Here is a 67,205-nt window from a genome sequence, read left to right on the forward strand (position 1 = left end):
ACTGGAAAATCAGCTTAACCTAATTACAAAATTCAGGAATATGGTAGTGAATTTTATAAATAATTGGCTTTACTAAGTCAGATTTATTTTTTTTTAAGTGAAATTTTGGCCTCTCTTAACTTGATATTTTTAATTAACTTTTGTTTGATAATTCAGTAGTTATTTGCATCTTTCAAGCCAAATGGAAATCTGTGAAGCAAAAGAGTAATAGAATAGTTTATTAAAAAAAAAACTCAGGAAGTGAACAGAAACAAATTGTATGAGTAGTCTGAAAGCAACACATAGAAGGTAATATTGGATTATTATATAAGGTTTGATGAATAAAATATCCAGGTTTTTGAAAGACCATCACAATTATAAACTAATATTTAACTAACTGTAATATTGGACAAAATGTTTCCTGTAGCCCAGCTATTAATTAGTAATAATAACTACATAGAATTATAATAAATTTAAGACATTTAGGTGGGGTTTTCTGGGGGAGGGGAGTTAGGCGGTAAGTATCTCTAAATATTCTTTAAAATTCTTTTTAATACTAAGAATTGTATATATTGTTTATTTTCATTTATTTTCAATATGAACCACACGTATCAGAATAAGTCTTTCTCCTAAGACTTGGGAGGACACTAAATAGAAGTATCGTAGAACTCTTGATCTGATTTATCTTGAAAGCTGTATCTAGAACGGTATAGAAAGAATGCATCATCTTTGCAAACAACAAAAAAACGGCAAAATGGAACACCCTGGCAGTTCTAGACTAGATATAGCAATGAAAAATAATTTCATGGAGCTTTCCTGATTAAGTGGTAGGTAAAAGCACTATGTTTCTGAATATAAAAAGCATAAAGCAATTAATTTTAAAACACTGGACAAGTTAAATATTTTCTGAAACTAAATAGCACACTATACAATAATTTACTCTAAAAATGAATGTAATTAGAAAAAAGAAGAAAGATGTTTGACTGCGTATTTAATATAGAACACTGAATATAGAAAAGCATTCTGACTAATCCCGTACAAATTTAAGAGCTGCCTTTGTAGCAGTGCTTAAAGATGTCAGCCAGCAGCATCTAGATCTGGTCCACTGAGGCTACAACAGCAGCTGTAGACAGGTGTTCTACCCTACTCCATACTCATCAGAATGATGTAGCTATTGTCTCAGCCAGAGATATTGTCAGCCCCTAGGAAAACCAGAGATCAAATGTAGAGGTCATTAGCTATCACCTTTTGGTCTTGCTATAATAACATCCCGATTGCATACATGGCAATTTACATAGTATTACCCATTATGCTTTGTGATGCAATTTTGCTTTTGGAGGTCACTCTAACTTGATTAACTCTGTCTTAAGTGTGCTTTTTCTAAGCATCAAAGCCACACATTTATATGTTCTCCTACATTCTGTATAGGCAGTTTCTGTACATCTAAGGTACTGTGTCAAATTGTACTGGATTTCCTGAAATATAACCAAAGATAAAAAGAGAGAGAGAGAAAGACATAGAAAGAAAGAGAGCCCCTGTTGGGTAAGACACCAGATCTTCAGAAACAAAACGTAGGATACAGACTTGAGAGGGGGTGCTTGCAAATTTGGTTTATTCCTGAATTTGTAAGCTGCCAGGGAGATTTTTTTTTGTTTTAGAAATGCTTTTCAATAGTATTTATCTGTCCTAGTTTTAATTAGAGATGTGAACTGTCTGCCTCCCTTATTCATTTTCTTCAGCATTAGACGTTCATAGTGGATGTTCCATCCACTAGGTATCTGTCAGAATTTTGGATTGTATACCCATTATCGAGATTGATAGCAGTTATCAAACCTCAAAATACGCATGTGTTTTTTAAATATTAGCTGTCACAGTGTGATAAGTTGTGTTAGATCGTATGTTGCAGAGTACAGCACATAGCCCAGTGGGGCTTAGTTTTAAAGATGAACATGCTTTATAACTCCATGACAAAGAATAGAAGCAGCATATGCAAAAAATAAAAACAAGGAACTGGGTTTCTGTGACTATTTGAAATACATGAAAATCATTCAGCTCCATCTTTTGTGTTCTAACATGATTTCATTACGTTAGTAAAACAGAAATTGTGTTTCCATGTCTGATGGACTGGATAAAATTTACTGAAAATTTGAATAATTAGTTAAACAGACTACGAGTAAAGGTTATGACACTGTGGAGAAATGCAAAATACAGGAGAGAGCAAGTGCAAATTGACCTGTATTATATAGGAGGGAGGGGGTAATCAAGTTCTGTTATGCCTTTTACAGGATACTGGTCTGCCAAGGCATTATGAGATGCCTGGAAAATGTGATCCATAATACATTTGCTAGATACATGTAAAATCCTTTCCGTTTTTTGAACATTAACTAATTCATTTTTGTGCAGAGTCACTTCTTACCCTTTATAAAAAAAAAAAAAATAATTAGAAAGCTTGGGTGATGCATGTTTTTGTAGTTAACACCAAAAATTAATACTGTGGGTGCTTAAGAAGAAATACACAGAGGTACATTCAAAGCATAATAGCATCATTTTCGCCTGAGAGTGCAGTCCTTTTCTTATACTCCTAAATAATCTCAAAACATTTTACATACACTTTTCTGCAGAAATTTGCACATTAATGCAGTCTAATTGGCTACTATTGTAGCCTTTAATGCTATCTGCAGTGTTCAGATATCTTTAATAAGGAAGCTCCAGAACAGTTTTGGGCTCTTTAATGGGGACTTTAAAAGTATATAATTGTCCCTTTGTGCATACAAACTAACAAAAACACTTTTATACTGACAAAGGATTGCTGCTATTATTTTTTTAATTTTTTATTTCTTTAAAAAGTACTGGTTAAGAGTTCACTCCTGGCAAAGTAAAATGTGGTATTTTAATTAAGTGGAAAACTTGAAAAGGGAGGCTTTTTGCAGAGGGGGCTCAATTGCTTCTTACAACCTTTCTGAAAAGGGCAGGGTGTTAAAACAAACCTCCCACTTTTATTTTCAAAAGGAAAAAAAAAATCAGAAGCTAAAGATAATCTCTCCATTAGTATTATTAATAGTGTTCAGCTTTCTTCACATGCTTTAGAAGCAGACAGACTTGTCATGAGCATCACATTTGCAAGCACTGTCACAGCTACTGAAGGCTCTGGTAAAAGCACAGAAGTGCGTTAACAGTAACTGCAAGCAGCCTTTGGGGAACAATAGGCTTACCTATACTGTGCCCAGCTATTCAAAAAAACAAGTTGCTTTATTATACTCCATACTCGCTTTAGTGCTCATATAGTGCTTGACCCAGCCTCATTTTTTGAAGTACTGTCACCAGTTCTAAACACCTTTTTCATTCCCTTTGGATTAGTTAATTTGACTGTTACAGCATTCACCAGAAGAACACTGAATCCAGGGTGTATGTCCAATAAGTTCTAGTACGAGAAATGGAAACCTTATTTCATAGGTTCTTCTGTTCTCCTTTCATACACACAGTTGAACATTTTTTCTTAAGGAAAGAATGCTCAAAAAATTATTTAATTATCTTGACAGCTGCATGTTGACAATAATCATCTAGGAAAAAGTCTTTGGTTTTAAGACAATAGCAAAAAGTAACTTGGGATTTTCAGAATAATTGCAGTAATGTCATTAGTGCCATAAAACTCCTCAAGCATATCGGAATCACTCATCAAGAACAATGTGGGACACTGTTACAAAAGCCTTGTCTAACTAGGAAGTAATTTCTGTTTGGATTTCACTGTGTTGTTTTGGCAATTAATTTGCTCTGGGTTGGTTTCATTGTTGAATAAAAAAACATTTTAACATGCGGTGTGGATGCTATACACTGGGCTATGGAAAGTGGGCTAAATTTGCATGACTGTACTTTGTCTGCTGTAATAAAGCAGTGGCTGCAGCATAATCAGGTTGAATAAGTAATCAGCTAGGATAGTGTTTTCAGATCTTTTTTTTTCCCTCCTTAGGTCAAGTAAGTCCCTAACTGACATACTTTTATAGGATTAGGCAAGATCTAACTGGGTTTGGCATCTAATCTATTTTAGGCAGTGGTTCATTTTGTCCATCATCTACATCCACTGGGAAGCAAAGCCGCCCATTATGTAAACAGCACATACTGTAGTTCTGGATGGCAAATAAATGGGATGCATGCAATTTTGTGCCATATTTCAGTTAAGATTTTGTAAAGAAAAATTACCTACTGCCAAATGACATGTAGCAGCAAGTTGTGCCTGTAGGTCTTCTTTACCTCAGGCAAAACAAGCCAGAAATTCCTTAGCACTTAAAGACTTTTTGTCCCTGTGAAGCAGAGGGAGGGCATCTTCATTCTAAGACCAAAAGCCATTGCCTGAATTCCCCTGTATGACATCCCGTTTCAGCTCTTTGAGCAAGAAGCAAAAAGCTAAAATTTGGAATATAATGGATACCAAGTATTTTCCTAAAAAGCCAACAAAAAACCCAAAACAAAACAAAACAAAACAAAACAAAAAAAGACTAAAAATCACTCACTCATTGAAAATATTTTCCACTTTACCCTTCTCAGCCATAAAAGTAGGTGCACAAGAATCCAATCAAATGGTATGTCCAGGGAAGTATAAATACAATTGAATAATTATCCCTCTTCTAAAGATACCATATTGAGTTGACTCTTATCTTGGGAGATTAAAAGCTTGGTCAAGAGTCTTCAGAACCCAAATTGATTCTCCGGCAGTGGAGAAAGTAAGAAACTGTGCAAAGTATTTTGATATCTACTGAGAAGATTTCCTCAATCCCTACTCTCTGAAGATCCCCAAAAATGGAAATTGAACATATGGCCAACAAATGGCTAGAAAGCAGGGCCATATGGTCCTCAAAATCAGGTCAATATAAAGACAGTACCTAAAGGCAAGTGTTTGCAAAGAAATGCATTAGCATACACTAAAGCACTAGGGCATTTCCTTGAAACATGATCACAAGGAGGTAGCTATATAAAATCCTATCAAAAGAAGAAGAAAAAGGTTACATTCTTCTTGATGGTCTAGTTGTATGTACATCCTTCTGTTTACTATTCAGAGATAGATGCCAAAGCTGCAAATAAAGCTATTGAACACACCTTTTAATTTAAAAATAAAAATGGAAAGCTTTGTGGCTTTTGTGTGCTTCTGGCATTGAAATTTAGTAGTAGAAAAATGCATACCAAAAAGAAAAGTTCTTTCAGTCTTGCTTTGTGAATATGACCCTTCCATGTTTCTTAAAGACACTGTATTCATCTGTATGGTTATGTAAACTAGATTTTTGTATATCCAAGTACTCTCTTTGTGAATCAGAATTCAACAGTGTTATCAGACAAAATGTTAAAAGGGGAACGGTGTCTGCAAAAGTTTTATGCTTATTTCACTAATTCCCAATATAAAACACAAACACCTTTGAATTGACAGAATGGAGTTTAAGCAACTTTTTACCTAAAGAAAATTCCGCCTTGGATATGCATGAGGTCAGAAGTGAAATGAAATGCCAGCCAGAGCTTCATTGTCCACAGGAAGCAATACATATAAATTATACAGAATAAAATTGTTGGTATACTCTGACCAATTGCCTTTTATGAAAAGAAGCCTAAGATTTAATATGCTGAGATCCTATATTTCCCCTTGCCAGTGACCATTGAAGAGGATGGCCCCCTTCAGCTCACAGCTGTGCATTGCTTATGGTAAATAATGTGCAAAGAATGCAGTTCTCCCCTTCACGCGCTCTACCTGGCTTGTGGATAAAGATAACGGCTCTAGTCCCTGTTGCTTCCAGTTCTTCTTTCCTTGAGATGACTTAATTCATCACAAACTGGGAAAGCAATAAAAAATATGGGAGAAGCAAGTGCTGCAGCATGAACATAAAATGCGCCTTTTATATATTCAAATTCATATCCAGTTGTAGGAAATATTCATGACTAATATTAAACTAAGCCCAGAATTAGGCGAAATGCAACAGACATATATTGAAGTGAGCATTTTATTATGTGCTATGTCAGTCAGATTAAAGAAAAGAGTGCATGACACCGACAGGATATTGCATGTATATCAAGCAATCTATTTATATATGACAGGGAGGGTTTGATTTCTGGAAGGAGTGACAACCCAATGAAATAACTACTCACTTTCAAAATTACTATAGTATAAAAGTATACCCTTTAGAATACAATTTTAAATTACAATTAACAAAATGTAGATAAATATGTTTTGGAATCAATAGTGACATATAGAATAGGAGAGGAAAAAATAATCTGTAAAGATGCAGGGGGGGTTGTTTAGTGTCATCAGCATCTAAGCTCTGAAAAACTGAATGAGGGAAGTAAAAAGTCTCTCTCAGAAAATCCAAGAGAAGGTAATTTAATACAAGTGATGTTTCATTTGTTGCCAAAAAGGCCTTGAAGTGGGGAGGAAAAGTTAAATTGGTATTTTTTCCCAGTACCATAGGATAAAATATAGAGGTGAATCTGCTGTCATTAGCAATATCTGATCAGGACATGAGCCTGTTTATAAAAATAAGTGATAACATCTCACTTGCCTTTCTACTCCTGTGTCTGGTTGAATTACAGCTTTTGCTTTATTAAATATGTTTTTTCTGATCATTTATTCCTTTTCCTGTGTAACACTGAGTAAATAACATAAAATAGAGGCTCACATGTTAGAAATAGGTAATTACTGCACCATTTCCACCCTTTTCCTAAAGTGGCCTTTGCTGGAGAGGGGGTGAGAAAGGACAAGAACTAAAGCTGAACCCACTAACTTCATTACCTGCAAAGATAAAGTGCACTGAAACAGAAATTCTTTGAGTTCACAGTCATTTCACTTGGATGCATATACAAGGCACAGGGATAAGGGAAGAGAACAATCAATGGTCAATTGGCTTTATTTCCTTTTGTAGAATTATAATTTGTATGACTCTTACATGTCTCCAAGTTTATCTGAGCAGAACACATAGAGAGCCCCTGACAAACAGTCCATAAAGTAGGTTAAATGAGAAAATCAGCAATTCCAGGTGAGACACATCAAGCTGCATTCTCCCAACAGTAATGGGAATCACTGTAGTCAAATCTCCTCTTGCTATTATTTTCATGAGGTTTCAGCAATATCCAAGTGGTACATTTGGGGGAGCTATAGGACAGATGCAATCAAGGCTGGCTTTATACATCAATAATTTCAAACTGTATTTTTTCATAACCTTTCCTTCTTTGTTCAAAAGGGGACTTCCATTTTAAATTGTAATCTATGACTTTTGAAACGGATGTTAAAGTGTCTTGCCGACAAATTCTTCTGGTTGATTTTCTTCTCTCTTCTTTCTTCTACTCCTTGCTGTTTTGAAAAGCCATCATGGTAGCATTATATGAAAGTGAAAAGTACTGTACTTTAAGGCAACAATTAAATTCCCATTTTTAGCGGGATTGCTATGGGGATTATGTATTTAGGAGATGCTAATCAGAGTTGCACACTGATGTTAAAATTCAGCACATATTAGCTACTTATAAGCAGAGATTAAACCATTTCCACAACACATTGCTTAAATCTTAGTCTGCATACTTTCTATTTCCAAATCTCACTCTACATTAAGCTTGATTACTTGAGACTTCATAATGCATTTGCTAATATCATCTTAATCCTTAAGTGGCATTATATAGTATAACAATGAATAACAACCCAGATACAGGAGCTGCTATATCACAAGATCCAAGGAAGATTTAATGCAAGGAAGCAAAATTATCTGGGGCTGTCATACTTAAGTAATAATTACTAACTTGGCTAAGAGAATCCTGACCTGAGATTGGATAAAACTCAGGGTGATGGCTACCTTTATACCAGAGGTTTGAACTTTTCTTATAAACAGGTGTTTCCTGTGCCAAGGCTGTCCCTTATTGTTGGTGTAGAAGCAGATTTATTGGCTGTTGCACCCCAGACTATGGGGAAAATTAAAATATTTTAAAGTTAAAATGAGAGTGGATTCCTTCCAATAACAGTTTTAAGATTAAAATACTTCAGTAACATTGCAGATGACTGAAGTCATATTTTTGATTTAACAAATATGTTCTGGAATGTATAATGCTTTTTCTTTTTTTTTTAAAGGAAAGTTGCAAATGGCTTATTGTGAATGAAGCTCAGAAGTAGAATTTCATTAATATGCATAAACTGAGTGGACAGGGAGACAGGAGGGAATATAAATTAAAAAAAAACAAACCCAAAAAACAAAAACAAAAAAACAAAACTTAAACTACTTTCTCTGTTGACTAGAAAGTTAAGACAACATCCCAGCTGGATCTTTGAAGATGTACAAGGGAACACGTGTAGAAGACAAAAAGCGTCTGTCTGGCTGCACCTTATTCCTGGTGTTCTCAGGGAGGGATGCCCTCAAGCATTCCCAGTCCCACTTACATATGCCAAACCCAGAAGTGCAGAGGGGAGTCAGATGTTTCTTCCCTCCCACTGCTGAGCAAAGGCCAGCACAGGTGTGCAGAGCATAGCCACTGCATAACAACATTTGGCCACACACTGTTTAGGACACTGGAGGGCAGCCTTTTTGGCAGGTGTGCTACAAGGTAAGCCCTGTGCCCTCCCAAATGCCACTCCAGTTCCCCTCCCCAGCCTGATCTGTTAATCTTCTCTCTTCTCCTTGCCTGATCTACCACTATGCTCCCTGCCCAATCTATCACTCTATTCCTTCCTCCCTGCCCTGTTCTCCCTGATCCCTGCTGGATCTGCTGCATGCCAGTGAAAGCCACACATTGTGCCACATGTTGGCCACCCCAGTCCAGGGAGTCTTACTGAAGCACAGCCTCTCATTAAGCAGCCTCAGCTTACCCATCTAAAGTGCCTCGGTTTATCCATCTACAAAATGGTATTAAAAATACCTGAATTGTGGCTGTGCAGCAGCATATCATGGATATTTTTTCTCCTGTTTTATTTTTTAAGGGGGATGTCTATTTCATTTGTTTTGGTTCTCAAAGATAAAGGTTCATAGATTCATAGATTGTATAGCTGGAAGGGACCTCAGGTCCAGCCTCCTGCACCAGACAGGAAAGATAACAGGGAGTCAGGTCACCCCACCACGGTGACCATCCAGTCTTCTATTGAAGATTTCCAGGGTAGGCAATTGTACCATCTCTGGAGGGAGCTTATTCCACAGTCTGGACACCCTAACTGTAAAGGAGTTTCTCCTAATGTTGAGCCTGAAACGGTCTTTCCAGGAGTTTGTGCCATTACTCTTGGTTTTCCCCAAGGGTACCCTGATGAACAGTTGTTCACCGAGCCCATAATGTACTCCTTTAATTTAGCTGTAAACTGCTACCAAGTCCCCTCTCAGCCTTCTCTTTTTCAGGCTGAAGGGTCCCAGGTCCCTCAGCCTTTCCTTGTATAGCTTGCCATGCAAGTCTCTGATCATAACAGGTGGCTCTTCTCTGGACTCTCTCAAGCTTTACCACATCTTGTTAAAGTGCGGCGCCCAGGCACCCAGAATTGGATGCAGTACTCCAGCTGCAGTCTCATCAATGCCGAGTAAGTAGAGCAGAAGAATCACTTCCTTGGTTTGCTGGAGATGCATTGATTGATGCATGCCGGAGTATTGTTTGCCCTGCTGGCTACAGCGTCACACTGCCAGCTCATATTCATACTGTGATCTATTTTTACCCCCAGCTCCATTTTGTTCATGGTGCTGGTCAGTTTGGCTCTGCTCAACCTGTAGGTGTGTAGGGGGTTCTTTGTCCCCAGGTGAAGCACTTTATATTTCTCAATGTTGAACTTCATCTGGTCTGACTCGCCCAACTTGTTAGCCTGTCTAGATCCACCTGTATCTGTGACCTATCTTTAAGTGTGACCACACTGCCCCATAACTTGGTGTCACCCGTGAATTTGGTCAGTGAGCTCTTTATCCCCACATGCAAATGATTGATAAAGATGGTGAAAAGTACTGGACCGAGCACCAACCCCTGTGGGACACCAGTGGCCACTTCTTGCCAGGATGACACAGATCCATTCATTAGGACCCTCTGGGTCCTACCCTGCAGCCAGCTTCATACCCACCTAACTGGTCTTGCAGTTAAGACCACAATCCTCCAATTTTCTCATGAAAACTTTGTGGGATACCAGATCAAAGGCTTTTTGGAAGTCAAGGTATACAATCTCAACCTCTTCTCTCTTATCCAGATGGCAAGTTACCTGATCGTAAAAGGTGATGAGTTTCATAAGACAAGACCTGCCTGCAATGAAGCCGTGCTGGCTGTCATTCAGAATCCTACCTTCTGCAAGCCTATTGCACATAGACTCTTTAATTAATTTTTTCAGGATTTTCCCTGGGATATAAGTTAGGTTAATTGGCCTATAGTTATAGGTTCTATCTCTTCCCCTTCCTGAAGATAGGAAACAACACTGGCCTTCTTCCAGTCCTCAGGGACCTCTCTGGAGTGCTACAAGTTTTAGAAGAGTTTCGCCAAGGGCTCCTCAGTGACTTCAGCCAGTTCCTTTAGCACTCTTGGATGGAGTTCATCCAGTTCTGCTGACTTATATATGTCTATGTTCTTTAACTGATCACACACCAGTTCTACAGCAATAGTAGGAAAACAGTCATTCCTGCCCTACTCATTTTGTACCCTATCTAGCATGACTTTCCTCTTGGCCCAGTGAAATATCAAAGCAAAGTAGTCATCCAGCAGTTTAGTTTTCTCCTGAGGGCCAGTAACCAGCTGTCCTGAGTTATTGAGCAATGGTCCCACACTCCCATTTGTTTTCCTCCTATTCTCTATGTACCTAAAGAAGGACTTCTTGTTGTCCTTGATTTCTGCTGCTAAAGAGTCAGATTTCTTTCAATGTAGTTTGCTATCTCAGTCTCAAGTTGCCATTTGACTGTCTAAAGAATGTCATTAAACTATTCCCTCACCTATAAACATCACATTCAGAAGGTCAGCAGTAATTTCTCTGCATGAGTAGCTGCCTTAAGATGTTTAGTCAGCACAACATGGGGTGTCAACTTCAAAGTGCTCAGGACCACTACACTTGCAATGGTTTATGCCTCAGCAGAATATTGTGCTTCTGTATAGTCCAGACATTGTCACACTGAAAAGCTCAACACCATTTTTAACAGTGTACTAAGACTCATAACAGGCTGCACAACCTACATACAGATGTACTCTTGGGCATTAGACCAAGTGATATAAGGAGACATATCCTAACATTGTTACTGGCAATAGAGGCAAGAGATGATGAAAATCACCTGCTCCATCAACTGTTAACTGAAGACCCAAACAGATCTAGACTTGAGTCTTAAAAATTGTAAATCATTTGTACATGAAGACCACAAGCTCCTGGAAGCTGTTGGGGATGCTGAATCAAACCTATGGGCAGCAATGGATTGGGCTAACCACTGGGAAAGGTCACGTCTATTCTTACAGCATTTTATACCAACATCAAATGAGTCCCTCACTGGGCATGACCTTGACAGAGAAGCATGGGTCATACTGAACAGACTGAGATCTAGAAATGGGTGCTTCAAAACAACACTTCACAAGATAAACGTCCCCTGTGTGAATGAGGCATCCAAGAAACAGCACAACACTTAACTGAAAGCTGCATTCTTTACAAATGCCCAGACAAGGTAAATGGGATCAGTACATTGAGCAATAATACCAGGCAGTGGCTCATAGATCTGGATGTTGATATCCAATGCCACACAAAAGAAAAAGAAGGGAAAGCAGTTACTCTGGATTCCTGCTTTACTATGTGGGCACTAGAGTGCTTTGGTTTCCTTTATTATTACATGTGCTGACTTCTTACTCTCCCTTTTCCCTGTTTATAAGAGGATTTTCTATTCCTCAATTTCTGCTTTTGCCTATGTGGTATTGCCCTCATTCTAGGTTTCACAGGAACAAGTACACATTTTTATCCAAGTGATGCGTCTTCTGAAGGGTGGGAATACAGATACAAAGAACCATTCTATTTTTTTTTTTTTTTGTGGTTTCCTGGGTATAAATTTTTACAGCTTTCAGCAGTAAAAACTGGGGGAGGAAGGAGAAAGGGGCAGAATGCCACTTCTCCAGAATGTTGTCATGTGTAGGTCCATGTTAAGAGACATTTACTTTATTCCTGGTTTCTTAAGCAAACCATTTTCCCCCTCTAGAACTGTGAAAAAAGAGGTGTAATTAAGATTTCTCAGAAGAAGACTCTGAAGTAAAAAATTTGCTTTTACTAAGTCAATGGCAAAATGCCCCTTTATTTTATCAGTTGCTGTAATGATCCTACAGCCAAATTCCATTACAGCTATTTGGTGTCTAAGTGGACTTAAGCATTTACGTGTGATCCTATTCCACCCTGCTCAAGTCCCTGAAAACTATTAATACTAGAAGTGAATGGGTCCTTCTCACTGTTTTTCTATGACTTAATCTTAAGGGCAAGATGGCATTAATGCAAAAGAAGATGTATTAATGAAAATCAGGGGCTTGAACAAGATGAAATAGAATCACACTTAGGTGCTTGAGTCCACTTAGAAACCAAGTAAGCGGAATAGAATCTGGATCCTACAGTATGACAGAATCATCACATAATAAAGGAACAAAATAATTGTATAATTTGGTATTTCAGTGTAAGGAAATACATGCAACCTTAACTCTGCCGTCTTGAGTAAGCTTCACAATAACATCTATAATGATGCACAAGCGGTATACTTTATGTATGACTGTAAAGGTAGCCATCTTTTTTAAACAAGGCAATATGTTCAACAGTATTAGGTAGATCCTTAATATTGTTTCTTTACTATTTGTTACATCCTTAATATTTTTTCATTAATGTATATAAACCTTAGAAAGAGTCCATTAAAGTCATTTACATGAAAAATATACAGTGAGCTGTTTATCCAACATTTTACAGATTAAATATAACAGGGTAATAGTAAATATTTACCGGAATATATAGGCCACCAGCATTTGCAGCAGAATTATTTTCATAATAAATTCCTTTACTCCCTACATTGCTTCTAAGGAAGGCTACACACTGGGGGCATCTGCACATACCCCTGACTGTGCAGTTGGTACTGTGCAGTCATTTAGGTAAATGCAATGCACCTTGTTAAAGCAAGTGCTTAATTACTGTGCAGTACCCATCGTTTCCAACTCTACATCACTGTAGCAATGAGCTATGGTAAAGTAGCTCATCACTATAGTGACATAGTGGCAGCACCACAGTTAGTGTCTGTCGACACTATGTCACTGTAGCGATAAGCTGCGTCACTGTAGCTCATTGCTACGGTGACCTAATGCTTTGTGTAGATGCACCCTGTATGAGCTGTTAAATTTGCATTGTATTTGCCTTAGTTGCATCTCAGGATAGCTTCCATGGTGCGGAACAGAAATTGTATAGTTTACAGGTAGTGGCTAATATCCTCTTACTACAAATTTCTAGATATGGGCAGGCCTAGAACCCCTGAAGCCAGTGGAGCACCACATGGGTGCAGGAATTTGCCTCTTGCAGGGCACATCTACATCTGCATTAACGTGCTTTTCCTAATGCATATTACATTTACTACCACTAATATGAAGTACTAAATTAATGTGCATTAGGCTTCCCTAATGTGCAATAGCACACATTTTTTAGGTGATGCTTAATGTGCAGTAGCCTATTCTACTGAGCATTCGTGTAATATCAAGGTTAGATAATAATAGATAATAATACCCTTTCCCCCCAAAAAACAATATCCCTTATTCTACATTCAGCATCTCTTTTCAAATTTATACAAATAATATGGCAGCTACATGCTGTTGGAACATCATCATACTCATCCACAAGGTAAAGTAATAATAGTTTTATTTACCCATAAACTTTCACTTCATTAGCAATTAAGCCACATTTAACATTTGCTATAATAATTATTCACAATATTTTCTCAAGCAGCGGCCCTAATTTTTACAAACGCCTTCATAATATTGTCCTCAGCCTAGATATTGTGCACATAAATTCAGATTGTACAGGCTTAGCTACTTGTACTGCCTCCTGTATAGGGGAGCCATTCCAAGATCATATCAGTTTGGCTGAACTTCCCTAGGCTGCTGTGTCTTCCTGGGGACAGGGTTAGATTCTTGCAGAGCTTGGTGCAATATGATTGGCTTTCATTCTGCATGCTTTTCCAATACAAGCTTACACTTACAGCAAATCTTCCTCTGTATCACATGCTAGAAAATTGTGGACCTTTTATTTTTTTGTATCATTGTCTAATGTTCAGTTCTCAGCTAGTTTTAGAAAAACTCTATATCAATGCTTTTATCTAGTCTGCCTTTAGCCCTTTTTTGGCTTGCTAGAAAGCAAAAATTTTACCTGTCTTGATTGGGTCTAGCTGGAGGGAAATTTCTTTCCCTGGGCTAGTGCCCACTGGATCAAAGGCTGAACTTCTGAAAAACAATCTCTCTCTCTTTTTTTTAACTTTTCTATTCTAGACTATTTTGGCTGATGTGGGTCTGATGATTCTTATTAGCAAACCAGGTACATTTTAACTGTATCTTGATTGCAGTTGGTTTCATATTCAACTGGTGGCACATTCTGCAGGAAGTTAGGGGAATGGAATCATTTCCAAATTCTCCTTTCAGAGACGCCACTAGATGCTCCTGATGGTTCAAGAGCGACATAGGTTATCTTAGTGGGTAATTAAACTTCTTGACTGTTTGTGAACTTCCTGTGCTTTGGGATTGTCTTACCTCTGCATAAGCTAAACAACTGCAACATTTCCTATATTATAAGGGCCTTGCCAAAGGCAAAAAGAAGCATTAGATTATCTAGTTTCATCTGCTGTACAGCCCAGCTCATAACATTTCACTCAGTTCCTGCTGTAGTGTGTTCACTAAGTTGTGTTTGGCTAAATATCTCCCAGTTTAGGTCTCAGGGCATGCACAGATGTAAAATCTGTCATTTAGTAATTTTTTTTTCCAGTGGTAAATCACCCTCAATGTTAAAAAACTGTGCCTGATTTCTAATTTGAACTTATATAGAAGAAGCTTCCAGCCATTGGTTCTTCTTGGCTAATACAGACAGTCAAAAAGCCCGAGGCTGAATTGATTCAGTCTTTGTAGGTTTGTTTAGATTGAACTGATAAGCAAGTGAACAGATGTTCACTTTAGATTCCAGAAATGCAGCTACATGCCTGCAGTGGCCCAGGCCAGAAGTTGAGGGAGTGCTAGAGCACACCTCCCCACTTGGCTGGAGTAGATAGCTTGGGCCAAAGGTAGCCTGCCCACCCTGCAAGGCGGGGCTTGCAGGGGAAGGTGCAAAGCATCCTGGGCTGCTGGGGGACTGTGAGTTAACTTGAATCTGGAGGGGATCTGGGAAAAAAAAATAAATGACATACAGGGCTTGGAGTGTATGTATGTGGAATACTGATTCTTTATTTCATTCAGTCCTGGAAAGAGATATAAATCCATATGATATGTCATTTAGGTATTGGAAATGTCCTGTTAAATTAGAGCTACTAGCACAATTAGGGATTAAAACCTTAAATAAGGAGGAAGCAAGTTTAGTAACCTGGCCCTTAATAGTGGTAAAGTAAAGGGATTCAGATCCAGTAGATCCATTATTCTTTTTGAACTAGCCCATGCAGAGCTGAAAGCTGGATTTTATTTGAAGAGTTCAACAGTGATGAGAAGCAGATAGAACAGATATCACAGAATGACAAGGTAGTAGAAAGGACTTTGTCTTTGTGTTTAAACCATACTGAGCACAATGGGAGCTGAGGATACATGGAAATGTAAATCAAATAATAAATATTAATTAATTAATATTTAAAACAATGCTTGGGAGCTGTGAGTCCCTTGAACTTTGTGGGCAGAGTGCTAACAATTCAAAACAGTCAAACTTTATATTTATTTTGAGTTTATGTTCTGCATCTATAGGAAGGATGGTCTGGGGGTTGTGGCATTGGACTGTGATTCAGGGGTCCTATCTTCTGTTGTTTTATAGTCTGCTGTTCTAACACAGATCTTCGACAATGCACTTTATCTACCTTCTGCCTGAGTTCCTCATCTGAAAAAATGGTGATTTTGTTTCTTTACTTCACTGGCTGTGAGGATAGTATCCACTAATTAACTGAGGTATTCAAAAATGATAGTCTTGTGGCCTAGGGTACTTTAAATGATTACATAAGGCGCAGTAAAGAATGAGTACTAACATCACAGCAGGCTTCATATTAAATTTCAACATCAGTCCTTAATGACCAGCATAAATAAAACCAAAATGGGGAGGGGTGAAGACTGACTAGAGAAATCAACTGCATGTGGGATTTAAGAGTCTGAATCTGTATCTGAACTTCCTCGAAGTTCATGCATGTTGCAATCTGGTCTGTACTTCAAGCCATCTCTGTGAGATACAGAGATGCAAGCAAAAATGTTAAATGTTTCAGCCAGCAGGCTTGAAGGCTTCTGACCAAAACATTGTATTTCTTTACTTCCAGCTGTGCGTGTCTAATAATATATTTCATGATGTTTAAATACCAAATGCATCACTCTACTGCATGATATTGGGTGGAAGAGAAATGACTTAATTTGCTGATGAGCAGTGTGTTACAGGCTGGCAGTGATGGTAGTGGTGCTTTTTCTGGCTCCATCTCTGTCTCTCATTTTGTCTCTGAACTTAGATGCTTATAGCACACAGCACACCACTGTCTGTATTCTCTGGTTCAGGATTTCATTTCACTACATCATAAGCTACTAACACAACCTTGTCATTGCAATTTGTCACACTTTTTTGTGTGCTCTGTATCTGACTGAATTCTCATCTCCTCAGCCCATAGGCTACTAGTCTGGAACAAATCTTTGAAACATAATGGAAAAGGATAAAAAAATTCTAAATAGACACAGCCACTACCATGGGTTCCACTTCCACAGGCTCTGCATATTGTATAACATCAACCAAAACTATCTTGGAGGAGCATGTTCTGGCTGCTAACATGTTGGCTGTAGTTTCTGCTGCTATCTGAGCTGCTTGAGTTGTTGCTGTGGAACGTCCCATATGTGTATTGGCCAACAAAAGGTTACCTTCTGAAGGATAGCCTGACATTTATCACACTTTTAAAACCACAAAATGCTGTCTTCCCCTTTCTCCTCCTCCTTTTCTGCCTAAGCAAATAGGTGCATTTCTGTAGAGGAAATTCTTAAAGATAAACTATGCTTCTCCAGCTCCTGGCATTTATTAAAAAAAAAACAAACACTGGCTCACTGGGTGCCGCTTGGCGAGGCAATCCCCACTGCCCCCCACTGCCCCATGCTGCATGGGGGATTCTGCATGAGTCCTCTGACCCACCCCCACTCGCTCCCATGGTCCTCCCATGCATGCCCCACCAAGGCCAGCTCTGGCCCTTTAAGAAAAAAAACCCTGAAAAAACTCCCAGACTCACCGTTCCTGCCGGGGAGGGGGGGCAATACCTGCTGCTGCCCCTCATCAGGTTGGGGACTTCACATGAGTCAGCCCCCCCCCCAAAGCCCCAAGGCTGCTGCAGGAGCGGTGAGTCCTGGGGATTTTCTCTGTTTTGTTTTGTTTAAGGGGAAAAGCTGGCCCGGGTGTGGCAGCCATAGTGGGGCTGGGGGAGCGGGGGGGGGGGGGGTGAAGGGGCTTGTGCAGAGCCCCCCATGCATTGTGGGGCAGTGGGTGGCAGCAGGAATCACTCTCTGCCTGGCAGCACCCAGTGAACACCAGGGCTTTTTTTTAAAGTATTGGGAGCTGGGGTGGGCAGGGGCAGCCATGGCTGGGGCAGCGGACGGGGGTCAGGGGGGCTAGCGGGGGTCTCCCCTTTGTCCCTTCCCCCAGTCCCTCATCCCCCAACCCTAGTACTTACCAGCTCCAAGTTCAGTTGCAGCTCCCTGCTGCAGCCACTGGGGACTGCCCAAATCAGCAAAGCTCTCTTTTCTGAAGATTCAGAGAGCTTTGAATCAATTTGGACCTTTAAATTGGTCCCCTGATTTGATTCAGATTCAGAGATTTGGCCCCTGAATGGGGCCAAATCTCCTCCAGATTGAATAACCACCTGAAGCTTCACACAGTCCCTGTAACCATCCCATGTAGAAGGTGAGAGGGTGACTTTGCTCTATATAACCACCATTGGTCCCACGTTTAGTTGCTGAGAGCATTTGGCAGATCTCGGAAGTAAATCTTGGGGCAAGTCAATATATCTTATACCTCAGTACCATCTGTAAAATGGAGACAGTATCTCTCTGTTAAACAGAAAAATCTAGTAATATTCAATACAGAGTATTCCTTAAAGTTATTCTTGAATGTGCTCACTATGCATCTGATATTTTTATCAGTGCTTCCCATCCCCTTAATAGCATGACAATTCATACTTACCCTGCATAGCTTGACAAATAGGGGAGTTTTGTCCTGTCGCATGCTGTGGGAGATCCAGTAACATCAAGCTTTCAACTTTTAGTTCATTCACTTTGTACATCCTGCACGCTTTATGACATTGTGTAATTTTAACAATATAAGCCAAAGTACAAAACTAAAGTTAGCTGAAAAACCAAGACTAGAAAAAATACACGTGTGCAATGTGGCTTAGATAATGCAGCTATAGGAACCCTGGCTTTAAGTGGTTTTAGCTGTACAGCATTAAATGTTGCATTAACATCGGGTATTTCACAGTAACATGTATTTATGCCACTGCCAATCTATCAGCCTCACACAAAACATCCTGTTTTCTTTGTGCTGGAGGAAATCCATAGGAGAAAATCAGCTGCACAAGCATATTTTCTCCTACTGATCTACTTGTCTGTTCATCTCCATATTTTCTCTTTTTTTTTTTTTAACCTGCTGCAGGTTGATTGTTGGAAGGCATGGGGCTTAATATTAATCTGAACCATTGCTTCGTCAAATGCCACCTTGTCATATCCAGGTAATTGATTTACATTCTGAACACCTGACCTAATTTTATTTGTTAATTGGCAGATCAGTTAATTCTTTTACCCACAAGTAATTTGTGTTTCTAGCAACTGGTAAGTATTTCTAAATAGGCCCTTCTCTAACTAAAAAAAGAAATATGTGCAAGAGTTACTGGATGTTTTACCTTTTATAAACCATGGGCAGGCCACATGTTTGCAAATATAATGTGGGCAATGAAAGAGACACCAGTCCCCCCATTCAGAAGCAATGTCAAAAGAAAGCTGAATCAAGCAAAATTGCTGCACCATATATCAACAGTAAATCTCATTGTCTAGAATTATTATCTTTATTCCATTGTATTTTTATTTCTTTTTTTGTAAATGTAAAGCAACTTTTTTCTACTGGTCTGTTAGAGTAGTTCTAAATTGTGCACTATGTGCAGTTGAATGAGCCCAATCCTGCTAATGCTTACATTCCCAAGAGTCCTCTGGAAGTGAGTAATTCATGTGAGTTAATCCTAATAAACCAAAGACAAGTTCACAGGATCATACCACATATTTTTATACAGATAGACTCAGGCTACAAAATTCACAACTTACTTCTTAATATCCCAAAATTATAACCCAGGCTTTTACTTGAGTCATGATAAGAAAGCACATCTTTTACAACATTTTGATCTAATTGAGTATACTTATTTATGCCTCTACATTTGGAGTTATTCACATTTGGGATAAAAACTTGTGCCTATATGGCTGCATCCAGATAAGCGCAGTCGTTTGGTTCCCTGGGGACAGCTAGTAGTGGGATACCTTGTGCTACTGCTAGTTGTCCCTGGGGATTACCTGTGCCTTGCCCCTCTGGGGCATGGCACATTACCTTAGATAGTAGGGGAGGCTGGGGCCAGCAACTGTGCTGGCCCCAGCAGCCTTACCTGGGGTCCTGGGGCCCAGGGAAACTGCAGCTGTGTAGCTCCTGTACCTGGAAACCTAGCCAGCAGCTGAAATGTGGCTCTGGGTGGCCAGACTTGTTTTACGCGGTGTGTACTGCCTTCATGTGCACTGCCCCACTTTTTTTCTGTGTAAGTTTTTTTGACCCCTAGATCTCCAAGAATCAACCTCCCCCCTCCCCACCCCTCACGCTGCAAGGTAGCAGCATGGGCAATGCCTGAATGTACAGTGTGTAGCACTGCAGGCAGGTCTGCGGTGCCACATACTGCACACCCGTGCTTGTCTGGATGTGGCCTGTATGTTTAAGTTTTATTATAAAGCTATCGTAGGTTTAAAACAAACAAGCAAATACCCAGTGCATGTCCCAGTGATGATGTGTACAAAACTAAATTCAAATTAAAAAAAAAAACCCTACTCCTTTGGTAGGCCCTGGGAGAATTTTGGATTTTAATTTTCACTAGGTATTGCATAAATCTTTTGTAATAACTGTGCATTACTCAGTAAGAGGGCAAGGTTGTATGCCTAGAAACTAAGCACTTCTAGAAGAATAGACTTTTTCCCAGTGCACTTGCCCGACAATTAATAACACCTCTAAATTCTCAATTATTTTCAAACTGGAAAGCAAACATATTTCTTGTTGATGCTTTGACTTGTACCATAGTATAATACTGAATTAGTATAAGGGTGAAAATGCTTGAGTCCTCATGGTTTTGCTATTTCATCTATGCCCAGTGGCATGATTTCCACTTTTTCAGTGTAGAAGCTATCTTAACTCTGCTGTTCCACGAAGTGAATACTGCACTCTCTTTGTATTTTATTAATGTGTGATTAAATAAATGTTGACCAAACCTGAAGTGGGGCTGTAAGTTTTTCAGTGAAATTAAAATGAGTCCAACTGTACTTTCTTTGACAGACCTAAATTAAACAAATTCATTTTTTCACACAGCCATATAAAGTATTTTAATACAAAATTGCCACATAATGGTATAAGGCCTACTTCCTGGCTTTATTACTGGTTGAAATTGCCTGAGATAGATTCAGTATTCAAGGAATTTCCTGTGACATGAACATGACTGGAGAAATAATTTTCAACATTAAATTTGGTGAACTGCTGAACTTTGTTAATATTTTTTGCAGTGTTCAATTCATTTTTAATAAATTGAACAGGATTGGCAAAAAAATGGTCTAAAGCTCGAAGACTGAAAGCCTGAGCAGGTCAAAGAAAAAATTTGGCTTGCAATCTTAAGCTTGTTAAAACACTAACTAGAAAATTAGGCAGGAAAAACAGTTACAAAAATATTGAGAGTATCTTTGATCAGCTGGTTGAAGAGAAGTAATATGACAAACAGGAAATTACAAAGAATAACTATTTTGACTGTAGTGGAAATAGCGACTTAGGTAGCTGCAGTTCAAACTAGATACAGAATATTTTCCTGGAATTTAAAGGAAAGGTATCCAGATGTCCAAACATTCTATTCAATGTGGCTTTTATTTCAACTTTGGCAAGCCTTCAGAAAACTGGTAGACAAGTTTAGCTGGAAGACTTTTTCCAGCATATTTACATAATTTCATACATATTTTATGCTTCTGCATTACATCTTTTAGCAGTGGTCATATTTGATTTTAGGATTCTCTTAAAACGTTACATATATTTGTATGAATTATTTCATTACCACACGTCAAAATGCTTTGCATATTAAACAAACGTTTTAAACCTGTAAATGGCTATAGTAAACACAAGTTAGGGTAAACTATGGAGAAAGATCTTGCTGAGTATTCTGTAAAGTGTCTCCATATAATTGTAATATACTGTTTTCAAATGAGTAAAGAAATGAATTGTGGTGGAAGAAAATTGTTGTATCTCATTTACACATAACCGCATATTTGGTACTGTGCACTTTTAAAGTAAATTTTCATGTAAATGTTCTTTGTGGGTCCTCTGGAAAAAAAATAACCCAACAGAATAATACAACCAGCCTAGAAATCTAGGGCAGAGAAAGCTTCTACTGCAACCAAGAGAGAGTTTGCCCAGATAATAAAGTAAATGCAAAACTGAAATATATCAGGTAAGGTCAGCTCTGCACTTGAGGGACAGATCTCTTAGCAGTTGTTTGGTGAACAGCAAGGACAAAATACTACTATATGTCCCAAACTGCAATATACTGAGGGTTCTCTTCTCCAATGGATTTCAAGGAAGGGACTCAGCATCTCCCAGTTAATGCTTAGCACCTTTGACACTTGTAAAATAATATTTTATTGGTGTTTATTCCATTTCTGGCCATGCATATGCTTGCCTGTCCATGCTTATCTATTTTGTCATACTTGTAGTTAGCAGCTTTCTTTGGTTTTGTTTTTCAGTTATATTTTGATTAAGTTTAAAAGCTTTTTTTTAAAAGAAAAGTTCATGTTTATTTTCAAATAAGTTCCTGTCACATTATAACCATGAAAACAGTCTGGCTTTTTTGGGAACATTTATCCATGTTTCACATACTGTGCTTTTAATTAAATAAAAAGTGTAGAAGGGATTGTTTATATGCTGTGTGTATATGCAATTAAGGGTAAAAAAGAGGCCCCTTCCTAAAATAATCAGCTGGGAGATAGCAAAATTATTATTCTGGATCCTGCTCAGAATTACAAATAACTCAGATGAGTAAAACAGCAGATAGTAATGAAAAAAAACTCTGTTTTTATTCTGCTTCTCAAAAATAAAAAGACAGGCAATAGTGCATATAGAGAAATAATGATATCTCTGCAATAAAAATTGGAAATGATTAGCATCTTCTATCTGACATTCCTAATACACTCTTAAAAACCCTAATTCAACCTCTAATTACTGGCAAGGTAAGTATCTTGTGCCTCTTTTATGTGAGAAAACCGAGGAATAGAAGAGATTTATATCAGAAGTCCCTGTATCATTTGACTTTTTGTTTGGCTCCCAAAGACTAAGCCTTGTGACAGTCGGGCTCATGAAGTTTCAAGCTGGATGCCTAAACACTGAGGTCTCAAAATAGCTTAGGTTTCATTATGGAGGGAAGCCACAGCTTGGGATGCAGCCTGGATTGCTTTATTCCCATTTCTGTGTTTTAACAACTGCTAGATCATCCTAGCTCCTTAACTTCATAACATAACATGAAGTTGAAATGTGTGATTCTTTTTTTAAAGGAGCCTAGTATTTGTAAAAGAACTCTCTAAGGTGCAAGGGGCTATGCTGAAATATTACAGTGGGGAAATGTGTATGAAAAGAGAGCATTTTCATGACAGTGGGTGTCTGCTTCTTAATGGCTCCTGATAGTGCCTGATGCTCATCACTAACACAGTGATGTCTTACTTGTCCTCTCTTTTACTGTGTAATGGAAAGGTCTGCCTTCACCTGAGGCATAGCAAACTCCTTCAATACTTGGAGCAGGTGGGAGGAGGGGCTTATGAAGACCACTGGAGATTTGTGGGGACAAGAGTGGAAAAGGGAGCCAGAGTCAGACGTGTCCCTACTCTCTGCACCCAAATGGCAGCTGCTACTACTGTAGCAGTGTGGATTCAGGCTGTTGTTGCTAGAGGACAGGCTCAGTGCACACCAGCTGTAACAACCCCACAGCACAGGTTCCCTGGGAGACACCCCTTGTGCCCAGTTCACTCCTTCTCTTCACCAAGATGTGCTATTGGGTGCAGGGCTAGGAAGGGGCACCATTCTGCTCAAACCATCTGCACCCCAGATATACTCCTGGGTGAGGCTATACCTGATCAGCCTCTATGGACAGATAGCATGGGGCTGCTTCTGGCCTGGTGCAGCATGGGAGATCAGTGGCACAGAGCTGCACCAAACTGCCTGTCGCTGCTTCTCCACAGCTTGCTGTGCTGCTGTCTTGCTTTTACCCTCATTGTGGAGGGCCTAGGTACAGGGGGCTTGGACTCTCAGGGGGTTGGAGGGAGGATGGGGGAGAGCAAGATTTTTGGCTCTCATCAGGATGCCAGGTCACAAGCTCCAACCAATAGGGAAAAAAGATTGCCAACCTCTGCAGTAAAGTATATTGCATAGAAAGGCATCAAGGCTAGGGACAGATATTCAAAAACCCTAAGCCTGAATTTATTGAATCTTTTCAGGTTAGTCTAACCTGGCTAGGTTAAATCAGTTTTGTAACCAGACAGACATCCCAGAAATGCAGGTACATGCCTGCAGTGACTCAGCCTAGAAGCCTGGGGGTGCTAGAGCAGCCCTCCCTTCCCTTAGTGCTGAGCTGAGGGGGATGTGGCCAGGCCCTAGCAGGATGCTGTGATTAGGGAGGGTTCCCCCCCTTCCTGAACAGCCCAGCAGAGAATGTTAATTACCCCTAACTCAGTGTTTATCACTCCATTAAGAAAATAGAGGAACATTACCAGCTACCTGTTGATTCTGCCTTTGTCCTGTGTGCCATAGCTGAGAGGTAATCAGCATGTGGTCTGCTAGGTAATGCTGAGAGGTGCATGTGAGAGACAGGGAAAGCCTGCTCAGCAGAGAGTGAGGAGGGGGAGCAGAAGCTAGGCAGACACTTGCAGAGACTGCAAAATTGCAGCCAGGGAGCAGGGGGGAGGCGCCAGCCCAGAGAGCATGCTGGGATGCTGGGGGACTCTGATTTAACTTAAACCAGCAAAGGGTCTGAGACAGACTTTGCATAAATTGGTTTGAGCCACATCAGTTAAGTCTGATACTACATTCAACCAGGTTTATCTCAAACCCGTTTCAGCCATTCTCAAACTGGTCTATGGCACTGAACATCTGTTCTGTTACAGGTTTAAACCAGTTTCTGATCACTTAAACTGGTTTATATGTAATGTCTGTCCCTAGCCCAAGAAACCATCAGATCCATCCTCCACTTTTGTAGAGGATTAAGTATACTTAGAACATTCCTGAGAGATGTTCTTTAAAGCCCTCAGTAACAAAGAGTCCACAACCCCTCTAGGCAACCTGTTCCAGGGCTCAACTATTCTTATAGTTAGAAAGTTTTTCTCTACATACAACTTAAATCTTCCTTGAAGCATATTAAGCTAATTCCTTCATGTTCTTTCCTCTGTGAGAATAATTCATCACCATCTTCTTTATGACAAACATTTATGGCAACTGTTATAATGTCTCCACTTTACCATCCACTTTGCTCCAAATGTGTTTATGGCCCAAAGCAATAGGTGGCTTCTCTGGTTTATTGTTCCTGTTATGTAACTATTTAAATTTCCAAAATCATCTGAGAATCCACCTTATAGTTTAATAATGGTGGAGTAGGCTGTTCTCAGAATTTAGGTCCATGTAAAAGTGTTACATTTATATCACCATAACCAAGGTTAGGAAAATCTAAATGCACTGGTTCTCATCCAACATGAACAAATTTTAGATTAACAAGGGATTACCTTGATTTAGCGAGGATTAATCCAGCCCAGTGAATGCTTGCATGCTTTCACAGCATAGCCCCATGGCTGGGTAAGCCCAGCCATGCTCTACTACAGCCCCACAGCTGTGGTATTTTTAGCTCCCTAACCCTGACTGGGATATTTTTACACTCCTGACCAGCCCATCCTCACACCAGGCAGCACCCTCCATGTAGCCACCAACCCTTGCCACAGACCCAGCAGCCCATCATGAATCTACCAATCCCCGAGACCCATGAGCCCCTCCCCCTCTGACTTCCTTGCCTATAGTTGTCCATGCCTCCAGCTGCGCATGCTTGTATGCATGGATCCTGACTCAGGCCTAGGCACCTTAAATGAAGCCACCTAAACTTAAACTGCATCCTATAAATGTTGGTTAACACCTTTCATGTCCTATATTGGGAGAAGCTGCAGGTGCAAAGAGTGTAATAGGTGCAAAGAGTCCTTTAATGGGAATCCCTCATATGAGTCTTTATTACAGAATGTGTACTGATTTAATAAACAGCAATAATAGGAAGACATCATCCTGTCCTCCATCAGTGCAAGGAGATAGTTGACACACAATATACAAGCTGACGAAATGTTTTGAAAATAATGTAAAATGAGATGTCTTTGGCTCCAGGAACAGTTTGGAAAAATCCAGAAATTCTTATTAGTATCTTATTTATTATGCTGAAGTTATAGATTAATGACTGAATATGGAGTCACTGATATGCTCGCAACAGTACAGCTAAGCATTGTATCAGCTATTGTCTTACTCTTTCAATTATATTTTGGCTGATAGAAGTGAATAGTTAATGTTTTTGGAATGCACTGAGGATACTAAGCATTTTAATAGAGCCAGAAATTAGTAGCGATAGTAATAGTAGTAGTACTAGTACCCTAACACCATCTAACATCTTGAGGGAAACGATTAGTAATGCATGTCTCACTTGGAATAATGTAAGTGAAATTAGGATGTTATCACCTTCCTTGGTGTTTCAGTGGTGCCCATTAAAGTTGCTTTCTGAAGAATACATGGCCTTACTTTCCTCTTTGAATGTCTATGTTAATTGTAGTGGTAAGAGGAATATTTTATTTCTTACATGGTTTGTCTGAAAGGTTTTAAATCTACTCCATAAACAAAATATTATTTTTGCATTTTATTTAGATATGACAGTATAGTTAGGAATCAACAACCAAACACAACTGGGCCATTTGTGTATATCATCAGGAGAAAATACAAGTCATTTATATCTAGAAACTAGGAGCTTCATTTGCTGATGTGCTGACCCTTCTTTCCCAAGATTCCCAGTACCCTCATTTCCTGCTGACTTCACTGAGGAATCTCTCAGTACCTCTCAGGCTTCCTCTCCCCTACTTTCTCCATAATTGAATGACTAAAATAGATGATTTACTCACCCAAATGTGCATGCAGCATTAGGTGCTAGATTAATCATTAGAATGCACAGAATGTATGTTTATTCAAATGAGGCCTACCATCCAGTAAATAGATCAGGAGATCTGGCTTCTAGGCCCACAGTATCACTTGTTCCATTTGTGTCTTTAAGCAAGTCTCTTTGTAAAAGGGGGAAACAAGGCTTACTGCCTCTGTAAAGTCCTTTTGAAATTGTCCCATGAAAATTACTATAAAAATATGATCATATTTCATTCTCTCAGAACAAAGTAAAGTTTCACAATTGACAGCTGTACACATGCAAGGCATATCAGTACGGATTTGCTGTTATTTTATGTTTTGTTTCATGTTTTCATCATGTACTTGTTTATCTTTTTCTCATGATAGAAATAGTGGATAAGACTTCAGGAGGCAGCAATTATTAAATGCTATCTATTGGGAGTAATTTTATGTTATTTGGTTTTTAATTTTGTACAAAAATGCTAACTCGAGTGTGCTTCCTCCATCTCTGAAATGTTTCATTCCCATCATTCTGGAATTCCTAAAAAAAAAAAAAAAAAAAAAAAAAAAAAAAAAAAAAAAAAATTGCTATTGATCCCAATCATATACTGAATATTTCATGGTATGTTTCATTTATACGCAGTGAAAACAAGCAGACTATTTCTAAATTATATTGACAAAAGGTCACATTCTGTACATTGCCAGTTGAGGTTAATGGGCAGTTGTAAACACATACTTAATAGAAATTGGCTCAAGTAGTACCAAAGTAAATGTAATGATAGTATTGCTACTAATATGAAAAAATATATATCAAAACAATGCTTAGTGTGGTTCATGAAACAAAAGGTAGCCCAACATTAGCCCTCTTGGGTAATCAAGTTGGAACTTCATCCCCGCATTTCACAGTAGAGCTCTCTGCCTCATTCATATATGTATGTCTGTGCATTTTAAAGAGTGCAGTCTTATCACTACAGCACTTCATAATTCTAATCTAGTTACCTTTTCATACAAATTTTTCTCTGTTCATTTCTCTGAGCAGTGGTGACATTTGAGAACACAGGTTCCAAACCTTACAATGCCAAGAGCCATAGTCGTAAATTGTCTGAGGACTGGGAAACAGCTCATCTTACATTATTTTAAGTAAACTTTTTTTTCACTCATACCTTTCTATAAGTGTAAATAAATTGTTAATTGTTGACATATAGCAGAAATTAAAAGCTACAGATCACCTCTCTCTTTCTTGCCCAGCAATTACAGGAAGACGGTGGGACATAGACCCAGATTAAACACAGGCATTAGAAGCCCATGTTTAGAGTCTCAGCTCCTGGAGTCACTAGATTAAATCAGGTTCTAAGATTTTATTTAATAAAATCTCTACATCCTCATAGGTACAGAGGAAAGCTTGAAAAAATGATCCCTGTGTAACTGATCTCCAGTCAGCCTGCAACAATACCTCTGAAGGTGTGATCTTACCATTAGTCTTACCTATGAAACCTTCTACTGCTCTGTGGATGTCAGAGGATGTGATAGGGGGTGGTAACACAGGGGGTGAAAGGCAAGACAATGGGTGCCCCATTTGGAAGTTTCTTAGGGTGCCTATACATGCGGTGGGGGGCTGCTCCATGCACTATAATTACAGTGCGTCAGAGCAGACTCAATTAATCATAATTACCGCACTCCAACAAGCCTCTGCATCTCATGTATCAGCATCCATGCTCATCAAAACAGCGGCAGGAGCACTTTAACTAAAACTTGTTCAATGAGCTTCAGGTAAAACACCCCTGGCTGCCATTTTGCACATTTTGCGGGGATGCTAATGCATGAGATGCTTCAGGCAAATTAATTAGATCGGGTCTTGGAGTTGCTCATATTAGAGTGCCCTTCCCTACCACCACTCCCAGAACAAATGTGAAAATGGCCTTAGAGTCTGAGTGGCTTTCATGAACAGAGACAGAGAATTTAGGAGGCTACTGGCTCTCCTCCTTACCCTTCTTCACCTCACTAGAACAAATATCCATGAAAACTATTGAAAGCATTGAATACAATGTTTGGTTTAGGTATATAGTTCTTATCTACCATAACAATATGGTCAAAGTACATTTTTAAATTCTAAGTGATGTGCATTTTATTGCTATAGTTATGCAAGATTAATAAACTACTAATAGAGAGCAATGATTTATCCTATAAGCATGTTCTTCCAACTGGTTTTCTTCTTCCACACATTCAAAGTGATAATGGATCAATGAATGAGAACTCTGTTGTGAGTTAAGCAGCTTCGCTAGATAGATTGCTGTGAACTCAAACAGACCTAATACACTGGAATCAACAAGCTTGAAAAGAACAGCTGATCATGCATGGACAAGACTATAGCATCCAAGGAGGCAGAGGAAGTGCTATCAAACTCATGTGCTTAATTGTAGTAATTAAAAATGACCAATTGATTCTCTCCTACTAACTCCAAAGCTGAAGAATGAAACAATAATATCTTCCTACATCACAAAAGATCCTCAGAATTGGAAACTGGAAGATCTATTTAAAAAATAATAGTTTCTTCATCTAAAGACAAGAGGTTGAATCTGCAAACTGATGCTTTCAATGGAAACTGAAGCTGTGCGGCACACGTTGCAGGATCAATCCCTGAAACTTTCTCCACAATCCAGTCTGAGGGCATTTGAGAGCAATTGTTTTTCATTATGGGTTCTTTAATTCCCCTGCCTCTAAACCAAATCATTTTTGTTTATATACGAAGTGTCAACAGATACTGTACATATTGAACTCATAAAAGCCTTGTGTAATATACTGCTAAGGAAAAAGAAGAAAAGAACTGATGCATACACCAAAATTCTAGTCAAAACTGTTAAATTTTACTGTTAAGGATCCCACTCAGAGAATGGTTTTCTGTTTACTCTCCCCAAGAACTGGTAGTTAACATGAATGCTAAAGAAAAGAAAAGAAAAGAAAAGAAAGTGATAACACTTAAATTTTGCTAATCCCGATTTTTATTGTTTGCATGTTACCAGAAGCTATTTTGTCATAAAAGCTCAAAGGGTTCAGCAGTTTGAATTTAAAGTAGCTCCTCTTTTCTCTTCAAGTCTCTCAGAATATTTAGCAGCTACTGTAACTATCCAGAGTTTGTGATATATATATAATATTTAAAAATCTTCAGGATCAGGACAGAATACAGGGTTTGTTTTGCATAAATACTTTGAAAAGAAATCTCTTTGATTTTAATATTTTTGGAGGACTATTGATGTAAGATCAAACCTTCTTTAAATGGTTAGGAATAAAATATTGAAGTAATACAATACAGCAGTTTTGGGACAAGTACTGCATAAATCAGCTAAAGGCCCTTTAAAGCACATAACTGGCTGGCAAGAGCAGACCCATTTCAAAACTGTCATAACACCAGCTTGTTTTTCAGTTCTATAACTCAGAATGTCTGGATTTCAGTAATTTTTCCCCTTCAGGGTACAACGTAAATATTGTAATGAGAACCACTGTACATTTTTGTGCATCTGAGTACCTCCATTATACACACAATGGATAATCCTCATCTCCTTCCTGATGCTGGTATTTATATATTCTTATTTAATATTTATTTACGGTAGTAACCATAAGGTGCCAAGCAGTTTCTAAACATAAAATAAGACGCAGCCTCTCTCAGGTTGTTAATATCTAAGGCCGGACCCTGGTAAAAGTATTCCAGGGAGGGACCCTGCCTGGCCTGATTGATATCTGTCTGCCTATACAGAGATTATTGTAAGATTGCAGTCTAATTACCATCATAATTGGTTATCTTAAATACTCACACTTACTATGCAACATGTCTAGAGTCACATAAAACTGTGATGATTTTAAACAATATGCACCTCATGAATGTACTGGATAATTCATGAGCACCACAGTTTTCAGCACACTATGGGGTTTTCATTCCTTTTTTATTTTCTTTACTGTTAGTAGACCATTTGTATATTTCATGGTCATGTTTTTTCAATTAGCCATAATGTTAAACAAACTTGCACAGATGATATAATTTGTAAAAATGTATTTTGCTGATTATATAGTTTTTACAAATGATGGTTGCTTTAAGATGTATCATGACAACCAGCCGAAACAAGACCAAAGTTTTCCATAGGGTAATCAGAGAGAATCAGAGTTTGAATACTAAAATCAGAAATTGAGTACTAAAATTATGTGGTCATAGTAATGAAGTTTATTAGCTGGAATTCCTCAATAATATGATGATCCATACAGACTCAAACAGATCTGGATTCTGTTAATAAATATTCTTCAGCACACTCATATCTCTAGATCCTGAGTGCGAAGAAAAGAGAAGGAATGCTCTAGCCAAGGCTTAACAAGTTGTTACCTAGAATCAGATACATAAGTAGTATAAAATGTTTTCTTTCAAATTAATTAACAAAGTGAGTACCTGAGATGCTGACTGCGCAGTAGCTGAAAAATACTGTGCAATAGTACATCACAGCACAGAGAGTGCTAATATGTTACTGTGCAGTATTATTAGGCTACTGCACAGCAGCATCACCTAAAAGATGTTTGACGGTGCTACTGCACAATAACTCCAGTTACTGCACATTTATTTAGTACTTGCTAATATAAGTATTAAATAAATGCACAGAAATGACTCGTGTAGTGGTTCTGAAATTTATTTTTAGTAGTGACTAATTATCAGGTTGAAATAATTATAATAATGTATACAGTTACTCTCTGAATAAGTAAACAACAGTTTTACTTCAGCCTTTTTGTATTTGCTTTCTGTGGTTAGTCTGATGAAGAAGTTTACTAACAGGAAAGTTTGTGAAAACTGAGAATGTAAATCAATGACTGAGTATATTCTTATTAACACCGGATACCTGACACCAAAAGTTATACTGATCTAGTCTGAAAAAAGCAGCACAATGTATGCACTTAGTAAAGCAAATCTAAAATATTGTTTGAATCTCAAAAGACTGAAAAAAATGTTAGGAATTGACAGAAATAATTTCTTGCAGAACATACTAATAGTATATAAATAGTATTGAATAGTATATAAATATCAAGATAATTGTAAACTGCCTATGGACAATTTGAAAAAAAAAAAAGGTTACATTCATCAATTAAATTATTCATTACAAACTGTTCACTCAGCTCTACTCATTATTTAATTAGTAATTTGAACAGTGAATTTAACAATTGTGGAATTCCCTTCAGAAACAGAACTTGTGGGTAATGGTGAAGAGAAGAGAAGGTCTGGAGGAGGGGAATTCTTAAAGGCAGGAGAATGAAACCAGCAATTAGTAGAAGAAGAAGTGGAGAAAGATCTGGGCAATTCATAAGCAAAGACAAGAAAACCAGGAAAATTTAGAGACTATCTTTTTAAGTCAGAATTAATTTTTAATTAATATGTTATTAAAGGGGCAAATCATGAAGAGCTTTCCAAGTGAAATCTCCCATTAATGGGCATTTATGTGGCTATATATTAATGGGCATTTAATTGGATAAGGCCAGCAAAATGTGACTCAAAATATTTATCTTTTTGCCATAATATTAACATAATTTATATGTTTATTATAGAAAAGTGTGCACAGTAAGTCAAATTTTCTTCTGATATATGTATATGTATATGTATCTCAGAAGAAATACACCAGATGTTTGATTCCAATAGTTCCAAAATGTGTTTGTGTGTGTGTCTGCCTGTTTTGCAATTCCCATTGGGTATTGTACCAGAATTACTGTGAGGGCAAAAACTGTCCCTAATATAAATCCCTTGAATTCATGTAAATTACATCAAGGATGGATTTTCATAATAAAATGCATATTTTTAAAATATAAAATAATGTGTATTTAAATGTTTATTTAAATGTATTTTAAAATTATTTTTAAATGTTTGATTTAATGTTTCATTTAAAATTTTCCAAAAATGTATCTTTGACTAAAAAATATTTAAACAGTGAGACATGACAGATGTTGACAGATATTGTCTATTATCCCTGCATGGAAATGCATAGTGAGTCAGGATGCTCAAGGGTGTGTGTTTGTTGCCATGCAGAAGGGATTTTTCTCTGCTTGATACACCAACGTAACTCCCATTAATAGTAATATAAGATAGATACCTATGGAAGGAGAAAGGGCCAATTTTCCAAAATGCTGTCTAATCAGGACTGAAGTGATTTATAGATGGACTTCCCCAATCCTGGTAAATTCTTTTACAATGAATAAGTAAAACTAGCAAAAAAATGATCAATATGCCATCATAAAAGACCTATCAGGGACTATCAGAGCTGCTCAGAAAATGTTCCCTTTCCTTCTCCTCCCAAACCCCCCAAGAAAATTTCAACACAAGTAATTTTTTTTTTCATTTTTTGTAACCACAGAAAATTTGACTTTCTAGGAAGATATTTTATCTGAAAAACTAAATCTTTTCATTCAAATGGACATAAGTGTCCACGGGAGTTATATTGCTTTATACTGACAGTCTCTAATAAACATGGTACTGTGACTGAAATCTCTCTCTCGATGTACCAGTATCTTCCTCCTTAATGTAGGGCAAAAGCATATGATAGGATTTGCTGGCCATAGTACATCATGGGAGATGTACTTCATCCTGAAAACTATATCCACGAAGGCACGTATATAGGGAGTATATAGAGCGAAGAAGAGAGAGAGCCTGTATACAGGAACCTTATGATAACAGGGTCTATCTGTTAGGTAAGGTCTGTACTTTCATGACTTAGAGAGGACAAGGAATCCAAAAGTTAGCAACATAATGAATGGACCTAATGAACCTAATGAAGGTTGTATAATTTATATGATTTGAGTTTTAACTAAGCCAGACTTTACAGCAATTATACCTTGCATCAAAACTTCAATTAACTCTCACATTTTTTTATAATCAATTCTTCAGACTGTGGGCACAGACGGATGATCACATCCTCAGTGTCATTTATGCCGGTTTAGTAAACTAATCTAAGTTAGATGAGGGTATGTAACACACAGATGTACATCTTATCCCAAGGCTGTACCTCCTGCTCTTACAGCGCTTCACCACCAAGCAAGTAAAAGGACCATTGAGCAAATAAATGGTCACCCCAGGATAGGCTTCAGATAGATATAACTTCTTCTAGAGGTAACTCTCTCCCTCTCTCCTCAATTTGGTGAAGTTGCAATATTTTGAGGGTTGTATCTGTCTTCTAAATTACTACATAACCATAGTGCTGATTACACTGCTGTATTGTTACATAAGGATAGTGTTGATTACATCAATGTTAGTGCACCATCTGATCAGGCCTGCAGTGAGGCAATATTTCAGTACTGTGCTTCCCGCGGCTAATTAACTGAGCTGACTCACCATTGGTAATGAACAGTCCTCCTAAGGTTTTGGCAGTTTGTCTTCTTTCCAGTTAGCATTCATACAGGCTGCCATTTATTCAAAACGTTTTAAGGTTCTTTTGTAATTTCTCAGATAGCTTCCCTTCTCCTTCTGCTTCAGTCTTTCTTTGAAGATTCAATACTTGTTGCATGAAAAACAGATGATGGATACAGTAATGATAGACAGTAACAAATTTAAGGGAAACTGAGTGTAAAAGTACATTCTTTCTTTAACGCTTAGTGGGGTAGGGAGGTGAGAGCTAGGGAAGGGCGGGGCAACAATACTTATATTTATTAAGGCCTCTTTCAAAAGTAGAAAGTACTAATAGCTAGTTTCAATCATAGGTTTTATCAAGTGTCTCTCCATAGTATCTGATATAACTCTACGTCTTCCATAGTATGAGACATCTGAATAGTCCTATAAGCCAGGTAAAACATTGTACTTTTACCAATACAAGTGATTGGAAACCTGTCTATACCCGTACCATAACAGATGTTTGGCACACAAAACTGGTCTATACCCATAAAAGAACAGAAGTTCAGCACACACAGACTGATTTAAAAAGTCAGAACCCAATCTAAGATTTGCTCCACACCCACCCTCGCACCCCACCAAAGGGCAAATATGTGTTCTGTTCACTACTGGTCTAAACTGTGCAGCTTACAGAAAACTGCGTAATTTAGATCAATTCTGCCTTGGGCTTTTTGAATGTCTGTACCTAGCCATAGTATCTAAGATGTATGTTGAACTTGTGAGAGCTGCTAGTTTAGTGAGACCATTGGACAGCAGTGAGGTAGACTCTGCCAGCCAACACTACAAGGAAGAAAGGCTGCAAGTTTAAAATTATCTGAACTAATCTTATTCCTGTAAAGAAGGCTGAGTTCTTTTCAAGGATACTAGAGGATTTTTTTTTTTTTAAGTTTTACTGAGGCTGTTCATCCATCCCTGAACATGATACCATAAACAGTAGACTAGAAATTGCTGAATGATTCCATCAGCAGAAGAAGGCCTATTAAAAAAGAGGCAGCCTTGAATTTTTGGTTGGGTTTGAAAAAATATTTTTAGTAACCCACTCTCCCAACATAACTGATTTTTGTCAACAATTATCACAAAGATCTAAGAGTATTAAGGAGGGGCAGTGACATGATTTTTTGGGATAAGTGCCTGGCTCTTTTTACATAAAAATTGTATATGAGACCCAGTAGGTGAGATTTTTTAGGCTTCCCCAGCCTGTTCCCACATAGGTGGAACTGGGCTAGTTAATCCATTTGCCCTTACTTGTCAGTTTACATCAATGTATATGTTAAAGTCTATCTCAGCAAGGAGAAAAGGCTAGAAACACACTTAATTTTTTCAAGAAATCTGAGTTTCTTTTTACATTTCAGCAGGGCCCCCTGAACTCAGGCTTTGAGGGGTCCAGAGATCAACTCTTCCTCTAATTACATAAAACACATCAGAGTAATCAGCATGCCGGGAAAGGAAGGACATACAATTATGGGACAATTTAATGGTGATTTATTGAAAATTGGTAACTGGCAGCAGCACTTTATAAAGGAATCTCTGGATTAGCTTTACATTTTATGCCTACTGTGGTTATGAAAGAGGGAAATAAATGGAATCTGATCCCTCACTGAAAATGAAACCTTTTGTTACTCTGCCTTTGGGACATCACATTTCCATCAGCATAATCTGCTCTTTTCCCAACATGCATCCCCAAATTTTGAGTGGGAGCATTGCACATATATTACATCAGGGCAGAATAAGAGTTGTAGCATTTATTTACATAGCACAGTTTCTTTAAAAAGTGTGTCTGATTGAAGTGGTCATGAAGGAAGGGATTAATTGTTCTGGCCCAAGATAAATGACTCAAGTAAACAGTGACTGAATGTCCTTTGCACAGCTCTATCAGTGAACTTCGGTTTTGACCTGCCACAACTCTGCTATTTCAGTTCCAGGTCTCTTTTGAGCAGAAACTGCCAATCATATAAAATGGTGTGGTTGGTTTGTGATGTGCTTAAATGGGGACTAGGAAGAAACCATCAAACTAATTTTCACTTCTGACCGAACCCAGTGAACTCGGTCACCAGAGGTAGAACACATACTGCTCCTAATAAAAATATAGTTAGGATGGCAACATTCTTACATTTAAAGAACACCTGGGCATCAGTACTATTAATTCCCATCTAAAATCATCTATTCAGTGTAAAAAATGTATTAGTAACATACTGATGACCTGACCATATCAATAATGATGAGTAGGGCCAGGAGCAATAAAAAAAAGAAATATAATGAAGAGATTACAATCAGAAAGTGTATTAAGGGAAATCTAGCTTAATGAGGCTATTGGTATCAACCTACATTATTCATAGGAACTTCTGATTAGAGACAAATGTCAGTGGCAAGTCATCATTTACATTTTAACTAAATACTTAATCGTTCCAATCTTTAGCTTAGCAAACCTTAGTTTTAATATTGAATAACTTTGGCCATATTCACAACGCACTTCTAAGTCAATAAGACAAGATCAGGGCAGAAGACATTTAGACTCACAAAGCATCCAAAGCAACGTACACTTAAAGCTCACTAGTATTTCTTCAAATAGGAGCCTTCAGAATGGATTATGGCTCTGAGACCTTATATACAATAATCCTCCTTCATCTCCCACTTTCAATCTTTTCTCCCTGTCAGTATCTTAGAGGCAGAACTTCATGGTTAGACGCTCTAGCTCTTCAGCTGTAGAGCAGCGTGTAATCCTTTCTGCTGGACTGACTTTCTCTGCTGTCTCTGCATCAGAGCAGGATGGCAAAAGATCTGTATTTTCCTTCGGTTCCCCCATCTTTTCCCATTTCAATCTCTTTTTTTCTTTTCCAATAATCCTGTTTCAGTTTAATTGCTTTAAGCACCAATGTGGCAAACTCATGATTGCTGCGCTTGCAATGTCATGCCCTGCCTATTTGACTTTGCCACACACACCCACCACAACTTGCTGTTGTCTGAGATTTTACCTGGAGGTATAGTCCTGTGGTTTCCCTTGGACCTCTGGTGACTCTGTTGGCACTTTTCCTATGGGACTCCTCCCCTACATCCTACCCCTTTTCACTCCAGTGGTATGGAGTTGGCCTTGGTGGTATCCTTAGCAGAATCACACTGGCTCCATTCTGGCTGCATGGGGAGCTTCTGTTTCTACAACTAGTGCTCCCTTTCTTCTCCCACTAGGTTTGGGTCCTGGATTCCTTTTATGCCTGGAGCCTCCAGGAGCCAGACCAACCAGCAGAGCTTCTTCTGGCCCGCATGGTGCTGTCTGACTCATCTTCACACTGGCCATCTGGATGCCAGTGCCACGGTAATTGAGGAATGAGCCTGCCACAATCAAGACTTCCTTTAGCCTTCCAGATATATCAAATGAATCCTCTTATACAGCATGCCCAGAATGTTTCCTAGGATACAGTCTCTATATTTGCTATCTGGGGAGGGAATCTGCACCAGATAATATTTTCCAGTTCAGTGCAGACAGGGATAGAACCTTCAGAGTTAAGTCAGTTTTCTGTAACTGCTTGCACGATGTAGATGACCAGCGAAGTTTGTGGCTTTAATGTGAGTAATGTGGTTAAAGGAGATTTTTTAGAAAATTAGGGCCAGATATGAAAAAAGGTTTTAGGTGTTTGTGCCCGCCTCCACTCTAATCAGTGCTCTCGTGCAGCCTTCACCCGGGCCAAAGATCTTGTCTGCCCTGGGCTCGTGGGTGGACCCCACAGGCTACCCCTGCTGACGTCAGGAGGACCCCTTAACTCGCCTGCCACGACTTGAGATGGAATTTCAGTGGGGGGTCCCCCCTTGGGGCAGCCTGCAGGGCCGTCACGTTTCCCGGCAGGCACTCTCGAGGCTCCGTCCTCCCCTACACCCCGGCCACTCGCCACCTTAAGCTCTCCCTCTTCTGGCTTCCACGGTGTCTATGGCCTCCCACTCTCTTGCTCCCGACTTGTCAGCCACCTGTAAAGATCTTTGGGCTTGACGTACAGCCTACTGGGGTCGCCAGCCCAGCCCTTCCACCTCGGCTCCTACTATTCTAACCTAACCACCCTGTGACAGTGTGTGTCTATCCCACCACCAGGTTCTCTAAACTAATTTGCCCTGGGGGCCCGCAAGGGGACCCCTGGTTTCTGGACCATGTGGTTTTTTCCCTCTCCGGATTCAGGCCCCACCACCCAGGTAGCTCCCGCGCTGGGGTTGCTGGATCCCTTCTGCCTCTCCAGGCCGCTGGGGCCGCGAGGTTGGTTGTCCGTCCCTGCTCCAGGACTCAGCCTGCTTGCTAATTCCGCCTCCAACGGGGCCCCGTTGGTCCTGCCCCGGTGTTACCTCGCATTAGATCCCTCTGTGGGTGCTGCTGCCGTCTCAGCAGCGGGGGTGACTGTTACTCTCCCCACCGATGTGGCACCAGATTTCCTCCCCGGCTCCACTGTCAGTCACCCTGCCAGCTCCTCGTTTAGCTCTACTGCCAGCGATGCAGTCGGTTCCTTCCCTGGCTCTGCTGCCAGTCACCCAGCCAGCTCCTCCTCTGGCTCTGCTGCCGATGATGCAGCTGGTTCCTTCCCCAGCTCTGCTGCCAGTCACCCAGCCAGCTCCTCCTCTGGCTCTGCTGCCGATGATGCAGCTGGTTCCTTCCCCAGTTCTGCTGCCAGTCACCCAGCCAGCTCCTCCTCTGGCTCTGCTGCCGGTGATGCAGCTGATTCCCTTACCGGCTCTGCCGACAGCCTCTGAGCCGGCTTCTCCACTGGCACGGCTGCCGGTTGCATGGTCGGCTCTCTCAGGGCCCGCTCTGGCCCCGCCCCTTGTCTTTCCCGCAGCCGAGTGCAGCGGCTGATCCCCTCCACACGAGGGCTCGCTTCTCCAGTCTCCTCCCATCAGCTGCCCTGCTGCCTCATCGGGGCCACTTTTTATCCCTTCCAGGCAGCATCCTCCACCCCTGCTGCTCTGCCACAGTCGAATAAACACCTGGCTGATCACCCGCGCCGGTGTTTTTGGCGTGCGCACCTCCTCCAGCTCTTCCAGCTCTACGAGAGGTAAGTGGGACTCTTTGCTGCCCCAGGGTTCCTTTGTCGCCCCAGCTCCCCTGTCACAGTGTCCTAAGGGAAACATAAGCCTAACATGCCTAACCCACTTTATACTGTTGGGCCAGTCACAAAATAGAACTTGTAATGGTATCTACATAATATATATATTTTATGGTGCTTTATGGTTAGAACACTTGCCCAGAAAGTAGGACATCTATGTTCTAGGCTTTTAGGCCCTCCTCAGCATCACCAAGCTCTCATCACCCATTTTGGGTTTTTTTCCATTAAACAATCACTGAATATTAAACACAAATACTCCTAGAAACAGGGACTAAAACTCAGAATACACACACCCACTTGCGTGCTCTAAACACTGGTGCTTTTTCATGCTCTTTCTTGGGGTCTCTTCCTGGCTCCACCTGCATATGACAGAGCTTCAAAAGGTAAGGAGGAGAATGCCCCTCCTTCCCACCTTGCCTACCAAAAAGCTTTGTGGCCAGGGCACTCTTGTGGGTGATGTTGGTTTGAATTAGGGCTGTGTGAAATGGCTATGTTTTATTTTGGTTTTGGATTCAGCATTTCAGGGGGACAGTGATTCATTTTGTTGTTTTGGATCACTATCTCTTTTTGATTTGGCTGAATCTGTTTTGGAGTTTAGATGTTGTTTCAGAGTTTCAGCCATAGGCTATAATGGGGAAATCAACAAAATACTTCTAACTTTGTCATTTCTTGCCTTATCTGGATGCAAATTACAGGTATGGTAGCCCCTTCTGGGGGCATTATGCCTGCCAAGTTTCAATGAAATAGGTGCAGGAGTTTCTGAGAAACTGTACCTCAAACTGTTCAAAGAAAAACTAGTATCATTTGCCGGCAGCAGCAACATGCTGTCATCCCATGCGCAGATCTGAGCCACAACAGAAAGAGTCCAGAATAGCCCCACAGCCCTTCTGGGGGGGGTGGGCCCCCAGATCTGCATGCAGGAAGACAGCAGGTTGCCTCTGCCAGCTGGGGCCAGCACCAACACTGGGTTCTTCCCGGTGCTTGGCACAGGCTGTGCCAGGCAGACTCAGGTGCTGGCACTGGCCCCAGCCAGCAGCAGCAGCCTGCTGTCTTCTGCATGCTCCAAAGCTGGTGTGTGGAGCTGTAAAAAAAAAAAAAAGCCCCGCACTCACCAGCTGCAGCAGGTGTGATTGGGGCCTCTGAGGGCTCATGGCAGAGCTCCCTGCACAGCACAGGGTGAGGAGGGCAGTGGGGATTGCCCCCCCCATCAGGCCCCATGGAGCAGGTGCAGTGCAGCTCAGCAGGATGCTACGCATTGTCTGGGAGTTGGGGCTGCTGGGGCTGAGTGGTGCTGGGCTCTGGCTGACAAGTGGTTCCATCCTAGCTCTGGGGCCGTGCACAGTGCCCTGCTGGGCTGTGATCCCTGCTGTCCCCCACTGCCCCGCACTGCATGGGGGGGCTCTTCCCCAATCATGGCTGCTGCAGCCGGTGAGTGTGGAGCGTTAAAAAAAAAAAGTCTCACACTCACTGGCTCTGGCAGTGGCAACTGGGGTCTTTGGGCACTCGTGGCAGTGACCTCCCCACACAACGTGGGGCAGCGGGGATCACCCCTCCCACCTGGTACCAGCATGGCAGCTGCCCCATGGTGTGCGTGCGGTGTGGCTCGGCAGAGGGCTGCATACTGTTGCATATCTGAGGTGGCTCCACCTGTCAGCTAGAGCTCCTGGTTTGATTCCCCAGCTTTCTGATCACTTCTGTCAGCTCTCTGATCATTTCCCCAGCTCTTCCTGGGGAATGTGGGGCCCCAGAACTGTGTGCAGGGTTTCATCAGGCTGCTGCTGCCAGATGGGGAAATATCCGAGAGCTGCCACCATTGCCAGCTGGCAGCAGCAGTCTGCTGTCATCCTGTGTGCAGATCCAGGAGCCTGTGCCTCCTGGGAAGGGCTGGAGGAAGCAATCAGAGAACTGGGGGAAAGATTGGGGAGCTGGGGAATCGAACCAGAAACTAGAGAAATGTTCAGAGACAGTTCCTGAGCTCCCAGTTTTATTCTTCAGCTCCTGGTTCAATTCCCCAGCTCTCTGATGATTTTCCCAGCTCTTTCCAGGGTGCATTGTCCCTTGGATCTATATGCTAGATTTCAGGCTGGGGCCAGCGACAGCACCACAGTCTTCCCAGCACTCAGCATGGGCTGCACCAAGTGGCTGACGCTGGCCCCAGCCTACAGTGGCAGCCCGCTGAAACCCGGTGTGCAGATCTAGGGGCCTGGGCCCCCTCGGAAGAGCTGGAGAAATTATCAGAGAGCTGGGGAATTGAACCGGGAGCTAGATGTCAATATCAGAACAGTCCTTTCCTCACTCTTTCCCCTTGCTGTGCTTAGTTTTTGTTTCCCTGCAAGGCCAGCTCCGAAACTCCAAAATCCTCTGAAACATTTCTGAAATGTTTTGGAGCATTTTGATTCTTTTCCGGAGCTGTTTCAGAGCCTTCTGTTTTGATTCAGATTCAGTGTTTTGGGCGCCAAAACAGCCCAAAACACCTCCAAAATTAAACAGCTGCAGAAATTTCGCACAGCCCTAGTTTGAATCCCCTAAGATTGAAGATGGTCTAAAGCCCAGATCCCTAGCTTCTTAGACAAATGGTCTAAACCATTAGCATTTTACATAATATAATCTCTTTGCCAAGAAACCTGTAAGTCCTGTTTTGCTCTTTGGAAAAGCAGAGTATAGGAGGACTCAGTGGAGGACTTTGATTTATGATCCCAAGTGAAAAGAAGTGCATGTTTGCATCCTTGACTCAGCTTCAGAGAAACTGAGTTCCAGAGAAGGGGTGAGAATTCAGACACACCCATGATCTTAATGTTTACTATTAGCTTTTTTTAGGCAGCTTCCCACTCTTCATGCAACTTTTTTTGGATTATCCTTCTGAGATACCTGATTTCCTCATGTATTGTAAAGAGAGCATAAGAGCCCAAACTCTGTGTTTTGGATTCTACTGTAGGCACTATGTGCCTAAAAGTTAGACTTTTTTTAGCATCTAACTTGCAGGCACCTAAGTCTTTATTAGACATAACCCTTCAGACTTAATGTCAGGAGGTAAATCAGTTTTCTTTAAAGCTTAATGCCAGGAGATAAATCAGTTTGCTTCAAAGCTGCCCAGACAGATATATTTCCTATTTATTGAAAAAAAATAGTTTGGTGTGCATAGAAATCATAATTGATACACACATGCTTTTGGCATTTTTTTAAAAAGAATGCCATTGCTACAATCATAATTTTATATGAATAACTGTGATATTAATTAGCGCTGTAGTTTAATTGATTTGTGTGTGTGATGGCATTTATTCAAACTCTGATTAACTCTATATCCTAATTGTTTTGTAACACTTTATTATAACTGACACAGTCACTATTACATTCTTTAGTATTCATTGTGGGAACATGAATCATGCCAAATTGTTTTGGTATTCATATAGATATAAAATGTAACTCTACAGAAATCCCATTGTAATTTTCCAAAGTATTAATTAATACTACTATACAAATATGAACAGATAAGTTACTTGAAGAGACAAAGTAGAAAGAGCCATTAATTTAAACTTCTTAATTATAGTATTTTCAAGTGTGATGCCTACCAAGAGTGGCTGCACACACAGGAAGAAAATATCAAATGTGCAGCAGTTAGCTATACAGATGAATACTAGGGCTGTGCGAAATGGGCCATATTCAATTTGGATTCAGAGTCAGCCTGAATTGAGGACAGTGATTCGATTAGTTGATTTGGATCACTGTCCCTGATTCGATTTAGCCAAATCCAAATCTGAAGATTCGATGCTGATTCAGAGAATCAGAGATTCAGTCATAGATACAGCTTCAAAAGTTTTTCTACATACCTCAAGGTACCAGGCATGGCTCATGAATGCTGTGATGCTGGGGTGGATGGAGCACCCCACAGGAGCACAGAGGGTTCCCCCTCCCCCTGCATGCTCGGCAGCAAACCCAGAAGTGGACCAGAAGTACTTCCAGTCCACTTCTGGGTCTGCCAGGGACCTCACTGACCTCCCCTCCCATAGCCCCCCAGCTTGGCAGTCAGCCACAGGGGAACCCCTGGTGCCACCCCAGACACAGGAGGCACCAGTTGCCAAGCTGGGGGTCATGGGGGAGCCCCCCACAAGCTACCCAGCGGACCCAGAAGTGGACTGGAAGTGCTTCTGGTCCACTTACAGGGTCCGCTGCCTAGTGTGCTGGGGAGCACCTCATGCTCCTGTGGGATGCTCCATGTGCCCCAGCATCCAGCATTCATGAGCCACCTGGTACCTTGAGGTGTATAAAAAAAACAAACATTTAAATCTGTGTCTATGTTTGAATTGCTGAATCTTTCCAATTCTCTCTGAATCAATTTGAAGGGTTCTGATTTGATTCAGAGAAATTAAAAGGTCTCCTGATTTGATTTGGATTTGGAGATTCAGCCGCTCAATCAGGCCGAATCTCCGCCAAGTCGAATCAGGGCCCGAAGCTTTGCACAGGCCTAATGAATACTGTACTACAGGCAAAAGCCATCTGTTAAAGTACCCTGCAGGAATTCAGGGCTGTGTGGACCTGTACCACTACCCTCTATAGTGCCATCTTTGTAGGCTCATATTTGGAGCTTTATTTCCATCTCTCAAAGTAGCACAGACAAGGGAAGTCTGAAATAGCAGAGATAGTGACAGAGGCTTTTCTTCCCTACACTTAAGCTTAGGAGGGTCTTTTCTTCTAGGAAAACAGAAAAGCCCTATAAACCTTGAGACAGGCAAGGTTCTTTGAGTAGATATATTTTATTAGACCAACTGAGTAGTTAGAAAAAAGTTCTTGGCAAGCTTTCAGGTGCAGTCACCCTTCTTCAGGTCTAGGGAACCTCTGCTGGGCTGAGACCCCTATACACCTTGAGAGGCAGATATGGCAGCAGGGAGTGTGCTAGTTACTAAGTGGTGGGAAAAGGTGGTAGTTGTGTGAATGAAATGTGACACTTCATATCCTGACACATATAGGGTATGGGTAACTACTGGTATATACGCTCTTACGCACTGATTAGGGACCTCTAAACTACAGTAACTTACCTGTCCTTCATTAACAGCTAAGTTATTGCAGTTTAACTTTCATATTCTGCTGAGATAAGAGTACAAGCAGGTAATTAATACAGAGCAGCTGATACACAGTAATTTTCTGTCTTTTTTACCTCCCAGTAATAGTTTTTTCTGCCTATATCCAAAATCAAGGGTTATAGTTGACATGTCCTCATGGTCAGTGGCTGTTGGATTTATTCCCCTATTGAGATGCCTGGAACAATTTTGTCAGAGCTTTAGCTGCCCCAGAGCTCCTCTTTTGGCCACAACCCTTCACAGCTCACCCACATCCCCATGTCCCCCAGCTTACTTGTGGGTGCCTGGCCAGCCCAGAGAGTGGTAGCAGTGGTGGTGGGGACTGGGAAGGCAGGTTCCCCTTCCCTGCTTGTTCCCCTGGGATCACAGCAGCCAAAAGTAAGCAAGGGGGAAGGGGGAGCAAGCAGGGATCTGGGGTACTGAGGGGGGGGGAGATGGCAGGCCTGATCTGGGGAGGATGGGGGTTTGTGGGCCTGATGCAGGAGGTCTGGGGGGCAGCAGGCTAACTGGGGCAAGTGGCTCCCTCCCTGTCCCCTACCAGGCTTTTCCTTAGCCCCTTGGGGGTCCCCTGTTTCCCCCCACATCAGGGGGTACCCCTGCCCCTCAGGGTTCACTTTGTGTTTTCTTTCACCCCTGGGTCTCCCGCTCTGCCCCACACATTTCTTTTGGCTGCCAGGTTGTCTCAGGGGAGCACGAAGGAAAAGCTGCCTGCCCAGTCTCCACTGTTGTTGCTTCTGGCACCAGGGTGCCACTCTTTTCTGGGCTCAGCTGAGCCCGGAGAGTGGCAGCAGCAGTGAGGGTGGTGGTGGCGGGGGCTGGGTAGGCAGGTTCAAAATGGCGGCGGGGTCACTTGAACTAAAGCTGAGTGAATGAGTGCCCCATATTAATTCAAGCACCCCCACCACCATTTTGAAGTGCAGGGATACTAAAACACAAGATCCTGCGATGCTTTAATTAAAGCGGCTTTTGGAGCCACTCTAATTAAAGCACCACCTCCCCCCAGCCCTGGAGCATGCGTAAAAGTGCCCTATGAGACTCTGTACAGTACATTAGCATGAAGATCACGGTCATGCCTAGGGCCTGGTCCTAGCCTGTCTGCTACGATGTGGTCCCTGAAGGAACTCTCCTGTAGTTTATTTGTCAAAAGCCAGAAATTTTGAAGGTACTAGATTCTATTCTAGACGATTGTAAGATGTGCTCTGTCTATATATAAGACCATGGTTTATCATGAGTCCATTCTAACAATAACGACAACAGAATTAAAGGTGCTATGTAAATTGTAAGGATTAATTTTTCAAAAGCAGCTAGTGAAGTTCAGTCTTGCAGTTTTGGGGTTCTCAATCTGGAATGTGCCAGTGGGACTCAATTTTCAAGAGCAGGATTTCTGTGGGGAAATCAGGTCCAGGCAAGGTGGTTCAGGCTAAACACTCAGAAATTCAGGTACCCAGAATAGCTAGCTACTTTTCAAAATGTTGACAGTGGTGTGAATCTGACCTGGGAATTTAAATGAGAACCTTAAAGTTCCATTAACATAGTTCTTTTGCACTAAATTTTTAAAGAGGAGAAAAGGAGTAGTTATATATATTAAAAGGTCAAATTAAGAATTATCCTAAAATGACATTTTTATGAATATAGCAATTTTTAATAACTGCAAATGAAGAATTATCCCTCATTGGATGTTTTTAAGACCATGACTATGAGTAAAAACGTCAAAGGTAGGAATATCTTAAAATGATGTTTTTACAATCACAGTGCTCTATGAAAAATTGTCAGATGAACTGCTTTGTGCAATGAGTGTTTTTAAGTTATGACTCTAAATTTAGGTGTTAGATTGCATCAGTATTGGTGTTTTTCAGATCACTGTGCTTGTAAAGACATCATTTTAGGGTAATCCTTCCTTTAATGCTTTTATGATCACACCAATCTTTAATAACTACAAGTGAAGAAGTATTCTTCATTTGATGTCTATAGCCATCTAGTTATGTGTGAAAACAATTTCAACACTGTATTGTATTGAAGTGTGCCTGTGCATGTGTGTGTGCATGTGTTAAATCAGCCAAATATAACTGTCTGACTGGCAGACTTATTTTTCTGGGTGGTTTCCAAATTCTTGGACAATTAATTCTTTCCCTCACTAGCTCAGACATTGCTACATCATTCATGCCATTTTTGCTTCCTGACTAGTTACTTGCTCTTAACTAGGCAGCCTTGTTACACACTAATTTTGGGCAGCTCTTGGAACTCTTAACCCCAGGATTGTCCACACATTAACACCTTCAAGTGGTTTTAAGCACTCATTATGCAGCTTGAAATTATGCCACTCCAGGGCAGGATTATTTCTGATCCTCACTACCCAGCTTCTGTGCCAGTCCCCACATATATGTTGCCCAAGTTAAAGTCCTCCAATATCTGAGGATCTCTCACACCCCCACCCATAAAACAGGGAAACCTCTCCTGGCTCACCAACCCTCTAGGGGCATCTCACAGCTACAGTTCCTAATTCTGCCCCTGCTCACCAGGTTTCTAGTGGCAAGTCCCAGCTCTGCAGGTGGGGGACAGTCAGAGAAGGTTTCAAGCTAGCACTAACATTGGTCAACATTTTTGCAGAACATGACGTAAGGTGTAACAAGGCCCTAGGTTTTCCTTAAAATTAATCCTGAAGGGGCAAGCCTAGGTTTTTTTTTTACTTAGTGAGTCTACTAGTGTAATGCCAGTCTCTGTGATCTATTTTAGTTTTCTGCTGGGACCACCTTAATACAACCTACTTGGATGCTTGCATTATGATATAGTCTTTAACGATCTGATCACATTTTTTCCCCATAGCATGCCTGCTCAGGGCAGAGGGTGGTTCTGCTTTTAAAATGAATTAGAGCTATGTAGTGAAGAACATTGTCTCTAGGATCCCTGTTGAAAGACTGCATCATGATTAATATATTCAAGATTACACAACTAAGGTTATATAGGCAACTTTACTTCACAACCTAAATACCATTTTTAACATAGTTTTGCATGGATATTTGTATGTGTGTGAATACATACACAAAGTATAAAATTATAGGATACAATAAAACATGCGTGCTTGTGTATGTAAAGACACATATGTACTAGGGCTGTGCAAAACACCATCATTTTGTTTCGACACCCATTATGCCATTTCAAAGGGATGGTGTTTTGTTCCGTCATTTCGTTTAATTTCAAAGCATCGTCCCATTTTGTTTCTTTGAAACTGTTTTGCTGTTTTGACTTGTCTTGACGTTTTGCCCATAGGCTATAATGGGGAATCATGAAAACGCCTAAAGCATTGTCGTTTGTTGCCTGATTCAGATGCAAATTGCAGGGACAATAGCCTCTTCTGAGGGCATGAAGTCTGCCAAGTTTTAAGGAGATAGCTGCACAGGTTTCTCAGAGACTGCACCTAAAAGTCCTGAAAGCAAAATCTGCTGGCAGCAGCAACCTCCTCTCACCCGGCATGCAGATCTGGGGGCTTGCGCCCCCAGGAGGGCTATGGGGCCATGCCGGACTCCTCCTGGGGGTGTAGGCCCCTCAATCTGTGCTGGATGACTGTGCCAGATGACAAGACGCTGCCGCTCCTGTTGCTTCTGCTGCCTGGGACCGGTGCTGGGCGTAGCCCGCACCCGGCGCCAGAGAAGACAGATGCTGCCACTGGTCACAGGTAGCAGAGGCAGCATCCTGTCATCTGGGTGCAGATCCAGGGGCCTGCATCCCTGAGAGGACTGCGGGTCTGTGCCGGACTCCTCCCGGGATGCAGGCTCCTTAATCTGCACCTTGGATGAGAGGAGGCTGCCCTGTCACCTGGGACCAGTGCTGGGTGTGAGAAAATTTTCCCAGCACCAGAGCAAATTGTTGCTGTCACCTGTCCCAGGCAGCAGCAGCATCCTCCCCTCATCTGACATGCAGATCTCAGGGCTCACACCCCTGGGAAGAGTCTGGTACAGTCCAGCAGCCTTCCCAGGGGTACAAGTCCCCAGATCTGCACACCAGATGAAAGGAGACTCAGGCTGTGGAGGCAGCAATCTTGTCCAGGGCTGGATGCAGCCCACATCCAGTGCTAGTCCCAGGTGGGAGAGGCAGCCTGAGCCTCCTCTCACCCAGGGTGCAGACCTGGGGGCTCACACCCTCGAAGGGCTGCCAGATTGTGTCAGACTTCTCCCAGGGGTGAGGTCCCCCAGATCTGCACAGGATGACAGGAGGTTGTCGCTGCCGCCTGGGACCAGCACCAGGCACAGCCCGCACCCAGCACTGGGGAAAATAGATGCTGCCACTGGCCCCAGGCAGCAGCAGCATCCTCCTGTCATCCAGGCACAGATCCGGGGGCCTGTACCTCCGGGAGGACTGCAGGACTGTGCCAAACTCCTCCCAGGGTATGGGCCCCCAGATCTGCACCAGGCGATAGGAGGCTGCTGCTGCCACCTGGGACCAACACTGGATGTAGCCTGTGCCCAGCACCAGGCTCCATGGAGCTCAGCCCAGTGGCAGGAAGCAGAGTGCAGCCCCAGCTCTGCCCATCTCTCACCACTGGGCTGTGCTCCGATTGGCTCCGCTAGCCCCAAGGAGCTCAGCCTGGAAGCAGGAGGCCGGCAGAGCCAGGGCTGTGCTCCCCGCTGGGCTGAGCTACATGAAGCTGTGGAGCCACTCAGACCTGCATAGCCCTGGACCTCCTCTGATTCCCACTACCGGTCTGCTTTGAAACTTGAAACGTTTCAAAACTTTCAAAATGTTTTGAATGCCCTCATTTCATTTCAAAGCTGTTTCAATGCTTTTTGTTCCTTTCAATTTTGCTCTTTCGAGCTCAAAATATGTTGAAACAGCTTCGAAACAAAACACTTGGCAAAAGTTCACACAGCCCTAATTTGCACCCGTATATACAAAACTATAATATACATGAATATGTAAGAATGCATGTCTTGGTTATCTGAGGAATTGGCCTTATTTCACTATTTTCTAAAGATCATTGAAATGAACCAGACAGTTCTGTCTCTACATCTTAAGTTCCAATGTGAACAGGCCTGATGTGCTTATTTAAAAAAACTCATCTATCTCCTGCTTGAAAGTGAATACCAGATTTCCTCTGGCTGTTTTGTAAATGCAGTAGAAACAGTTTAGATGGGTTAATTTTTTTCTTTATTTTGCCCTTCCACTTTTCATGAATTTTTCCCTATCTGGAACTACATTTTTGCTATCTTTATTTTTATATTGACCTCTGTAGGCGTTGAGTCCAGTTTGGGTTATTTATTTATTTATTTTACATAAAGTATCCTGGATACTGTTGAGAGATGAGTAATTTATACATTAATAAAGTAATGACATAAATAATGGTTTATGTAAAAGTTTTTGGCAATTGTTATGATGTGAAACACATCAAATAAAGAATTATCCTTCATCCTGTCCTTTAGTTCATGTTTTATATTAGGGTGAACAAAATCCAGCCTGTGGATCCAGCATGCAAAATCATGTCATTGGGCCTACAGGGCTTCCCCTGGGTCTGGAAATCTAATAGCAAGGGAGCAGTGGCAGCATTGATTTTGGCAATTGACACTGCTACTTCCCATCCTGTTGCCAAGTGTCCAGACCCATGGGAAGCCCCACAAGTCAAATGAAGCAACTCTGTGCACCAGATTGAGCGCACAGACTAACCTCATGTCACTCATGCAGGACCCTCATTCAAAAACTGACTGAATACAATTGTTCATTTCCCCTTTCTCACTTCAGGCAAGGATGTTTTATGCATATTGTGTCAGAGGTGCATCTACATGAGACACTACAGCGATGTAGAATCAGTAGGCACACATCGTGACACTAGTGCTATGTCACCGTAGCTCATCACTATGGCGATGTAGCATCTAAAAATAACTGCGCACTGCCGGAACTGTGCAGTACTAGCACGTGATGCACAGTCATTTAGTACTTGTTTTAGCAAGTACTAAATCACAGCTCAGTGCCAAATGTGCAGTCCTGGACATGTGTAGATGCACCTAGAAGGGTGAAATAGAATCTTTAAAGAGGGCATGTGCCCTCTATCTTCATTTTCTTCATTTTGTTTCTTACTCTTTTTTCCACTTCTGTCCCATTTCTTCACACAGCATCCCTCTTCCTCTTCATCTTCCAATGGCAAAATTGCACCATGACTTTTAGTGAGCACCGAATACTTCATGTTCCTTTAATGCAGGAGTGTCAAAACTACAGCCTACAGACCAGATCCAGCCCAGGAGCTCTGTATAGTGTAGATTCCAGACTGGCCAGAGGTGATGCCACACTGCATGTGGTTCCCACTCAGCTCAGCCTGCACCACATGTGGTACCCACTCCAGGACTTGTGTAGAACTCACTGCCTGCCCCAGTAGCTCCAGAACTGTTTCATATATGGGTCCCAGACCTGTTGAAGTAGGCACAGTGTGCGGCACAGTTTCTTGAGTGGGTGTAGTTAAGACCAGTTGGGGCAGGTACTGCATGCAACACAGTGCCTACTCTGGACAGTTTGAGATCTATTTTACTTACCCCTGGCTGGGCTGAGCAGCATGTGGTGCCTGTTGTGGCCCATTTAAGGTCCAAGCCACATGCATCATGGATCCCAAACCAGCTGGAGCAGGTGCTGAAACCAGTATGCTGGGGGAGGGCAAAAGGGAGAGGGTCCATGGGCCTGATGAGTTTGACACTTCTGCTCTAATGCTTCATGTGGTTTCACTCTGCTGGATCTTTCCATGGTGGCTGGTACCCAATGTCTTGGGAGACTGCAGTCAAAACACAGAAGGCCAGCACAGTAGATTATTCTTTCTAGCCTATGAACAAAATGCAACTTTCTAGCCATGAAATCTATGAATAAAATAATAGTGAATGGGGTAAGCATGATATTAGGTCAGAGACTGTTCTTATGCAGGATACTGAATTATTTGGGGCTATAGTATCAATACTCCAGAAATACTCAGCAAAACAAATATACAATGTGATGCATGTATTACTACTTAATATTTCAGGGCATAGTTCAATAGGGTAACTAAGTTGGGGGGAGGGAGATGACTGGTTCAGTAGCCTTGGGCTTCACCACTATGGGAGGGCCCAAAAATAGCCACTGCCTCAGTGGCAACTGATTATACCATCACAATCAGCATAGCCACAATTCACACTACCTTGTGTGCTGAGGGTTCCCCAGGCACAGAGCTACCCTACTATGCCTCTGGAATAGTTTTTTTAATTCCTCTATAATAAAAGATAATCTTCCCTCTCTCTCTCTCTCTCTCTCTCTCTCTGTATAGTATTAATCTTTTCATCTGCGTGTTCTGTTCTGACATTATCTAGTAGGATTGCCAATCCAACTAGGTTTAGAAGGCTTCTCTTTTGTGAGACTCACAATTGCAGTCAAGCTTCCTTATGCATGGGAACTGCTAGAGAGGGGGCTTTAGGTTTAACATTTTGGATTACAGTTACAGTATACCAAATCAGAGTAACATTCATTTCACATTCAATTAAATGAATGTGCTTAAAACCAGTGCTGACACCAACTTTTACTTCCTCTTTGGCTTTTTTGCTTCTCACCTTGTGTGCCACCTGCTGTAGCTGTTGGCAGTCCACCTCAGGAGGAGAAGATACCTCTACCAACTCCCTCTAAGAGAGAATGATTGTGAGCATAATCTTTATCTTTCAGCATTTTTCCTTGGAGGTGCTGGAGTTCTCCTATTTTCTCAGTGGGTGTCTATAGAGAATTATAAAAAAACAAGATTTATTAAAAATGCAGAAAATGGAATTAAAGTTTAGCATATTGTAATTTATGCTTCTCATAAATTGAACTAGACAAGGGATTTTTCAGCCTAGTTACAAAGGAGAAGACAAACCTTACCTTGAAAGCAGTCTTTGTCTCTGATAACATGGACTTGCTTTGTAGAGAGAGAGATGAGCTTTCCACTCAACATCCTTGTCAAGTTACCTTTCTCCTGCCCTTGTTCCAGGATAATACCCACTTTACAAGCCAGATACAAACTATGTGTTCTTTGCACGCTATGGTTTTGAGGAGTTCCTGCCATCTTTATGAGATGGCCACTGATAATACAATCTCTCTCTAATGATGATAACTGCTTTTTAAAGATTTCATGACCTTGCCCAGATGCCACAATCCAGAGATTCCTATGGCTGCTTAGTGTGCGGGCCGGGAGCGGTCTGAGGCCTTCGGGGGCGCGCGGCGGGCTGTGGCCAGCAGCCCTGGCATGTGGGTCGGGGAATGCAGGCCAGCGGACTAGAATTAGGCACGGATGCGTAGCAGTTGATTAAAGATTATTTTACTTACACTGTAGATGGTCGCGGTGCAGGCAGGAGAAAACTTCGCTTAAGTTGCAGTTACAAAACTTATACGAACAAGACTCGTAGAAAAACTCGAGCCTCTTGAAGTAACTCGGAAAGAGCTCTGGATACACACACACACGAAGTTTGCTAGGCTCTGTGGAACGAGCGCGCAGGGAAGGGTACGTCGAGGGATTAGGCGGCAACGGGGAGAGGCTAGAGGTTGATCAGGCCCCTATATCCTTCTTAAGGCACACGCTGGGTTTGTTAGGCTCCGCAGTGCTTAGAGTTCTTCACAAGATGTGAAGTCCTCCTTCTCCTCCTCCAGATGGTTGTGGAGTCCTCCCTTACGGGGTTCTCCTTGGAGTTCTCCAACTTGGGTAGAAACCGCTCAAGCCTCTTATACGGCTAGCAAGCCAATCGCTAGCCATCACATGGGAATAATTTAGAACTGGCCAATAGTGGGACACAAATTTGCATGCGAATGGTGGGAACTCCTTTGCACTGGGGTTTTCTCTTTGCAACTGAGAATTGCACCGTGCAAAGAAAGCTCCTCGTGGCAGGAAATAATTCTGCAGTGCCGAAACACACAGAAAATCATACCCTTGGGTTATGACATCCCCCCTTGCTGAAGGCACAGCTGAATTATGCCATACACTCGTTACTCGGGTCATCGAGAGCTCTTACCACGGGTCGTTGAACTAAACGGGTAAACACAAAATTAGCTAACATAAAAAGTTTGTCCTCCAGGGACTGAATCAAATAATAACCAGCACAAATACATATACACATAATTAGATTCATAACAAAGAACTGCACGATCAGGGCTTCAGTGGGCATCATGGTGAAGTCGCGTGTCAAGCCCTCACTTCTTCCGATGATGTTGTCCTTCTTGGGGCTTCTCTCTGCCACACACTCTGAATTCCGGATTTGTGAACAAAACTCTCAAAAGATAAGTTAACGTATATCAAAATATTTACAAAATTTCCATGGAACCACACTATCATTTCTAAAACATATAATACAGATGTTTGCTACTCCGGACAACCGTCTCTTGCACACTCAACTGGATGAAATCGTCGAGGAGCCGTCATCTAGTTCTTCTGGAAACCTAACTCATAGGCCAGTTGCCATTGGCCTGCGTCCCCTAAAATCCGAAGTTGCTGCTTATTGAGTCCAGAATGCTGTAGGAGAAATCCAAACATATATCGCTTCTCTGGTGTTCTCTGTGGCAGCGATGGAAGATCGGATTCACGATGTCTTGCGCCTTGAGCCTCGATCGGGTGTTGACGTTCCCGATCACTAGATAATCTTGGCTCCATCAGGATACGCAGTCGTGACAACTGACGAAGGAGATTACTCAAACTCCATGGACATGAGTTCCAGCCATGAGACTATAGCCTCGTCAGATTCCATTTCAGATTCTCTGTACAGGTCCTGTAACTCCGTCCAAGCACGAATGCGACTGGTGGTGGCACAAACTTCATCTTGTGCATCAGTTACTGGGTTGATCGTTGCCATAGGACGAGCTGTTACTTCAGGAGTCATTGCTGCTGTTATTGCTTCAGGCAGGAGGGGCGGATGCACTCCTCCGCTCGATTCTCCCTTCCGTCAACAAGAAGGCGTGGTCGCTGGAAGCGACGCTGCGTCGGTGGGCGGGGTCGCCAGAAGCGACGCTGCGTCGGTGGGCGGGGTCGCTGGCCGAACTCTTGCGGGTTTCTCCGAAGCTCCACCCTTCTCTTCCGGTTCTTCCACGCGGTCTCCCTCTTGCTCAGTGCCATCTTGGCGTGGCGTCTCAGGATCTTCTTTCGCAGCCGCTTCTTTGACTGCTTGAATGGCCATACGCAGCTGGGCTTTCAAACTTAAATTCTTCTGCATTAAATCGGTTACAGTGCGAAAAGATGCAGTTAACACTCCCCCCTTGTCGTATTTTGGGGCCACCCTCTTATCCGCAGCGTGTTCCTCCGTCTCCAGATCTTCGCGGAGCTCGGATGGAAGCTCGCGACCCCCCAATCTAGACGCTAGCATAAAGGGGGCGAACCGGTCTATCAGCACCGGTTCTTCACTCTCCCGAGCACATCTTAGAAAATGGGAACATTCCCGGGTGAGGGTCGGGTTTACTGCGCCTGACGGGTTGACTCTGGTGAGGGACACAGTGTCGAGGGGCCTGAACAGGACCCGCTCATCACTCATCACACACCCGAATGCCGCGGGGTGAAGATACACTTCCCTCTCTCTTGGGGCTCCATCTTCCGAAGCTCCCTCTTCTCCCTTCAGTGAAAGGCGTCCGCTGATAAACCTCTCACCCGTTCCACCCACCTGGTGGTAAGCGATATGCGGCTCCAGTTCCATAAAGTTTTCTACTTGGTGTTTTCCACTGCGCCAAGGGCAGTTCTTAACTAATTCTAGCTCCAGCGTGCCTTCCCCTGATCCCATCCTCGTCGCCATGTGCGGGCCGGGAGCAGTCTGAGGCCTTCGGGGACGCGCGGCGGGCTGTGGCCAGCAGCCCTGGCATGTGGATCGGGGAATGCAGGCCGGCGGACTAGAATTAGGCACGGATGCGTAGCAGTTGATTAAAGATTATTTTACTTACACCGTAGATGGTCGCGGTGCAGGCAGGAGAAAACTTCGCTTAAGTTGCAGTTACAAAACTTGTACGAACAAGACCCGTAGAAAAACTCGAGCCTCTTGAAATAACTCAGAAAGAGCTCTGGATACACACACACACAAAGTTTGCTAGGCTCCGTGGAACGAGCGCACAGGGGAGGGTACATCGAGGGATTAGGTGGTGACGGGGAGAGGCTAGAGGTTGATCAGGCCCCTATATCCTTCTTAAGGCACACGCTGGATTTGTTAGGCTCTGCATCGCTTAGAGTTCTTCACAAGATGTGAAGTCGTCCTTCTCCTCCTCCAGATGGTTGTGGAGTCCTCCCTTGCGGGGTTCTCCTTGGAGTTCTCCAACTTGGGCGGAAACTGCTCAAGCAAGCCAATCGCTAGCCGTCACGTGGGAATAATTTAGAACTGGCCAATAGTGGGACACAAATTTGCATGCGAATGGTGGGAACTCCTTTGCACTGGGGTTTTCTCTTTGCAACTGAGAATTGCACTGTGCAAAGAAAGCTCCTCGTGGCGGGAAATAATTCTGCAGTGCCGAAGCACACACAAAATCATACCCTTGGGTTATGACACTTAGAACCTGCCCCAGTCCCTAGTTTAAAATCTTTTTAACATGTTTCCCCTCTGAGAGAGTCTTCCTGTGCTAGGTTTGAATTACAGGGAGATCCCCAGGTTCTCCATCACATAAAGGTTTTTCAAATTTTTAAAAGCTACGCCCTTCTTTGTGAAAATGAAGTCACTGGTATCCAACTTTCAGTGGTTCAATAACAGTCTTCCCATTTTAGTTTATACACTTTTTTTGGCTACTCCTTTACAACCTTGCTGGTGTCCACAGCTGTTATTTCAGGCTCTTTGTCAACTCAGGCAGACATTGTTGTCTTGATTATACCAGGTCCATGTTTTGATATTTTTCCAATAATAACAGCTAGAGACTACCTTAATTTTTCAAAAGAAAATTTTAAAAGAAATCTTAGATTTTGAAGGACAGTTGAGAGATCTGTCTGCTTCCTTGGCTATGCTTCTCACAATGCTATGGGGTATGTGCCTCACTCTTTGGGAAACACTAAATTAATTTCTAGATTTTAGCATTCTTTTCAAATAATAGTTTTTATTGGAGAATGAAATTTATATAAAACACAAGAATAATAGTTATTCTTCACATTAGTAAAAGCCAAATGATGCCAAAGATATACACTTACACTCTCCAATATTTTTTTTAACATTGGACAAACACCAGAACACTAACCACAAACATTTAACAATGAACAAGGAAAGTATATTACTTCAAACCTGAAGTATCTTAACTCTGCATAAAATTCCCTGTTTAGAAAAGAGAAGAAAAATAAATTAACCAGAATGGAAATCTAGGAGTTGAAAAATAAGCTTATTTTTCCTAGCCTATTGAGGTTTTGAAGCTTTTTTTAAAGATAGTTGCAAAGCATATGGGAACAAAGCAATAAGAACATTATTTCTGAGGGTCCATACCCCATATTTATATAACTAATTGCCTGTGTGAATAAATGACCAGTTTGGACTCTAAATGGCTTTGTGGGCATTCAGTTGCAATAGCTGCATACAGAACTGTAGGCATACAATTGGACTTTTGCCTATAGAACAAAACCACCACACAGTTTAGCACAATTGGAAGTCTCAAAAGAATCTGAAGATTGGATAGCAGTTTAAGGTCAAGGGCAGTTCATTACATCCTGTAGTCATTATACTTTTTCTCTCTCTCTCTCTGTCTCTGTTTTTTCACTTTCTCACTTCTAATCCTCTTGTTCTTCTTTCTCCTCCTTACCTTGTCCTTTTTTAGAGGTGCTCATTACTGCTATTTAATGTGTTAACAGACATTAATAGGTATCTCAGTGGTAAACCAGAAGCGAGGATATAACATAGAGAAATAAGATTTACGTACTTCATTTAAAGAAAAATATTTAATGGAACAACTATTAAAATTAATGAGCTTTTGGTTGATTTTTCTGCTAGTGGAGCTGCATAATCATACTGCCCTTGGGACACAAGAGTTATCCTGATTGTGAACTAATGCCATCTGTCTTTGGATGCCTATCACAATACATAGTAATGCATTGTTGGAGATCAGTATAGCACGTATCTGTTTCCTTGGAGGTTTAGACCCCATTGCTGAGCTGAAGAAGGCCTAAACAGACTCATGTGAGACTCCTAGATTGAGGAGAGATAAACAAGGGTGCTGAGAAGCTTAAGCCTGGGGTGTGGTGCAGGGTTGGGGGAACTGGGCCTTCCTTGTGTAGTTGTTAGGGGAATGTCGAGCTTGAAGGGGAAAGGCCCAGGATGCTAAATTGTGTTTCACCCACTAGACATGTACTGCAGCACTGCCAACAATTTTCAGTTGCATAACCAGAATAAGAAAGTGGCAGGGAGGGAAATTGGGAGCAGGTCACAGGCTATCATTCTATTTTTCATCATCCTATCTTTCAGTAAGGTGTGTATAGTACATAGTTCACATGCTTCTGGAGAGACGTTCCACTTCCTTCTGAACTACACAGTTCCCCCATTCACTTCAAAGGGCAGTGCTTAGAAAACTACAGAGACAGATCCTTGCTTACACAGAAGGACCAGGACTCTATTCATTCTAGTAGGGAACCTGTAATAAGTCACCCCTTTTTGCTTGGACTTCTACTTTCTCTCTGACCACATAAGACAGGGGTTAGCAAGATATGACTCACAGGTCACATCTGTCTCTCAGAGCCATATTATCTAGCCTGGAGACTTGGGAAGGAGGAGAGTGGGTAGGGGAGAAGGAAGGATTACTGGGGGCACTTCAGTGAGCAGGGGGAAGGGTTACTGTGGCTCTGGATCTGGCTCCAGCTGCAGCAGTGGCAGCATGAACTGGAAGAAACCTGTGCTCAGGACTATGTTCCATTAAAATGGTCCCCCTGTGTTGCAAAAATGTTGCCAGCTCCTGCCTACATAAGGCATATGCATCTTAGCGGTATTTCTGACCTGAGCAGCTAGATATCAGCATGGGCAGCAACATAAAGCTCATGATCCTTCTCCATGAATAGCCTAGTTAGCAGCTGCCCAGGACATGAGAGACCAACTGCAAGGAGGCCCGGGGCTGATGTCTCAACATAACATCCTAATCACCCAAATAGGGAGTAGACATGTCTGTGAGCACCTTCCACTCCCCCCTACCTGATACTAGCACACTGAGTAGGTGAGAGGGGAAAAGTCAGAAAGCCTGAAGGAGGAAGGGAAGTACAAGGGAACCTGTATCTGTGGCTGTGGAGAGGTTAATCCTTTCCTGGGAGGCAGGGAGGGAGGGAGGGAGCGAGGGAGGGAGGGAGTGCTAGGTTCTGGCTCAATTCTCAAGGCTATTTACACATTTTTCCTAATGACTCAACACCCAGTGTATCACATGCATGGATGTGCAGTTGGAATCATGCTACTGTAAATATGGGAATAACATTTTAGTTACGGGGCAAGATCTGGCCATGTGAAGTTGCATTAAAGGAAATGAGAGGGGACTGTGGCCTTCAAGGTACTTGAGCTTTGTACTTCTGAAAACAATTCATGGTCATGCCTACACTGCTTATCTATGTATGTTGAATGTGTGGTAAGAAGTGATTTCTAGAAGGATTTACCGGTGGAGAGAATCGACCAGTGTCTCACAAGGTGGGTTGTGCTAATGGTAGAGGTCTTGAGAATGCCAAATATTACACACTTGTTTGGTGTTCCTGATACAGAGGCCTTTTGGTTTGCTTCTACTAGTGTGCTAAGGTTTCTTTTTTCTCTCTGCAAACATAGGTATAAAGTCTTTCCTGGTATGGTTTCTGGGTCCTGGCTGCCAAGAGGCTTCTCCTGAATGAAGAAGTACTGTAATGTGGACTGCCATTCAGTGTCTTTTCAATGATATAGTGCAGTCCAGGAATCTATCCTGGTCCCATGGAGAAAAAGCTTCAAGCAGATGGGGCATCATCTGAAGACACCTGACTGCTGCCTCCAATGCTGTGCGGATTTTTTCTTTTCCGTTGACTCTAATGTAAAATTCCTCAACAACATTGGAAGCAAGTGTTCATTTTTCTCCCCATCAGGACAGCATTTGCTTCCCTGACAAAGTGGCTTCTACTTGCTTGTTCACCTACTGCCTTCATAACACTCTCCTCATGGCTGCCAAGCACCTTAGCTTCAACATAATGGCATTTTGACTCTTGCCTGGTCTCTGGCCTGATGCTTAGGTTGCTACTCTTGGATGTGGAAAATTAGAGTTCAAATCCTTGTCATGATCCTAGACTCTGGGTCTCTCAGCTATCCTCAGCAACTGCCTTAACTACTAGGGAAAACACCTCAAAAAACCACTATGTATAAATTGTTTTTGCTCACCTACCATTCCCACACTTCCCTGCCAAGGCACAGCATAGGCAAAGCCCCTTGGCTTGGCAGTCCATTGCAATATGTTGATGATCCTTGTTTAGGAGGTCACTTATGAAAGCAGGATTAAGGATCCTAGAAATGGTGAGAAGTCACACCACATGTTATTTTAACATGTACCGTAGGCAGCTCTTTCATCTCAGCCTGGGAAGTGCCTTTCAGTAATATGATGGAAGCTTTAATATTCAGGAAATATAACAGTAATATAATGCCAGTTCACATTGCCATGTAGTACCAGTGGAAGGAGGGGTGAAATAGCCTAACAGCTGTCTTGTAACTGTGAAGCTAATAACTCTGTGTTGATCATTTTTTCTCTGTTCTTGTGTTGGGTGGAGAGACAGCTTTGTTTTTAGTTCATGGTAATAAGTCCATGAATTGAAGAGTGAGTTTGGAGACCTACCTTATTGCTGATCAAAACTGAAAAGAAACCATGAGGTCACATGATGAATATTGTTATAGACATGAACACCACTGAGCAAAGAAACTGTGGTATGTCAGCAATAGGCCTCATTAGGCTAACAGCATAGATTCTATGTGAACCAAGAAAAAAGAAGTTTATTTTAGACTGAAAACTACCTACCTGCCAAGACTCATAATCAGATTGTTTCTTTCTTATTGCTCCTTATGGAATCTGGCCCTTATAGGAGATGTGCTGTTAACATATATTTCTAGAAATTGAAGATGCCATACTTTTCAATGGGATAAAGTGACTTGAAAAACCTTCACTTCCAACATTCCCCAAAAATTGAACCATGCCTCATCTTTTTCATTTGTAAGAATAAACCTTTAAAGAAAACCTAAAGTTGCACCCCTCATTACAAATAAAAGTACATTAAACATAAACTCTAACATTTAAAACAGCAAGATTGCACTTACATTGTATAATCGCTACACAAAGGGCCAATAATCACTTTGTTCAAAAGAGATAATACAGCATAATATAAGTAGTAGTTTAAGCAATTATCTGGTAGAACAGTTAATCATCACCCTCAGTTCACAGCCTTTTGTTTCTCAGGAATACACATGTCAGATTGTAATTAAATGCATTCACACTATTCAGTGCCAAGCAAGCTGCCTGGGTTGAACAGTGGAACCAAGCTGGAAAGCACAATACAGACAAGTTTAGACACAGCTTTTATGACTGTGTCTGCCTGGTATGGGGTCCTTGCTGACAAATTTGTTATGTAAGGATGAAGCTGCACTGTAGTAAATTATTTATAAAAGTATAATTTATGTTAAAAACTATGGCAATAGAAAATTTATTTTTACAGCTTTTTTATATTTTCAGAGCTTTTTGTTACTGTTTAAAGTATGTGCCTGGAATAAATGTTCTCCAACTTGAATTTATAAGCAAACTGACTTTGGAATTAAACTGATTAGTTCAAAGCTGATCTGTGAAAAAGATTGCAACCTCAAGCATAAAGTCTAATTATTTGTCTGTTTTTTTTCCTTTTCCAAAGTACAATACCAGATGCAGTTACAATTTTTAAGATGATCTTTGACTGGTCTACTGAAGGTCAATTGGACTAAGAAGGGGATCTGTAATGATGATCCCTGAAAAGACAAGGGGAAAAGGCAATATTTGCTTTATTTGCCATGTGGTTAGCCCATAACACTATTAAAAACACAATTCCATTTTGTTATGTAAGCAGGTTATATCCATAACATACCACAACTTTGCATATAGGATAAATACACTGTTTTTTAAATATATAGTTAGGTCCATCCTACATTGCAAAAAACCAAACAAACCCCAATCTAATTATTGGAGGTTTGCCTTGAATTTGTCTCCTTCCCACTATTAAAGCAAGAAAAATAAATCTGGGGAGGTCAGGTAGCCCTCTTGTCCTCTGCCCCCCCCCCCCCCCCCCAAAAAAAAACCTTCCTCTTGCAGCTCCTTCCCTCTTCATGGACAACTGGTGCCTCCTGACTCTGTGGGGGCACCAGCTGCCAATCGCTGATGGGGGCAGGGAGTCCCAGCAGCCGATCGCCACCAGCGACAAACCAGAAGCACTGGCAGCAAAGTGGAAGTGCCACCTGTGCTTCTCAGGGGTGCACCAGCCAGTGCTCTCCACTCCCTGGCAGCCTATGTTCCTACTGTCAGACCCTGCTCTTCTTAAGCAGATGGAAGTGATATTCACATTTGAAAACACTGACCTTGACATAAATATAAATATATCTGTAGTAATTTTCACATAGGCAAATTATTGCAGCTACCCATAGACTTAGTTCATCCAGAATTAATGCTGTTTACCTTTTTTGAAATCGCTGCAATTTTTAGTACAGGTACTCCATAAACATACATTTAGGTAGCATTTTTCTCCCTGCTTATATATCTAGTACAAACTCTGCATGATATTAGTCCAAAGCCAAATGACAAATGTTTTACCATACTGTTCATTGGGCTGGTCCCAGCTGAGTCAACAGTTTTTCAGGCCACAGTCACCCCACAACTCAACACTGATTAGTATGTCTGCATAATCCAGATACACCTCACAAAGGATCCATGTGCTAATTATTAGCCTTCCACTCATGACTGGAATCAGGTATTTTTGTTACCAGTCCTGGGATCCTCCAAAAATGTGTATGCAGATGGGGCTCACAGCAACCTGGTCCCACTCCACGACATGAAAGGTGGGGCCACACTAATCATATGCTACAGGCTGGAAGGGGGGTGGGGAGAGTTACAGATTCTGGTTGAACTGTTTGAGGCCCCATTCAGTGATGTCTGCCAGAATTTAAGGCTTGTGAAGAAACAAAAATCACTGGAAATGGGAAAGAAAGGTGCAGCTAAGCTATGGGAGTGAAAAGGAAGTTGAAATATATTCAATATAAGGACTCACCATGGCTTGAAAGAGTCAGCACTGAGGGAGACTGCCTGCACTGGGCACTCTCACATAGCTTATTCAGATGGACTGCATTAACCTAACCTTGTGGCAGGTTCCTATTTGTGGCATATCTTCTCAAGTGTAGTGGCTGGGCAGAAGCCCAGTTTTTCTCCCTTGATCGATACCCAGAGTGCTGGAGGGATAGTGATGGAGAGCTGGGAAGGAGGAGAAGGAGGAGTTCTTGGAGCCTAAAACAGCATCAGCAGCAGTTTTGTACAGTAGACTGGTAGTTATGGAAGGGGGAATGGACCAAGAGATGAGAAGCAAATTGGAAAGTGAAAGTGAAGTTCAAGAGTCTGACAGAGAATGGATAAAGGTGGGGAAGAAGTGAGGAAAGAAGAAAGAAAAGAAAGATGTGGTGGGATTGGCAGTTTTGGGGGAGGCTTTAATGAAGAAAGAAATGAGGAAAGAGTCCACTTGGCAAAAAGAACAGGAGAAGAGGAGGACAGGAGAGAAGGGCAGGAGGGAGAAATGGGGAATGAAACAGTGATTGAAGGGAATAGGAAGACTGGGGGGAATAAACCAGATCTGCAAAGGGAAAGAAGATGGGAGGAAGTGAGACATGGAGTGACACTTGAGAATAAGAGCAGTAGTAACAGAGGAAAGAGAACAGAGAAGTTGGATGATGAATGGATATGGATTTAAAGAAACAATTTATTAGAAGTTTTGGATCTTAAAGCAGAACACTTGAATAGCCTGGTCATCTTTCCTAACTATAAGTCTTGGGAAATTTCATATTGTTGCTGAGAAGGTTATGAAGATTTTTAGATGATGTATGTGGTAGTTGGTGGGAGAGAAGAACCTAAGGGGATATATTTTATTGCAGGAGAAAAGACCAAAAAAAAAAAAAGGGACAGTAATTATTCAAATGTAAATGGACATGCTTGAGACGAGGGAGATAGAAAAATGGTTGGAGAATTATGTACAAAAAGGTCTGTATGTTGAGAAGATACGTGATAACTAGGGTATATGGATGGGACCATGGAGAGCTCCAGTGGTAATAAGGGCAGATGAGAGGAGTCTTGGTGGAATAACGCACTTATTGCCAGTAATCCAAGTAGGGCCACACTGAGGGTTTGCAATGTATTTTGGGCAGCCTAAACTCTGTTGCAAATGTAGGCAAGAAGGACACCTGGCCATACACTGCCAGTATGCAATATGCTACAGGTGTGAAGGGAAAGGGTACAGGGCAGCAGAGTGCCAAGAAGTACTGAAGTGTGTTATTTGTGGGGAAAAGGGACATTTCAGTGGTGATGCCTGTGGTCCTTTTCAAATAAAGCTACATCTACAGAGGAGCGGCAGAGACAAGAAAGGGAAATTGGGGAAGAAGATGATGTTGAGTCAGAATGCAGGACAATGGAGGAGATGCCACAAGACAGAAGAGCCATGGAAGAAAAGAGTGAAATTTCAGTAGTCAAAGTGGTGCAGCTGGTGACAGAGGAGGGAAAAAAAGGCCAGGTAAATGCAACAAGTGACTTTGAGACATAGGAGACAAGCAGGAAAGGAGAGAGAAGGGAAAGAGGAGAGAACAATATAGGAAGGAGGAGTAAGGGTAGAGCAGGATAAAGAAGAGAGCCAAATTGGGAGAAGAAAAAAATCACATAAAGCTTAGAAAGAAGAAGGAGGACAAAGAAAGAGAGGGGGAGGAAGACAAGTTGATGAAAAGCTCATTGGGGCTCTTATGGTCTGGGACTAATGGAAAAGGGAAAGAGGAGGGGGGAAGTGCAAAGAGTGGGGAGAGGGGAAAGTGGAACTTTTCTTTTAATGTTAAAGCAATAAAACTGCTGGCAAAGACTATAGGGATGCAAAGAGAAAGAGGATTAGAGCAGATGGTATTAATCAGCATCATAGATGACTCATAAAGTGGTAGAGATGTGAAATTTAAATGGCCAAACATCACTTTGTGTACTGCATCTATAAATGTCAGAAGTGTGTTATCAAGGAAGAGATAGAATAAGATGCCAATATTGAGTAGTGTAAAAGCAGACATATAAGTTTACAGGAGTGTGGAATCCCATGAGAGAGGGATTACAAGTATTTTATAAAGAGATGGGGATGGGGACCATCATGATGGGTGCGGCCAGATATAAATAAAGCAGCTGGAGTTGCAATTTTGCTCAAGAGTGAGGAAGTGGAAGTGCAGCAACTGCAAGCGATTGTGGAAGGGAGATTGCAACAGATCATGGTGGAGTTAGAAAATAAAGTATTAGAGATTTAAATATATACATGCAAGCTGAAAGAGAAGGAAGGATCACCCTGTTAAAGAAATCAGAGGTTTATGTAGGTGGAGGTAGGCAGCAATTGCTGCTGGAGGATTTCAATTGCATTATTGAGGAGGGGGATAGGAAAGGGGATAGAGAAGAGGGAGATCTAGACAGCTCATCAAAAGTACTGATTAATATAATAAAAGAAGGAGGTCTACAGGATGTATGGGCTGGTGAGAAGGTAATTATGAGGATGGAACCAGGGTGTTGTACTTTGATTTTGTATTGTCAAATGGGCTAGGGATTGAAAAGAAAAAGATTTTCGATGTCACCTTCAGTGATCACCAGATGCTGAAAATGGAAGTAAGTTTAGAAAAAAGTGAAGAAAGAGTGAAAAGGATGTGAAAGATGTTTAATTATTACAAGATAAGAAGACCTATCAAGAATACGTGGAACTGTGTAAAGGATGGAGAACTCTGAAGAGATATTACAAAAGCATCTGGGCATGGTGGACTATGCTAAAGAGAAGAACAAGCGAATTTTTCAGAAATATTGGTCCAAGAGAGGTGAAGAAGAAGGTGTAAGAGCTAGAAGAAATACAGGCAAGGATGCAGAAATTATTAAAGAGGGCAGTAAGATGAGTATACGTGAAAGAAGAACTGGAAGACAAAATGATGGACTGAAGAATGGTTCAAAAGGAAAACAGATGAAAAAATCTTTCTGACCAAAGCACCTTGGGTGGAGAAGGGGGAAGGATGGTATAAGTATTTTTCAATGAAATTGAGGAAAAGAAGGAAGGAACTGAAAGCAGAACTGAAAAAGGAATCCAAGTAGAAGAGATGGGGAAGGTGTTGGACGCAGCAGGGAAGTTTTATACCGAGCTGTATAAATGAAGATGAGTGGATGGAAGAAAAATGAAGGTGTTCCTTGAAGAGATAAAGGAGAAAATCGAGGATGGAAAGAAACAAAAATTGGGGAAGAAGTTAAGTATGAGAGAGGTGGAAGACTGCTTAAAAGCTTGCAAGAGAGGGAAAGTAATGGGAAGAGACAGACTTCCAGTGGAATTCTAGGAAAAATGTTGGCAATGGCTGGGGACAGGTATACTAGAGACATACATGGAAATAATGGGGGATAGGGGAGGATTTTGCAGACAGTGCTAATTTTGATGTTCAAGACTGGAAAGGAAGATGTGTTAGGCAACTAGATGCCAATAACACTTTTAAAGGTAGATGACAAATTGATGGCAAAAGTATCGGCCAAAAGAATACATGACTATTTAGTGGATGTGATACAAGAAGAACAAAGGTGTGCTGTTCCTGAGAGCAGGCTATCCCAGACTCTATGATTAATAAGAGAAAGAAATATGGTAATAATGAATCTAGACCTAGTAAAAGCTTCTGATGAGGTTGAACATGATTTCATGTTGGAAGTATTGCAGAGGATGGGTTTTGCAGTAAAGATGATAAGATGGGTTAAAGTACTATACAGTAAATCAGGGAGTCAAGTACTGATAAATGGTTACTTGAGCAAAGCATTCCCCACATAAACAGGGGTAAGACAGGGATGCCTCCTGTCCCCTTATCTTTTTGTGTGCAGGATGGAGCCCACTGGTGCAGAAAATTTGTGATGGTAATCTGATAAGCAAAGATACCAGGAAGAGGAGAAGTTAAATGGACATTATACATGGATAATGTGAACAGGGTGGCTCAGGACAATGTATCAATCAAGAAGGCATTGAAACATAATGAGGACTATGGTGAAGTGTCAGGGGCAAAATTAAATAAGATGAAAAGTACATTGATGGGGGAATAGGGAGAATTTATAAAAATTTGGGCTATGGGTGGTAGATGGTGTAATCAACATCTTGGGAATCCCAATGGATGCTAATGGGAAAGGAACAAAGGCATGGGAGAAGTTAGCGATAAGGGTGAGATAAGTCTTGAGATGTTATATTTCATGGTTAAAGCAGCTGCAATAAAAATGGTACTTTTGCTGATCATCCTTTACATGGGAGTGCTGTATCCAACGTATTGGCAAAAGATAAGGAGGATACAGAGGCATATATGCATGTTTGGTGGAGTGGGGAGTAAAAGAGAAAGGGTAGCCAGAATGGAGCTATACAAAGCCATGGAATTAGGATACTGGGAAATACTATATTTTCAAAGCTTAGAAAGAGAATATATGGATAGCATATGGATGATAATATGGAATATTGTTCCTGTTATGCATTCAGCAAAAATGAGGTAGGATAAGATTGGTGGGATGCTCAAGAGAGAGATATGGGGCTGAAGAATGTGCACTACTTGTACTTTGGGACTGCCCTTTGTGCAAGGGGTATGGGAGGGGGTTCATCATTTTTGAGGGTCATTGATATGAACTGTGACTTAACATATGAAATGGTGTTGCATGGGTTAATGCCCAAAGGACTGGAGACACAGAGACTGAGAACCATACTACTTTGTGCAACAGTAGCAATATGGAAGGTAAAAAACCTACTGTTGTTCAAGGGACTGGTTTTCAACAGAAGAGAGGGTGTGTCTGCACGTGCATTTACGTTGACTTAAATTTACTGCTCAGTAAGTGGGAATAGACCAGCATCTACACATGTAGGTATTAAAGCACATTAACGCTGTGTGTCAACTGACTTGGGAGTAAAGTTAGTCCCAGGACAG

General features: G+C 41.5%; 1 long non-coding RNA gene across 1 annotated transcript; it reads left to right on the plus strand.

Annotated features, from left to right (window-relative positions):
- Positions 1 to 17,231: 17,231 nt before the first annotated feature.
- On the plus strand, positions 17,232 to 60,237 carry LOC109285940 (uncharacterized). The gene is made up of 3 exons (XR_002093840.2): positions 17,232 to 17,464; positions 18,773 to 18,848; positions 58,818 to 60,237. It is a non-coding gene; the product is annotated as an uncharacterized LOC109285940 (long non-coding RNA).
- The last annotated feature ends 6,968 nt before the right edge of the window (positions 60,238 to 67,205 follow it).

The sequence above is a fragment of the Alligator mississippiensis genome, chromosome 3 (assembly GCF_030867095.1).
Source record: "Alligator mississippiensis isolate rAllMis1 chromosome 3, rAllMis1, whole genome shotgun sequence".
Classification (NCBI taxonomy): Eukaryota; Metazoa; Chordata; order Crocodylia; family Alligatoridae; genus Alligator; species Alligator mississippiensis.